General features: G+C 43.5%; 2 protein-coding genes across 3 annotated transcripts; both read left to right on the forward strand.

Annotated features, from left to right (window-relative positions):
* Nucleotides 1-5,044: 5,044 nt before the first annotated feature.
* On the forward strand, nt 5,045-17,370 carry EMC10 (ER membrane protein complex subunit 10). Of its 2 annotated transcripts, XM_063436940.1 has the most exons (8): nt 5,045-5,188; nt 7,021-7,087; nt 8,070-8,182; nt 9,485-9,583; nt 9,992-10,173; nt 10,352-10,445; nt 10,996-11,089; nt 16,316-16,405. In XM_063436940.1, exons 1-7 carry the CDS (start codon nt 5,057-5,059, stop codon nt 11,086-11,088), a joined length of 780 nt encoding a protein of 259 aa, XP_063293010.1. In that variant the 5' UTR covers nt 5,045-5,056; the 3' UTR covers nt 11,089; nt 16,316-16,405. The 2 variants fall into 2 exon arrangements, with proteins under 2 accessions (XP_063293010.1, XP_063293009.1); XM_063436939.1 differs by lacking the exon at nt 10,996-11,089 and having other exon boundaries at nt 16,316-17,370.
* Nucleotides 17,371-43,975: 26,605 nt separating this feature from the next.
* LOC134577145 (E3 SUMO-protein ligase ZBED1-like) lies at nt 43,976-62,127 on the forward strand. Its single transcript, XM_063435814.1, has 6 exons — nt 43,976-44,243; nt 54,743-54,817; nt 55,015-55,277; nt 55,624-55,688; nt 56,496-56,653; nt 59,842-62,127. The coding sequence occupies exons 2-6, from the start codon at nt 54,766-54,768 to the stop codon at nt 61,890-61,892; spliced, it is 2,589 nt and encodes an 862-aa protein (XP_063291884.1). The 5' UTR covers nt 43,976-44,243; nt 54,743-54,765; the 3' UTR covers nt 61,893-62,127.
* The last annotated feature ends 9,962 nt before the right edge of the window (nt 62,128-72,089 follow it).

The following is a 72,089-nucleotide window of genomic DNA, read 5'->3' on the forward strand; positions in this document are numbered from 1 at the left end:
CAGATATATGCGCAGAATGGACATTAGCCAGCCCTCCAGAAGGTAGCGCAAATATATACTGAAAACATGCATATGTTTTCAGTATTATTTATATACTCCTTGCAACATGACCATTTCTAAACACCGACATAGTTGTGGTGCTTCGAGTGAACCTTTAACTTAATACCCATTTTTATTTTAAATAGAGCCAGATATAAATCCTGCTGCCATTCACCTAAATTACCACTTTCAGATTGCTAACGAAGATTCCACGTCACAATTATTCTCGAGTCATTTAGTATGTAACATCACACGCATGGTTCTTGTAGTGCCTACATTTTTACCAGGTGATTTATATAAAAGTGCTGCTCTCCTAGACTGTGAGCTAAAGGGGGGGAGGGGGGAGGGTCACACCTATTACTCCTGATTGGTGTATTAACTATACAACAAATTTTGGTTAATTGAAAATTGAAATAAAATTCATTCTAAGATAGAGAAACAGTAACTATAGCTGAGTTAGAACGTGTTTGCTACAATCCATCTTTTCAAGTGAATAGGACATGAATGTATTGTTATTTTGCACTACAATATTAAAACATTGCACCATGCGTTTCATGCAATATGTAGATAATACATTTGTGACTTATACAATTAAATAGAATTTTAAAGGTCCTACAGCTACTGCAATCGCACAGCAAGCCTCAGGTATAACTACCACTATTGAACCTTCACCTACTCTGACTAACGGCACTGAGGTTGAGCAGGAGGCTCTAGTGCAGGCTTCCCCAAACTCCGGCCCTCCAGATGTTGCTGAACTACAACTCCCATGATTCTCAGCCTATCTATTTTTGTAGTTCAGCAACATCTGGAGGGCCGGAGTTTAGTGAATCTAGGCCATTTATTGTCACTGTGCTGAAGTCACAGTAAACCTCATCCTCCTCCATAAAACACAAAATTTGGGTCAAGATTGCACTAGAATTAGGAATTAGCATTACCATCTTTCTTTCCTTTTCCTTGTTTGCAGAGGAACAAACATGGTACACATTGGATGTAGTTATGTGCATGTTGATAAATTGCTACAACTCAAAAATCTGCAAGACTATTTGTGATTTATTTTGGCCATCAGAAAGGAAAAGCTGCATTTATATATAGCGCATTATATGTAACGCATACCAGACACAGTTTTCTATTGTTCTGGAAGGATTACAGGCTCATTACATACACGTGTTCTATGCATCAAGAGCTCCTGTGGATAACACTTCACCAAACAGTATCTCCAGAGCCAGCACTTGCACCTAGTTACATTTATTTAAACAACATTATCAACTTTAGTATTCCACATTACGATTAGTCAGGAAAAGAGGAAATCTATTCATACTTAACGTAACTTTCTTTTCCTGGCTATTTTCCGTGGAAGAATGTAGTTTACCTACTCTTTTTTCCAGTGATTGTCTTCGGAGCTTGGTGACGAGACTGGTGATCACGTGATCAGAATTCCTTCTACGTTTAGTTTGTTTTCCTGTCCTAACGCCTGTAATTGGACAAATGAAATCATTAGTAAATACTGCCATAGATTATAGCATGGAAATATATGCTGATCAAGTTGTTTAACTCTAAAGAGAATGCTCTGTAAATTGGAATATAATAAAAACAGAATACAATGAATTCCAAAAACAGTGTTTGCATTTTTCTGTTAGCAGAATGACTGTGCCCCCTGCTGACTACAGATAGTACAGCCATTGTGTAACCACAGCCGGTTCCCCTATTTACCACTATAACGTCTTAAAGCATAGACAATTGCTTTCTGACTATTTTGTTGATTTTTGTTCCCCCCAAGATCTTATGCATGCACAGGTGGCACAAAACCAAAATTATCTTATAGTATTCCTATTAAAGGCATGCGTAGCTTATCTCATTAGTGTGGGCTCCCTGCTTGTATCTTTTTTTTCCATTTAATAAAAGGTGAGCAGCTAACATTTAGTCACGGTGGATGTATATGTCTGTTAATCAAATACAAAAAAACAATATATATTTTAATTTTAAAACTAAAATGTACTTACAAAATATATAATTAAATGTCTAATTTAAGCACCATTACCACTTCAGTGATTTGAAGTGATCATGGTGCCTGGAGTCTGTAGGTACAGCATTTCACTTGCATAATGCAAATACAAGATTCAATTCAACTGATGACGGAGGTGTAACTCAACGTCTGACAGCGTCACTGGGGTGTTATTAGCCCACCTGGAACTAGAGTTCCCGTAACCCCAGTAAGGAGTCAAAGGGTTTGCTGCCCTTCTCCACTACCATCGCTGTAAATTCATAAGAGTAAACTTGTGTTAGCTCTCTGGAGCTAACCCCTGTAATGCACGGCTTAGTACACTGGCTAAAAGTGAGACGCTGATGCTAATTGCAGGGCTCAGCTCAAGGAAGCTATAGTTAAGTCCCTGCTTAGGAACTTTTGGCTTTACAGCATTGGTAATGGAGATTTGGAGCAGCCCCCAGCCGACCCCAAGTAACAAATCTTATTTCATGTACATAACAAGCTGAAGTGGTTATGGTTCTTGGAGTGTTCCTTTAATTTGGAAAAGGCTGAATTTACTATATCAAACTATTTTCTTAGGTTTTCATAAAAATTGTATAATTATGAAAAATGTCTAAGTGACTAAGTCACTTTAATATTGACAAAGCAATAAGTAAGTTATAGTTCTACAAGAGCTGGTTGTCTACCTTTTGGTAACTCCATCATGGAACCAAGGTTTGATATCTGTCACAGAACTCTATGCCTCCATTCTTTCTGCTTTACTCATCTCCACTTAATCTCTTATCCACCTTCCCTGGAATCCAGCACCCAGCAGGTTATTTATATATTGGGGGGAAAGGAAGAGAACACTTTAACTAGACTAGAGACCTATAATAAAAATATATATCATGCTTGCTCAACAACAATTACATTTCCTTATCAGTTTTCCCCCCATGTTTTATCAATTGTATTAAATGCCACTCTATCCACAATTATATCCTGTTTGACACATACTTGGTTCCCCAGGCTTCTGCAGTCTGGTCCTTCTCTACAGATATTGCTAAAGTGGAATTTCCCGTTTTGATTACACATATCAATTTTATCCCTGATAGGACTTAATTCCGTGGCTGCAAATGTCAGCTAAAACTCCTCACATGTGCACAGATGTGACTGGAGCTTGTCTTTAAGGGGAGGAGAGAGATGTTCTTCTTAGTTGCTGCACACAAAAGTTGTTCTAATCAAATATTATATTCTATATAATGTTCACACTGGGCTGTAAATTCATAAATCTATCATTAAAGGAACACTATAGTGTTAGGAATAGTTTTGCTTTCCTAACACTACAGTGTGCCTGTGCCACCCACCCTCCCACGCGGTTCCCTAGCAGCAGATATTTATTTACACTTACCTGAATCCAGCGTCAAGGTCCCTTGGTGCTGGGTGAGGTTCCTCCTCCTCCAACATCAGCCTATGGGAGGAACCTAATAAGCATGTGCGGCAAGTGCCACACGCATTTTCCCCATAGGAAAGTGTGAGGACGTCCAGCATCGTTTCATAGAGTCGAACTCCAGGAAAGGCCGGGAAACGTTCTAGTGGCTGTCTGGTAGACAGCTACAAGAGGCAGGCTTAACCCTACAATGTAAACACCATTTCTCGGACTGCAGTGTTTGCAGCTGCAAGGCTAAAAGGACAGGGACATTGCACTCAGACCACTTCAACAAAACGAAGTGGTCTGGGTGCCTATAGTGTCCCTTTACACAGTCATTGATGGCCCAATGTTGTCCCAGCAATGGAAGGTCTGTGGTCTGTCAGAGGGAAGCGCATAGTGGCACTGAATCCTGTGCTTCTCTATGTGATGCATTGGACATCTTTGGCATCATCACGCTCTGCATAATGACTTCCAATGTAAACACCTTTCAAAATGAGTGGTTTTCAGCAAGGAAGCCCACTGGTAGCGGTCACTCTGACAGCCAAAAGAGCCATAGTTTATGCAAAATGAAAGCATTTCCTTGTCAGAAATGCTTAGTCCAAAATTATTTAATTGAAATTAAGTGGTTTTGGTGTTTAGATTGTACATAAGTTAAAACTTATTAGGAGAAATCTCCAACTAAATTGCAGAGCAGATTACATAAATGGAAGGGGCTGATGGACCCATTTGTTTGAAGGAAGAAAATCAAACAGGACAATATTGTTATACATAAATAGTGCTACATTAATGTGGCATATATAATGTGTATGTTATATGTGGAGAACATAATGAATCATGTGGGCAGTTCTTTTAAATTCTTCATGATTTCCATCCTTCCCATGAATTGTACTGCGTAGGAGCTCTTTTCATGTACTACACATCATGAGCATCTAAAAGTCAAAAGAAATATGCAATCATTATCCTAGATGTGCTACGATTCTGAAAGACTCATTAACCTTCTCCTATAAAATACCTTGCTTTACTGGTAAGTGTTTCTCTGAAAATACAGTGTTTACAGCAAAAAGCCTGAAGGTAATGATTCTACTCACCAGAACAAATTTAATAAGCTGTAGTTGTTCTGGTGACTACAGTGTCCCTTTAATAATACATTATTTAGAAACACAAATATCCTTCCCTGCAACCTTAGAAAACCATATAATACCTCAATTCTACTCTCACTCTGTGATTGGCCAGTGAAAATGAGGCTTGAATGCTCATCTTACACTGTGATTGGCCAGCGAGATGGAGGCTTGAGCCGCATCATCATCCCTTTCCTGACATGGTAAAAACCATTATTATATTTTTTATTTCCTATTTAATAAAGAAAAATAAACTTACTGTTACGTGTAATTATTTAATTCGCAATGAGGTGACTGCCAATATAACAAATGTTTCACATTCAATATCTGAGTATTAACGATAGAAATAACTCCCCCCCCCACCCCCGTCTATCTGCTGATGGAACAGTCCGCGCGTCACGCGGCTCGGAACCATAGAGTCGCGCTTGTCTGGTGCTATAGAGTGTCCTGTTCCGGTGGATAGAGTGTCCTTGTGCCCCTGTCATGGCTGTTGTCGGTGGGGAATCTATGAGCAGCCGGGATAAGGCAGCCTGTTCCGGGAGAGCGCCGCCCAGGATGGAGGTTTACCTATGGGCTCTGTCCTTACTGCTCTGTCTGGTGTTACCGAGCGGAGCTACAGCCTCTGTCTGCAGGCTGAAGGTGAGCAGCCAGTCTGTGTCTGCAGGTGGAGGGAGCTCCTCACTGCAAGAGAAACAGGGAAATAATAATAAAAATATAATAATAATACTGTGTGATGCTCCTGCAGTGCGCCATCCCCAGACCAGGGCATGGCTGGAAGATCTCAGCCAATCCTGGCCTTCTCATCTGTAATAAGGCTGCCGAGTATAGACTGATACACAGCTGGGGCACTGTGGGCTCTGTATTGTAGTACATAAGCTGCAGTTTCCGAGTAGACCTGAAACTCCCTCTAGATTGTCAGCTCCATTGAGCAGAGTCCTCATCAACCTATTGTTCCTGTAAAATGTTGTAATAAGAATACGTTGGTGCTATGTAAATGCCACTAATAATAATAAAGTAGCAGTAAATATTGTCACAGCCTGTAATACATGAAATCTACGAGTTAGACCAGCGGTGCCCCCAAAAGGTCTGTTTTAAAACTACAGCTCCCTTGATGCTTTGTCATTTTAAAAACATTCTAAAGGCATGCAAAGCATCATGGCAGCTGCAGCTCTGCAATAACTAGGGGACCTACCTTTTGGGCACCCCTGAGTTAGACTATCGGACAAGGTGGAGCTTGTATGGCATGTACTTCTCTTGCAGGCATAAGCCGTACAACATCTTGTATGGGCAAAGGGAAACCTTTTTTTTATTTTTTATTTTTAAACTGTGAAAATATTATGAAGGTATGCTAAATGGGGGAGTGTGTTGTTTTTGTTTTTTTCTTTCTGTCATGTGTCATAAGATGTTAGGGTATGAGGGGTGGAGATGAGGACAAAGGCTAAGCCAAAGGAGAGTGATAATCTGTAATATAGGGATTTGACATTTGAAACATTACCCTAGCTTCACACCTCAATTTCCAGAAATGATTAAGTCCTAAAACCATACCTTTCTTTAGCTGCCGATTTGGCCTCTGAGGCTAATCACTAGTGCCCAGTCCAAGGCTTCCTCATTAAAGCCGGGGAAAGAGAGGCACAGTTGATGGGTGCGGTTTGAACAGCTTTGCTTTTGGAGTTAAACCGTTTTTTAAATGCTTTAACCACTTAAAGGACCACTATAGGCACCCAGACTACTTCAGCTCAGTGAAGTGGTCTGGGTGCCAGGTCCCTCTAGTTTTAACCCTGCAGCTGAAACATAGCAGTTAGAGATACTATGTTTCACTGAGAGTTAATACAGCCTGCAGTGGCTGTCTCACTGACAGCCGCTAGAGGCGCTTCCGTGATTCTCACTGTGTGAAAATCACAGTGAGAAGACGCGGGATGTCCATAGGAAAGCATTACTGAATGCTCTTGCCGCGCATGCGAATTCGGATCTGATGTCGGCAGAGGGAGGAGAGTAACCCAGCACAGAGGGAGCTGGCGCTGGAGAAAGATAAGTGTTGGGGGGGAACTAATGACCCTATAGTGCCAGGAAAACGAGTTTGTTTTCCTGGCAATATAGTTGTCCTTTAAGGTAAGAAGAAAGACCGGGCACCATAACTGCTTTATTATTACGTTATATTGGTGCCTGAAGTATACCTTTAAGTAAGATTTACAGTACCTGGATTCTATGCTACTAATGGGTGTTTGGTATTTGAGGACCATAATCCATGATTGCTCCTGCTTAAAACTACTCTTTTTTTTTTTTTTTTTTTTAACCCCTTAAGGACCAAACTTCTGGGATAAAAGGGAATCATGACATGTCACACATGTCATGTGTCCTTAAGGGGTTAAAATCATTGCCTGCTTCGGTGGTATAATTGAAACAAACACATTTTTTTTATTTTTTTTTATTATATATTTAGAGTTTAACTGTGATGTTCTTTGTGTCCTTAGACTGCAGATGGCAGAGAGTCAGAAAATTGTGGAACAAACCTTGAACTAGAACATTCATTTGAACTTGGTGAGTGTGTATATTATAAGCAACCTTGTATTAGTGGAGCATTTTTATGTTTTGTTTAACATTGTTGTTCATAGTTAAAGACTTTTAAATAACGTTTAAAACATTTTAATTTTTTTTTTAGATTCTTTATTTTGGACATTTTAGGAACAATACGTACAGTATGTACCAAAGAACTGTTAGAAAGCAATAAAGACAATATAGATAAAATATATATATCTTGTGAAAGGCATTGCTTATAAAAGAATATAGTATAAGTCTCCCAGTACACTCATTGAAAACCGCTCCTAAAATAGAGAAAGGGTATACTATCCTTAAAACTGGTGAGAGGCAGGGGAGTTGGTAGGTCCATGCCACCTTGTAGGTTATAACCTGATGGGTTCCTGACAACACACATGTGAAAGGAACACTATAGGAATACCATCCTGTATTCCTAACGCTATAGTGTGCTAATGCATGATTAGTTTTAGGTGTTCTGTTACCTTTTCTCCAGCGCCGAGACATAAAAAGGCATCGGAGACTGAATTCAATGCTTTCCTAGTTTTATTTGGTTGTTACTTTGTAAGCGCCTCTAGTGGCTGTCTTTAATCCTCCAATCAAAACATTGCAGTTTTTACGTAACTGCTGACTTGGGTAATTTGACATACTCGCACGTGGGATGTTGATATGGTACTGGCTTGAGAGCACCCTTCGTACTGTTACTATATATTAATTAGTTGTTGAACAATAGTTTTTCTAAGGCAGAATTATTTTTATTTTTTATCTGTTTATTCTTTTATAGAAAACTTTCAACAATAAAGGCAATATTGCACAGGGAAATGTGTGTGTATGTGTATGTGTATGTGTGTGTGTGTGTGTGTGTGTGTGTGTGTGTGTATATATGTATGTGTGTATATATATATATATATAGTTGTAATCCAATATTGTAACATTTTTACGCAATATTGGTTTAAATGCTAAACACTAAGTTTTCCTCTCATATTAGATGACAGCATTAACTTCAAAAAGAGAGGATCATTACTCTGGAGTCCAACTGCAGAACAGAGCATCTCCATTTTACAGAAACAACTCAATGAAGATGAAAGAAATAAACTAAGAGTGAGTAACACCCTTTTTTTTTTAAAAGCTAAAAGTAGGGTGTCCCTTACATGGTTGTGAAGCTCCATCTTGTATCTAGACCAAACTTCTCTTACAGAGCAGTAGCAAACTACCAGCAATTTGGAGATCGATCTTAAAGGACCACTCTAGTGCCAGGAAAGCATACTCGTTTTCCTGGCACTAGAGTGCCCTGAGGGTGCCCCCACCCTCAGGGTCCCCCTCCCGCCCGGCTCTGGAAAGGGGAAAAGGGTTAAAACTTACCTTTTTCCAGCGCTGGGCGGGGAGCTCTCCTCCTCCTCTCCGCCTCCAATCCTCCCCGTCGGCTGAATGCGCACGCGCGGCAAGAGCTGCGCGCGCATTCAGCCGGTCACATAGGAAAGCATTCATAATGCTTTCCTATGGACGCTTGCGTGCTCTCACTGTGATTTTCACAGTGAGAATCACGCAAGCGCCTCTAGCGGCTGTCAGTGAGACAGCCACTAGAGAATTAGGGGGAAGGCTTAACTAATTGATAAACATAGCAGTTTCTCTGAAACTGCTATGTTTATAAAACAATTAGTTAACCCTAGCTGGACCTTGCACCCAGACCACTTCATTAAGCTGAAGTGGTCTGGGTGCCTAGAGTGGTCCTTTAACTTTTTGGCTGGCTGTTATTGTGAATTCTATATTCTACAGGAACCACTTTCTGCTTGTAAACCAAACCATGCTTATAATTGTATTTATTTTTTGTAGGCTAAGGTTTGTTCAGGCTTTCGACCGAAGCCTTCCATTGGTCTTCCACTAGATAATGAAGCTTCTGCAAAAGCCAAGGGGATCTTAAGGATTTATGGCTTTGCAGTGATGCATGTGTACATAATTTATTATTAATAGTATTTATATAGGGCCACTGCGCTTTACATCTCCCTCTCCTTGGTTGTCCCTTGCCCAAGGACACGTACCAACTTATTTCTCAGTGGTCTAACTGAGTTGAGTTTGAGTTTCCCAGTTCTTTTAATTTTTTTCCAGTTCTAAGGCAGTGATGTGACCACTGCTCTAAATTATATATATATATATATATATATATATATATATATATATATATATATATATATATATATATATATATATATATATATATATATATATATATATATATATATATTATTTTCCTCTCCCTCCTCAAATTATATATAATATGTTAGTAATTTGATCTGAATAACATATAATTATGAAAATTGTGCATAGCTTTGAAATGCTTTTTTAAATGTACTTCTGGATTTACTGATTACCTTTATCCCGGTGTGCTCTCCTTTTTATTTTTAGGATATTGCAAATTTAAATGGGTTTTATCGAATCAGGATTCCAAGGAGGCTTGGCATTACAGAAGAATCCAGTGAATACGTTACATCATTTGTCCGTGCTGTAAGTTCGAGACCTTGTAGGTAATCAACAGGGTTAGCGACCTGTTTACACTTGGAGAAAACATTTTGGTTTTATGTTCATATGTACTGAACCTTCCAGGCAGTGTCTGATTTACTCATTTAAGGTACTCCTTTGGGGACCATAACAACTTAATCTCAATGAGGTTATTAATGTGTCTGGATACTCCGGTTTCATCCTACCCTTAAGGGCTATAAACTGTTCTCTTCTATATTTACTAGCATGCAAAATGTAAATCCATTTGGGATAGCTATGATACCTGGGTGCAAGTTAGTCTCACTGCTTAGCCAGACATTCTGTTTCTATTTCAATGCTTGGACTTTTTTTTTTTTTTTTTTTCTTCTATATTTACTTATTATTTTTCTCCTAATTGTGCTATCTTCTCTGCAGTGTTCTTTGGTGGAATCTCACCTATCAGACCAAATCACTGTACACACAGACATTTCAGGAAATGTTATTGGAGTTTCAATAGTGACCATTCCTGGATCTTGTAGCGGCGCAGAGGTGGAAGATGTGGATCTTGAGTTGTTTAACACCACAGTTCATATTCAGCAGCCAGTTCCTGCTGCCGTGTAAGTGCTAAAGTTTCTAGCTATTTTTTTTATGGGTTGTGCATTTTTTTTTTTACAAATTTTCCTAGCACAGTGCATAGCTCACAATACACTATGTAAAGAAGTGTTGTCATCTCTTAATCTGCTTTAATTACCTCCATATTTAAATATGTAACTCCTTTACATGTGTCTTTACCAGACCCGAAACTGCTGCATTTATTGAACGCTTAGAGATGGAACAAGCTCAAAAAGCAAAGAATCCACAAGAGCAGAAGTCATTTTTTGCTAAATACGTAAGTCTGGAGATTAAAAACAAAAATCCAAAGTTTGGGTTTATTGTATGCAAACATTTAAGGAGTGTGATTGGAAAAAAGTATGGATGAATGAAACTATTTTATGTTCCCTATTCTTTCTTGTGTGCTATGGTGTTTTTGAGAAATGCCATGTTGTTTGTAGTACCTCCCCTTTTCTGGAAAGCTTTTTTGATATTTATTAGTGAACAAATCCCATGTTGACTTAAACAAGTCATAGGGATTAGATTGGGTGCTTGCTCAAGCACTGAACATCGTGCCTCATTTCACTGTGTCAGCTGGTGATTTCAGAGTTAGGGTTTGGTAAGTGATCTGCCAGCACTTTCCCCACGGATTGCTTTGTATTCATGACGCTTTATGGGATTAAAAAAAAATATATATATTTTGATTAAATCTGGAGCACCGTTTGGATTAAATGCATAGCATTACGTTTGCACGCTATGCCTTAAGTAATGAATATCTCTGCAAGAGACAGGGGAAAATGTTAAAAAATAATTTGTGACCACTTTTCTTATTTTTCCCCTCCCCACAGTGGCATATTATTCTAGGAGGGGCTCTGTTACTAATGTTAACCAATACGGTGAAAATTCCAGAGGGGACCAGGACAGCAGGCCTAAGGAATTAAAGTAATTCACTTGACCTCCCTTCTTTAGCTTATCTTGAACTCTGTTCTGCCTATTGTGCTTTCTTCTATTTTATTTTTTTTTCCCCTCTGAGGTCTGAGATCAAACACACATTTTATATTTTAAAATAGATTTGAAACCGTGACGATGGCTTACTGTGGCACTTCAGATTCTTGTGTCCAGTATTTCCCATGATGCTGTGCCAGCTGCCAATGCAGAACAGCATCATGGGAAATGCAGTTTGCAAAGATCTCTCTTGTTACCGTAAGCAATCTTTACAAAAGTTGATGCATGTTGTCTTTGGTTCTTGGTTTAGGTTTTATTAAATATCAGCCTTGTTCATTAAAGTGTACCTATTCTGCAAAAAAGGCCTTATCACCTAAACTAAAATCCTCTTGATCTATACATTGTATTGCCCATATTGGCGGTAAATTTATAGTTTACAATTAATTAGTAAAGCTTATTTTGGATAGTTCTGTGCCATTGGTCTCTGATTTGTATAACATGTTACAAATATGGCTGCTGCAAAGGCGTGTGCAGATTTACCCTTCTATAAATTGTGTTCAGCATCCAAAATGCAGTGTGTATTCTGCTTGTATTATTTGATTTTTTTCTTATTTTTTTGCATCTGTCATCTTTTAGAAGGCAGTAGCAAAATGCTGGGTAAGTAATATATGGATTTGTTGGAGACTTTTTCTCTACTGATAATCGGGATCCTGAGCTACCGGCATGATGATTTGCGGAAGTTGTCCATTTTGCATTATGCGTTCTAAACCTAAATTGCACCAGGACTTGCAGTCTGTCATAGTCTAGGGTTGGACAATGGAAAATTTAAAGCTGGGGGAACCACATTAGATTTACACCATCAACTCTGTAAAATGCTGAAGTGGTTCTGGAATTTTGTGCCCCTTAAGCAGATCTTGCCATCAATGTTTTCGGGTAGTTAGATCTGCCTTGCACACGACTTTTTGTTCTCAACAGCCACCAGTGGTCCAGAATGTAGAACTGGAATTTAATATAACTTTCAAGCATATAAGTGTAATGGATCCCCTATACTCTGCCTGAGTATATCCGCTGTAGGTCTCCCAAATCCCAAGTGAAGCAGTGTTTAAAGTTCTGAGCTACCCAAACATCAGCCAAAACTTGATGAAGGGTAGAAGAAAACTAGTTTATTATGGCTCAGTGACCAGCTTATATACAAAGACTCCCAGTAGGGGGTCTCCAGCAGTTACAGGAAAACACTCCCAGAACACGGCCAGGAGTCTGTGTCTGGGAGAGAATTTAGTGTACTTTGCCTAAACTAATTATTTCCCAGGCACTAGAGTTACAAAATATTAAAAAATACATACAACACATATAGGAACCCCCACAAATAATATATCCCTGGATAGCCTGGATCTAAGCACCCAAGCTGTCCAATATCACTCAGATGCACAAACACAGACGAATCGCCACTGGGGTAAAGTTTTTACCAGCCGCACATGTAGTGTCTGCAGTAATTGGTTCCAGAGAAATAGTGGTAGTGGTCGGTCAGTTTTGGGAGTTCCATACGAACAAACTGTCAAACGGTTCTCCTGGCTCATAGGTAGAGATTGTTCGCCCTGTTAATGCGGACAATCCTACCAAACCGCGCTCTCCTGGCTTGTGGTGGAAAGAAGCAGGCGTTCTTTTTATTTTTTTTTTTACCGGTGTTCGTTAGGTCGAGTGTCCGCCTTATAGTTCCAGACACTCGACGACCAAGTCGTGCTGCCTGCGTTCGTGCGACATGATGGCAACCGTTTTCTCCAGCACGTGTTGTTTGGGTATACGAAAGGCCACACAGAGAGAGCACTTAAGTTTTATGGTTTCTTTATAGTTAATGTGACAGGGGGTGGTCGGTGTTCAGTAGACTGTAACTGCCGAACTGGGGAAATGTATTTCTGTTCGGGAAACTATATACCACAAACCGGGAGGGAAATGTATTGCAAACAGAAGGGAAAATAGGGAGTTTGGCACAATGTATATGGTCCATAGTCAGTGGACAGGAGGCCAGCTTCCATACTCCTCCAGGAGTTTGTGGCAAACGTCCAGGGTAAGGAGAGTCTGTCACAATAAGCATAGTCAAATCCATTACATAAAAACCTATGTCTCTAGCATTAGATCACAGTGCATTTAAAAAATAGGATATCTTAATGGAGTAGGGAAGAGGTTTGGTTTGGACAGTGTACTAGGAGTGGTATCTGAGATGTATCGGGAAAAACTTTTGGCATCGGGAAAAACTTTTTGGTCCTGCATTTGTTAATGACTTAGTTTTATTGCTTGTTCTGTGCTGGTTGGGTATAGTAATTGTGTGATGTCTTGATCTCTTGACAAATTGGCATTTCTGATAATTAGGAAAACTTAAAATTAGGTGAGTAAATACGATTTATTTTATTTATTAAGTTAAGCAAAATTTGATACGCTGTCTCAATGAACTATTTAAAGGTGTATTTTTTAGCATTACCTACAGCTTCATGAGGTCCTTCAGAACATGTCTTGGTTTTACAAAGGGCACATTTTAGGTGCTGTAATAACAAAGGATAAAAAGGAAAATTTAGCATTTGTAAATTTCTCTGTATATAGAAACGGTTGTTGCTTCAATTAAACTTTACTCAAAGATCACTTTGGCCAATTTACTTCAGTTTCTGCTGATCTCGTTTTAAGCAGATCTTCCTTCATATTTTACTGCCTCAGATCTCAGACAGTCCTTGTGCTCCTTTTAATTTAACCTCTGGGTTTCACGATTTTGAACTACAGATCCCATGGTCCTCTACTTCATTGATCCCCTTGCAATGCTCTGCTGCTACTGCTCCTCCTAATGTAGAAAACCATGGGTACTGTAATAAAACTGCTAGAGACCCACAGGTTGGCTACAATTTCTTCTGTCCAGAATTCTCAATGCTTTCTAGAGATATGCTTTGTACATTGGCTTCCTAGAGCAAGCTCTGCCTCCCTGTATGAGTAGAAGCATGTTTTACATATTGGGAGTGATTTGTGCAAATTCTGTGACCATAGATCCTTTACTCTACTTCAACTCTTGGTGGTTTGACACTTTTCACACTTCTCCATTTCCTGCGCTCACTGTGGTAGTTTTTGTAGAGAATTAGTAGGGTGGTGGTTTTCTGATCTGAATTCAGAATGGGCACCGGTGCAGTGCTCAGGATTATTAGAAAGTAATATGCAGGTGAGTTGGGCTCAGACCAAAAACTGCAAGTGTTAAAGGAAAATGACCACTAATCACCTAATTTCACATTCATTTTAGATAACATATAGTCTCCTAACGTTTTTTCCCCACATTTAGACATGTTTTATGAATCTCTTTACATAATAAAAGATGCACTTTTTAATTGAATATAAATCTATATATATCAGCAAGTGCACACATAAGCTTAACCCCTTAAGGACCAAGCTTCTGGAATAAAAGGGAATCATGACCTGTCACACATGCCATGTGTCCTGTCACACATGCCATGTGTCCTTAAGGGGTTAAAGAGCTTGTCACACTGGGGAATAGGCAGTAGCACCAGGCAAACTTCCTGGTATTATTTTAAGTGTGGAACTTTCTGAAAACATATGCTTTTTATAGTCTCTTGGTGATCTATATTTCTTCATAAGAATCTCTCCTGTGGCTGAGTATACCGTAAAGAATGGTGAGTGGAATTCTTTTAACTCCTTTAGGGATATTGATGGGTCTATATTGTCATAACAATTTGATCTATAAAGTGGAACTGTTACTGTCTTGGAACTTTGCATAAATTGACATTGTGGCTGGGGGGGCCAGGTGACAGGGAAAGGTAAACTGTCCCTCATAAGCTCCGCTATCCTCTTCTGGACGGTCCCCTTCTGCTCCTGTTTCAGTGCAAGGAGCTGACGTCACTGCTTTGAGGTCTATGGAGGATAATGCAACACTGTACATGTATACAGGGGTTGCTGGTAAGAAAGGAACAGCCATTCTTCAAAAGTAAGAAGTGAAACGGGGAATGAGGACGTACTGCATGGCCATCCAGACCACACCACATTGACTGAAATTAATACCTCCAGGCCCCAGCAATCTTCTACCAAGTCCCAAAAAGTTTTTAATGTATTGGCATGGCGATGTTACAAACTGGGACAGTCCAGGTTAAAATACTTTGCTCTCTTGATTTATATTAATGATTTCAGGTTTGCTACCGCCATGTGCCATCCATGTATTACAGCCTATACTCACACTTAATTTGTATTAGGCACTTCCTTTTGTTATCCTTTGGTTTAGAATATATGCTTTTGCCCCTCAAAGCTCCATCTGTACTAAAAAATAAAGAGCACAACTGTAAGCTACTCACACACTGGTAAAATGCAGCATGGCTTATCATGTGAGGTATCAGAGGAGTGTTGGCAATGCCAGGTATAGTTCAGCACCTGTCTCCATATTTTAGTGAAGTGGTCTACACATTTTGTTTGTTTTGGACTGCAGAAATAGTTGGGCCACTTGCTGTCCCAATTTCTCAAAATAAAGGATTCCTTACAAAACACCCATTGTATTCTGCTAAAATTATCTGGACTTTCACAAGAACAAGGTGCTGTCCCTCCTCCAGAAAAGGCAATCCTAGGTGGAATAGACTTGCAGTATGGAAGTCCTATACAGTAGTTGCAGTACATTATGGTTAGGAAGCCTATTGTAGTCTGTTAATTGGAGTAACAGATGACCACCAAGCAGCTCGTATTGCAATGTGCTGCCTCCAGCCTTATATCAAGTTGTTTTAGCGTCCTTTAAGTCCTCCTTAATAGGTCTCTCTCTTGCTGGATGACCAATCCTCATGCTGACACACCTAAAATAAATGCTTCATTCCTATAGTACATTTCTAGCAAACCCTTCCCGGAGGCATTCCTTTCAAGGTAGGTAATTTTGTTTGTTCCCTTTTTCATAAATCATTATAATGCAAGTCATTTGTATTGAGTTTGTTTTTGCAAGAACATTATTTTCAAGACTTTTTTTTTTTTTTTTTTCCTTTGTGTTTTTTGTTTTGGCCCATAAAAAGTGTTCGGTATAAATTGCAATTCTGAGACCGTTGTTACAGTAGATCAGTCACCATGGAAACCTATGGAATGTTGCTGCAGATAACGCCACTTTAGTACTTTGCTCCACATTGCTGTTAACACAAAACTCTCTATTTTCTACATTGTATTGTACATCCACTGTTGTTCACAGTTCACCCTTTTCCTCTCTTACAGTGGATGTACATTATTCCAGTTGTTCTGTTCTTGATGATGTCTGGGGCTTCAGATGCTGGCAACCAAGGAGGAGGCGGGGGTGGAGGAAGATGATCCAATTTAGACCAACCCCTGATATCTCCATCTGCATACTGCCAGACAACATTGAACACCTGCCTCCTAAATCAACGATTACAACCCTTGGCACAGCCACACGATTTTTGGAAATGTAATTCACAAATATCCGCAGTGCCAATATTGGACATAACAGTCCTAAGTGGTTACTGCAAGTACATATGGGCTGTGGGAGCCTATGGGTTGGACAATACTACTGTATAGGCAGCTTGTCTTAATTTATTAACTGTCTGTGATCATCTTCTGATGTTTGTCTGAGTCATGTGTGACTGTCATAGAAATTTAAATTGTACTCTGTAATTGGTTTACAGCAGCTACACCACTACCTTTTTATATCATACCATAGAGCAGGGGTAGATGACCTTCAGCACTCCAGATGTTGTGGAATGCATTATGGGTTGAAGAGCCTTATGGGAGGAGAAGTCCAAAACATCAGGAGTGACAAAGGTAGCCTAACCCTGCCATAGAGGGAAAGGATCCCTGTTTCAGTGCATTTTGTTTAATCACTGTTAGTTTGATGAACCAGTCTGTGGCAGAGTATCCTTCCTGCCCGTTTTTTCTAATGCATTATGAGGTAATCTATTAATAATAAAAAAAAATATATATAATTTATTCCCCATTAAAGATGAAGAGTCCTCATTTACTGCAAATCCCAGTAGCTGCAGCCTTTTCAGTGCCATCTGTTAAACAATACTTCAAAGGTATTCTTTATCAGCAGTTACTGAAACACATTTATAGAAAATACCAATATGCAGAATAGAAAAACCATTTACGGCCAATGTGCTTCTTATATTGTCTAGAACCAGTTTTGTTTTCGCACTGCAGTTTCATACCCTGCTTGCAATTTCATTGGTAGCAAATGCATGAATGTGGTGCACAATTTCTAAATCCTTTCTAAGAACTAGTGCAGAAATTGAATAAATTGAATCATTTGGAGCTTTGTCTTGTCATTTTATGTGTTCTTCATTAAAACATGGAAGGACAAACTGTCCACCCAAAGGGTAATTTGCTACATGTGTACATTTTTCACTCAGTTTACAAATGTGGACATAGTAATAATCTGAGAATGTCCGCTCCTGCTGTCAGCAGCGCTGAATTCCGGTAGAAGCCTCACACCATCAGAAGTTGCTAGGAAGAAGAGGTGGGCTCCATCTTTGCAAGTTTCATTAAACCATTCGTAAATGTCTTAAGATAAAGCCTGGGGCCTCAGGGCACCATAACAACTTCACTGAGATGAGATTGTGACTTGGTCCTTTAATATTACTAATTTTCATTGGTACATTGTTCACAATAATCTCAGGACTTTCTTCAAATGCTCATTTGTGTTTTTGCACATGAAACATTCAGGCTGACCTACTTTTTGTTTTTCAGTATGGTTCCATCCGTGAATGTTCCTTCCAAATTTGTATATCAGTCGGCCATCTACATGTTCCAGAATTCCTGATTTGTAGTAGTGCCTGCAAGTAGTCGTCGTCATTTCTTAAGGCGTTCAGATGGTTTGTCACAGAACCTTTACTTTAGAATGGTTTAAGAAACTTAAAGGAAAAAAATCATTGAAAAAATGATATATAATATTGCAAGTTAACCTGTTTCAGTGAATCCCCTGACCTATCCTTGCTATGCTGAGGCATCCCTCTTCTGTCTGCTCTGTTTAGACACACTGCTGTGTTATGCAATTTGAAGATCTGGAATTATCCCAAAGTTAATTTAAGATGCCCATCATTGCACATAATGCCATGATTCATGAGCACACGCTTGCTCTTCATTATTATTATTTTTTTAAATCAGATAAGCTGCGCTCTCACCAAGGAGGATTTAAAGATGGCTGCTCTCATAGAGCAAATGTAGGTCAGAGGTTGCACTGTTAGGATACACTATTATTAAGTGTTCTTGCATAGCAAGACCACTTAATGTTATCTCACATATATATTATTATTATTATAGCCAAATTTGCCACCCTAACTCCTCCCACAGTTTTTACACTACATAGACAAAAATATACCAAAACGTGCAGATTGTTCCCGATCGGATTGCTATTACTTTGCGGAACGTTTCGGCGAATTGTTCTCGGAATATCGTCGTTCTTGTGGCGAAATTTGTCCCATAGGAATGAATGGCAAAGCTAGAGTGGGAGCTGGCAAAAGCTGAAAAATCAGGACATGATTTCTAAACTGCCACCACTCCCTCATTTTCACGCCCACCTACACAAATCTTATATCAAAATGTTCAGCTATCCCTGCTGCCACTAAAAATGTCCATGGATAAGCCATAGTCCTGATAGTTTTTACAATATGACCATTTGTTTGCAACTCACGCCACCCATTGACATTCATTGAAACTCCACTCTGCAAATCTCACATTTGAAGGGCAATTTCTAAACTGCGACTGTGCCTTCATTTTTAATATTGCATCAAAATGTAGGTCTGGGTCTTGTGATTCTCACAATATAAAGCTCTTCACTGTAGGATGTATAGTTTTTAAAATACGACCGTTTGAAGATGACAACCGCAAAAATACTCTGACCTGTGCCAGGCTGCAGCAGCAAGTGATGTCATAGACAGGGCCTTTTGCACCTGCTAATGTTTTTATAACTGTATGTTTTAATGTAGCTGTGAAGCACTTTGGGCAACAACGTTGCAATTAAATGTGCTATATAAATAAATAATAACAGTTACTCCGCCCACTCCAGTTGTAGACTACTGGTGGAGGCAAGAACACTTCACACAATTTCCCCAGAAATTGTAGCTTTTCTAGTTATTATTGCTATTTATATAACGCCAACAGATTCCGTAGCGCTTTACAATATTATGAGGGGGGAATTTAACTATAAATAGGACAATTATAAGAAAACTTACAGGAACGATAGGTTGAAGAGGACCCTGCTCAAATGAGCTTAGTCTATAGGATTAACATATATGCATAAGATAATATAAAGAAAAAAGTACATCTTATAATATTTAGTTAATAAATAATGGTAATATTCCTTTAAGAAGACAATGTCTCAATAACAATGATCTGCAAATACTGACATGGTTATATAATGCCAGGAATTCAAAATAATCTCATTCTAGGTCACAAAATAATTCCAATTTTAGGTTCATAATAGTTAGAATGGAAAAGTTCTCCATAATGTAAAGGTCAAATGTTATCTATAAAGTGATCTGGAAATTTTGCATAACATTTTAAAAATCAGTAAAATGTTTGCACTCTCCAACTTAGTGACCTTTCGATAAACTTGTTCAAAATGAAGGAAAATAGCGCTATCCTCAGGATTTTGATATTAAATCAGATGTGGTCTGTGCCGTACTTTCTAGATCCGTCTTACCTTAGGGCTCGACTTAATTTCTTATAATTCATACATTTGTTGTTCTTTTCTCCCCACATCTCTGCAAACCTATTAGACTTAATTACTCTAAATGTTCCCTCTTTGTGGTTTTCCCAGCGTATAACTTCCTGGGCCCTTTGTGAACTTAACAGCCGATCACGCACAAACTCCCATAAGTATACAGTCTGTCCTGTCAAAGATAAGTTACACTGTAAAATTCAGTTGGAGTTCAGAATAGAACATTTTAAACAAGATTTTCCTTTTTCAAGAATAGTTTTCTTATTTTCAAATGAGCATATTGTTGTGGATGGGACTGCTTGGTGTTAAAAAGAGACTACACCTTTAGTTAAGTACAAACTATTAAAGACTATTTTGGTCATGTTTTGAAACTTAAAGGAGCTCTATGGGCACCATAGCAACTTTATCTGAATAAAGGTGTAATGAGGTCCCTGTGCGCACAATTTCCAGTGCAGTCCAAGGCTTGAATCAGGATTGCCGTCAGAGCAATCATGCACTGGATTTAAACCATACATTTAACCCCTTGATGTAAGCTGGCAGCAAGGTGTTTGCACCATTACAACTTTACTCTGATTAAGTAGTTATGGTGCCCAGAGTGTCCCTTTAATAGGAAATTTGGCATGCATTGGGCCAGCTCTGCCCACTATAAATCTGACATTTGCCAATGTAATGATGTTGGACTTTCCGTTGGCCCCAGCAGTACAGTCCACATGTACAATGTTTTTGAAAATAGTGAACTCTCCAAAGATTGATCACTATCTAAGAATTTTCAAAGGATCACAGTGCTGAACCCTGAGGGGTGGTTCCTTGACTTTAGAGTTAATGTACTGGCTGGGAACAATTGCTACTTTTCCAACAAAACTGACGGGTGCTGTTTCATATCTCTACTCTATCCCAGATATATCAGATCAACAGTATTACAAATATGTTATAAAGTCCTGCGAGACTTGCTCTGATTGCCCTTGACTTACTGTTTCATTATTTTCATGACAAGAATCCAATAAAAAGATTTTTACAAAACATTTTTTTTTTAAATGTGTACATTATCATACTTATACGTTTACATGCTAGCCATGCATCGCTTGCTTCAAATAAATGTTATGCTAATATTTTTTTCAATCAAAAAGTGCTCGGTAGTAAAGGGGTTAAAATAGAAATCTCACGGCAGCCATTTTGTAATAAGGTTGGAATAAGAGCAAAATATAATGTATTTACATGCTCTAAATATTCAGTTGCCAATCCAGGGACACAAATCACAATCTTGCACTCTTATGCATTAATTGCCCTGTTGCTCTATTGAGGCAATTCTCTTTAGATTTGGACTTGGCCACTTTGTCTCCCAGGGTCAGATCATTTTCCCAATATGCCACCATATTGTTGTTCAGCTTTTAAGTTGTTTCTAAGTTTAATTGAATCCTGGCTTCACGTGTTAACTCTCTACAAGCAGCACAGACCGTGCAAAAGCTTGGCTTATATGTCGATTTTGGCTTTTGGAAAATACATTTGTATGTCGCAATTTCCATTCCTGCTAGTGGCTGTCTGACAAGCTGCTGGGGGTTCCGTTGTGAAATAGATTCAAGTATTGAATTCTGAAATCTGGCATTAGCATTCATAGTTTGCTGATGTTTGACACTGTGTGTGCCAGTACATTGCTTCTCTATGAGATTGTGGCGATTTCTGCACATGCGCCGTGTGTCCGCAGTTCTTCTCTATGTGAAGTATCTGATCAGACACAAATGCTCAAACCTTATGATCTCACTGGAGGAAGATCAACCTGCAAAATGAGACCCAAATCTGGAATAAAGGCAAGTTTTATGTCATTCTTTTTAAAATTGTTTTACTTAAAATGATATGGGGGAGCAGTAACTAAAGTATCTATCTATCTATCTATTCCATCCATCCACCCACCCACTCATCCACCAACCCAGCCCCCCACTAATCCATTCATCTATATCTCTCTGTCCGTCCGTCCGTCCGTCCGTCCGAAGAGTGTTTCTTTAATGCTGGATTGCATAGTGTCAAATGTAAGTATACGTGTGTGATTATGGACTGGCAGTAGGTAAACACAGTAAACTAACAGTCTGGTAATTACGCTGATATTTTCCACTCACCACAAGTTTAAAACAGAAGGTTTACTTTCGCTTGAGAAATCTGTCGGTCCAAATTCCTTCTATATGTTGTGGTCATTCCTTTAAACGTTTTAAAATTATTATTTATCAAACACAAGCATATTCAATGGCTTTAATAATGTATAGCATTGTGCTGTATTGTACAAACTTCAAAATAGTCACTGACATACATACAGATACACAGACAGACACATATACATAGGGGCACACATTGACAAACGAGAAGATACTGTAAACTGGCAAGTCTTCTTCATACAGAGAAGAGATAATGAACAATGTTTCTATTTTCCTCATTTGCGGTGTTTGCCTCGGCTCTGCCTGACCTGGATTGTAATTCTCTTTTGTGAAGTCTTTACTAGAATTCTAAAAGACAACAGAGTATCTCCTGAAAAAAAGGTTAACAAGTAATAGGTATTTCTCAGTGTTTTAATGGTTTCAATGGTGTAAATTCTAGAGCACTTTTTTTTTCCCTATAAAGGAGAATGTAACAAATGCCTTCACACTTACCCGTAAGTGTGGTGTGGCCGGTGTATTACCGAGATTTGCAGATAAACCTGGAGAGAAGTTCAAAGGGAAGGCTTGATGACGATACATTCTGGACGTAATTTTCATACTGACCACAGGCTTAGACGTGAGTTGTCCAGGTCAAAGTGCGGTGGTGGTCCCTGGTAACGGCGTAGCACTAACAGACTGCATCGAGTCTGATAAAACTGAAAATTAACTTAGTCCTTACTCTATAGACTTATTACAATTTTAGGAAGACAAACCTGGAAAGGGCACCAACAGAAAAAATACACAAAAAACAAACAAAACAAAAACCAGATTCTTGAGTTTAATAGGTTCAAGACAATTAACAATATTTTTAAAAATTCAACCGACCTTAAGGGCTCTAAAATATGTGAGTGTTGTCCAGATTTTGCTTCACGGATATTATTGTTTATACAGTCTGCGCTATGTCGCTTTTAAATTTGTATTAATAGGTTTTAAACTGTATCTTGATGCCGAAAAGTGCGCTATCACCTTACCTCTCTCCAAGATCTTGAGTTTAATGGATGAAGAATAAAAGGATGGAATAACTAACAGTCCAGCGGTTCTACTCTTTTACACTTATGTCTAATAATTAGGCATTGATAAAGCTTTTTGGAGATTACGTAGGAAGGAATCTAATCAGAGTTTTGGCGGTTTAATTTATTTTTTCTAGATGTGCTCTTTTCTCAGAGTTTCAACTTATGCTAGCGCCGCGGTCTGACGTTTTCCCAGGTCCCATCTTGCTATGTGTGCAGGGCACTCCCTGCAAGGTTACCCGAGGAAACGAGAAGTTACTGTAAACTGGCAAGTCTTCTTCATCAAAAAAATAAAAATAAATCGTAAAATAAAGTAATAATTATAAAACTGAAAGAAAGAAACAAAAAATTTGAAACTCCATAAAAAGTGAAACCCTCCGTGTTATCTGGTTACAAAATCACAAAGAAACGCTAAGATAAACCGTAGAGAATATCTGTGTTATTCACTAAAGTGAGAATTGTCGGAAACTGAAAGTGAATTTAAAGTTAATTTTAAATTTTAGACCAAAATAGCCCAACTGGAGGCATAGCTGACTTGGATAATTTTTCCAGTTCAGCAAATTTTGCCCTACATTGAAATTAATTTAGAGTTCCTGACAATTACAACTTCCGTAAATAATACTGTGCTGGGAGCTAAGATGTAGGCGCTAAGTTCCGGGACAAAGGTGAATAAAATTATAAAGATTTCTACGTTTATTTTTATTTTTCAGTTCTCAAAAACACAGATTTGTTAAACCTAAGGATAAGCAAATAAAGTATTAAACTTCCTGGGAAGTGGTAATGTCCCTTTAAAATCACTGTCTCTACTATCTGTGGTAGAGTACTCCATGCATGTAAGTTCTGTCATTAACACAGGAATAGTACACTTACTGCTTCGTGAAACAGCAGTGGAAATTGACAAGTTCTTAGATTACAGTATAAGCTTCTAAAAGGTAAGAAAGCCCCACACAATTTATTAGTAGACTTCCTCAGGGGATTTTGAATATTTTATGATAACTTTGGAAAATTATTAATTAGAAGATTTGAAAATTGGAACATATGTATATTATATTCGGACCCTGAGGGGACTTTGTACTAGTTACAAAAGACATACAATAGTTAGTATTCAATACTCATTTAACACGCTGTGCTACAATTTAGAAGACAATTACCAGATTCTACTAATTTCTGACGTAAAGTCATGATTTTATTACGGGCACGGAGGCGAGTATTATGCCTTATCTATTTCTTTATTCCTCAGCAGCAAATAAAGGATACTGTAATATTTATAGAACATGTTAAACATGCACCTTCAAAGGGTTAACAACATAACACAACATCCAATCAGAATGATCCTTGCACCATAAGCCCCCATGTGACCCTAAGCCACTCCTCTTTCTTGATGATGCAGACGAACATCTCAATCTAAGTAAACATATGGTCTAACGTGAAGTAGAAACAGCAACTTCGTAGATGGATGACACCAGTATTCCATGGAAGACGAGTTCCTCCGTTGGAACATGGGAGGAACGAATGCAAAAGTACAAAAACCAAAATCCCATGGAGAGACACAATTATATTTAAATCAGCCAGGTGCAAGCTATATAAACACTCTCTCAGTTTAAGTATCCAAATCTATATATAATATAGGATGCACACTATAGCAACTTCAATAATAAGGTTCAATGCACCTTTATTAGTAAGAAAAATCACAATCTCAGAAAAAAACACAATTAGACAAAGTAACAGAAATAGAGGCAAACAGTAACACAATAGCACTATGCCAGTAAACTCTTACAAGCCCCAAGGCAGAAACACAAGTCACCAACTCCCCCAACAAATGCAAAACCGTGCCAAATCCAGTTAGGAAGCAGAAAGGAAAAGAGAAACAAACTGGTAAAATGTGTTTCCGGATATTAACCCCTTAAGGACACAATTTCAGAAAAAAGAGGGAATCATAATGGAATATTTCTGACGTGTGTCCTTAAAGGGTTAAAATACATCTATAATGCATTATTAAACATAATAACATATACAATATGAAAAGACTAGTATCATAATAGAACCATCAATTAGGTAAACATACAGCAATATCATAAAATAATATAATAACCTCATGAGAAACCATATAAGTGAGGGTGCAACGTACCTGTATCGAATAGGATAATACTTGCCTCCATGTCCTTAAAGGGACTCTCCAGGGAAGAGATTTTATTTACCTGGTTCTAGCGCCGGGAGCCTCGTGAAGCCGCGCCCCCTATTTCGTCAAAATGACGAAATAGGGGTGCGCGAGCAGGGAGCAATCAGACGCTTCCATTTGGAAGCGTCATTGCGCCCTTGTGCGCATGCGCAGCTTCGCCACACATGCGCACATACTTCAAAGGGCGGCATTCATGCCGCCCTCTGAATACCTGAGCGCACTACCGCGCATGCGCGCGGTGTGCGCGGCCGCGAGCTGAGCTGAGTGATAGCTCAGCTCGCGGTCTTTGCCCGCCCCCCTCCTCCGCTGACAGGCTGGAGAGAGAAGGCGCGCACACAGTGCCTTCTCTCTCCTGAACACGTCAGACGTATTTTAATACGTCTGACGTGTACAGGGCCTTTTTAGGGCCCTGCGTGATAGGAAGTCCCTCTAGTGGCCGTCTGAGTGACGGCCACTGGAGGTATTCCTATCAATCAATGTAAACACTGTATTTTCTCTGAAAATACAGTGTTTACATTAGATTGCCTACAGGGAGCTATAGATAATACCTGAACAACTACATTAAGCTGTAGTTGTTCAGGTGACTATAGTGTCCCTTTAATAAAATCATGACTTTACTTCACCAAATTAGTAAAATCTGGTAATTTTATTAAAGGACATGGAGGCTCATATCATGCAGTTCAAAGCTGTGAAGCTACCATGTCAGAGAAATGCGAAACTGAACGAAAAATAAAATTCTCGACAAGTAGATTTATGGGACCAGTCAGCAGCCCATAGGAGGTCTTCTAATCTGTATCCCTGGGAGAAAGCTTTAGATGCCATAGCTCCCCTATACACTGAAGTGTAGATGCCAGCCAACGTCATAATGCATTTAACCCAACGAGACAGTGTAACTGCAGAAACAGGATGATGTGGGCATTGGAGTGACAGAAACAAGTCCGGATATGTTGGATCCCGAACAGAAGAACGTCCTAGATTCGGATTCTTTGAGACAGGCCACTGGACATAAGTTAACATTCTGAGGAAAAGCAGGATAGGAGACTGAGGTGATTGACGTTTGGTACGTCTTGAGATATCAAATGAAACACCCTCAGGAGTAAACGAACGTGCAGAAAGGTCCAGCACACGCACAGCTGACACACGCTTACAGGAGATCAGGCAAAAGAGCATCACCAGCTTCGCCGTGAGTTGTTTGAATGAGAGGTCTTCATTCCTTGGCCAATTTTTGAAGAGTTGGAGAACGAGGTCCACATCCCATAGTGAGCAGTATTTAGGTTGAGGTGGGCAGTATTTAGGCTGATGCCGCGGAGGAGGCGACACACTAAGAAGTGTTTTCCTGCCGGATAGCCGTCCAAGCCATGGTGGCCCGCAGAAATAGCCGGTCAGTATAAATTTATCGTACGATTGGCTAGGCCAGGGGTAGGCAACCTTCAGCAGGCCAGATGTTGTGGACTACATCCCCCATAATGCGCTGACACCCATAATGCTGGCAAAGCATCATGGGAGGCGTAGTCCAAAACATCTGGAGTACTGATGGTTGCCTATGCCTGGGGTAGGCCATGGTCAAGCAGTGAAGTGAGGAACTTACACTTACGAATACATGACTTACAGGTGCCGATAGGGGATCCACGTGTTGTTCCATGCATCAACTATTCCATGATTTCCAGGCATGCAGGTAGGACTTTGTGTTCCTGGAGCCCAAGCTCCTGCCAAGAGGTCCAGAGTTGACTGTGGAACATTTGGGATGAAGCAGAGTCCCCGGAGAGGAGCCATACCAGTAAACTGAGGTGCCCTTGTAATATAATGGAGTGTGAGTTTCTGTTGGGGTCCAGCAAGAGTTTTGGTGAAGTAGGGAGTAATCTCGGATAGTCTATGGACATTTCCATGAGTGTAGGGAACCATTGTTGAGTCGGCCAGAAAGGAGATATGAGGATCAAGGAGATCTGCCAACATCTGAGATGTAGTATTGTCCCCACTATCAGGGAGAAGGGAGGAAAAGCGTAACGACGAGTGTTCGGCCACAGCTGAAGGAAAGTATCCAACGCCAGGGCCTCTGGGTCTGTTCTCCAAGTGAAGAACTTTGGTAGTTGTGAGTTCAACCATGAAGCAAAGAGATCGATAATCAGAGGGCCCCAGAGTGGCCCCAGGTAGAGAAAAATGGGTGACTTTTAGGTATACGTCTGATCTGGTATACGCCTGGAGTGATGTATGCCTAATCAGGAATCGTGGGATGCGGATATTCAGCCCGAACTTTATTCCTTGCCACTTCATCAAGTGGCTTCCTGATACGTGCAGCTTCACCACGTGATCCAAAGGGTACCATCTTTCGGATGTTGCAGTGCATCCAGATCAAAAAGTGGTTCACCCTGAGGGTCGAGGAGGGTGGAATCCTCCCCACCGACTTTAAGGTCAGTCCAGACACGGATAAAGAACCGTGATCAGGAAAAAATGTTCCTGAATTATAAGAGTCCTCGTCATCGGACTTGCTCTTTGCCTCCTCCTGTTCCGTTTCAAAATCAGATGATTGCCCTTTAATAGCTCCTCACCGATTTTGTCCGGTGGGTGGCTCTTGTTGTGATGCAACCACATCATCTTTAACAGGACATTCCCTTTCCGATTGTACTGTTTTGGAGGCATCCACGTCTAGGTAACGGGATTTTTTGGCCGCATTATGTCGACCGGAAGCCACCGGTTTATTTTCCGGGGGGTTAGGAGAAATGTGGGTAGATGTCTGCTGGTTGGACATAAGGCCATGGGTAATAGAGTGGGACAACATGTCCGACATGGCCCGCATAGTGGAGTAAATGGCTTGAGTCACTGACTTAGCCACAGTAGCGTCCAGGAGGGAATGAAGCTCTTCTGAGTTAATTTGCTCCTGTTAGGCTTTGTCTTTATTAGTCAGGCTATATAGGGTCTATATACCACCTGGGATGTAAGATTCCTTGTGGCACTAGAAGAAGAACCATTAGTGGCAGTGTCTAAATCTTTCTGTGAGTGCATTATAAAGTGCAAAGTACAAAACATACAAAAAGGGGGTAACAATGGCAGGACAAAAACAAAGGGGGTTAGGACAAGGTAAGACTCCTAAAGATCCTACAAAGAGGACAGACAGAAGTACAGTGCAGATTTAGTAGCACAGGGCAGGGGATACCCACACTGATCACCAACATTTACACAGTTGACAATATAAAAAAGGCAAGCTCACCGAGCGTTCCCTCAGGAATTGCCCGAGGGGAGCACTGGTGAGCTTCCTAGCTACTGTGCCGGCCAATCGTCACGCACCCGCCCCCAAACTTGAGCGAAATGCCCGGGAAACAAAACCGCCAACCCCAATATGACCGCCGTGATGCACACTTGCGTTGTGCGCATGCGCGGGCGGCACCAGCCGCATCTGGACCCGCGGACCAGCGGGACAGAGAGAGAATCTCGGAGTGGGGTTGTGAGACACAAGGACGGAGAGAGCCTCAGGTAGTGAGGCTGCAAATCTCACCAGAATGTCAGGTTATAAACAACCCGATTGATGAACACAGAGAGGAGGGAGAGGGAGGAGAAGAATGAGGGAGGATCACAAGAGCCGACAGTGCTCACCGAAAGAGACACAGAAGCACTGACTTGGATAAACAGAAACATAAATCATGAAAGCACATAAAATGACACTAAAATTACATGATTTTGCTATTACATGACAAAAAGTCATGATTTTATTAAAGACACAGAGGCGAGTATTGCATATCCCTTTCTTTACTGTCACTAGATTCCCAGGTGGTCTGGTGGCACCGCAGCTTGTTTAGTGAAGGGGGGGCCCAGGAGTCTCCATCTTCCACCCCTGGCAGGCAATGGTCCTCTCCTTCTTTCGCAAGCCTAACTGGCATGCCGCCTTTGATTGTTGCCGTGGTAATCCGCAGCAACACTCTGACAGCTGGGGCTCCAAAGTTGCACCTGCCTCTTCGCTATACATGCCAGGGGTATGGAGTTGCATATATATATGTATATATAAGAAATCCAAAGAGGTAGCAGCACTCACGGTCCAGATAAAAAAATCCAAATTTTATTAAAGCATATTTAAAATGATCAACGTTTCAGTCCACTACACGGGACTTTCCTCAAGATCAACAGTTCTGAAAGTCCCGTGTAGTGGACTGAAACGTTGATCATTTTAAATATGCTTTAATAAAATTTGGATTTTATTAAAGACACGGAGGCTCATATTATGCATAACTCTTTCTTTATTTCCTCAGCAGCAAAGATAGAGGAATATAAATATTGTCAAAATGAAAGAAAAAACTGTATAGGCATAACGGGTAGCCGATCACATGGTAGAGGAAGTAGCTATATAAGTCCTGTGTCTCCCACAATCCCCCTCTTTCTTTGCTGCTTCCTCAGACAGATAAGTGTTACTTGTTTGCTCTTGATTCTGAATTTTCAGTTTGGTGTTTAATTGTATTTGTATTCATCTTGTATTTATTTATTCTGTTTGCCTTATTGTGCACTCTATTGTGTCTTGACCTGTACCGTCAGTGCCTCGGACTCCTTGGGGGTTCTACCCTTCTAGCCGGAGGTTTTTCCACCCTTCCCCTCCCTCCCCTATTCTCCCACTTTCCCGTGCGGGACCCGGCTCTGCCTCGCTGCCGCGACCGTCTCCTGCCCTCGGCCGCGGCTGAGTACTCTCCTCTCCCTTCTCAACGGCTGCCCGCGCGGCTCAGGTGCACGCGCCCCTTCCCCCGCCGGGCACCCGGTCGCGAGCGCCTCCCTCACGTGCGGCGGCCATTTTGGGCAGACTCCGTTCTGCTTGCAGTGCTGCCGTGCGGTCGGTCGCCTCGTTTTGTCCTCTGGGTCCCCTGGCACTCTGACGGTCTGGTCCTTCTTTGTTTCTCCCTGCTATTTCTGTGGGTTACTCAACCCTTTTTCTCCCATAGTATAATTTGTCAGTTTTTCTTAACTTAAGCTCACTGTGGTTTTGCAAAAATGCAGGATAGGGAGGATGGCCCTGTAGGCCCCCCTGGGGACTTTCACTCAGATAACCCTGAGGGTAATATGGCCTCTCAAGAGTTTCAGGCCATGCTGGAGGCCACTATGGCTTCTTCAATCCAGAAGGCTATTGCCTCAGCCATGGGGGCTGTTTCCTCCTCATTCTCACAGTCCCTGCATTCTGTGGTTTTACCTAATATGGTCCCTACTACCGCCCTAGGTGTGGGTTCCCCTTCCCCTGCCCAGACTGTGCCTGGTGCCCGTAAGGCAAGGACTAAGTCTAAGAATGTCGGCTCCCACTCCTCTATGCAGGTACTCCCTGCCATGACTGACACGCTGGAGGCGGTCACAGATAGCGCGCACCCCACGCGCAAAAGAGCCCCTGGCCGGGCTAAAAAGGCTAGATTATGGAAACGGGCTAGAGCCCTTGATGATGGGTCGGATACCGACCGGAGTGTGGAGGATGAATCCGACCTTATGGAGTACGACTCCTTTGATGATAATGACTCTGGCGAGGATTTGCCCCCTACGGGCGTCACCCCCTCGGGGTCCTCCGCCATGGACCGGGGCCAGTTGTTAGGCCCCTCTGGGGACGCCAAGGCGATCCTTGACCCACAGGGTAACCCCCTGTTCGACCCTGACGATTTGCGCCACCCCCGGTCCGCTGAATGGGTCCCCCCGGATCATATTGCCCAATATGTGGCTAAACGCATCCGCACGCCCCTTTCTAGGGAAGGCCGCAATAAGCTGCGCGCCGAATGCCCACGACCCTCCCTCCCGGGCTCTGCATGCAAGACCCCTGACATTGATCCGCAGATTGCCCAGTTTTTGAATAAGTCGGGGTGGAAATCTAAGAAGGGCCTTGACCACTCCCTAAAGGGTTGCCAGGACAAGATCCTGGATACGCTGGGACCCCTGTCGAAGCTCTATGAGCTCCTCGACTCTGCTAGAGCGGGAGACTCTGTTGTTGATGTGGATGTGGCAATAGGTTGGGTCCAACGGGCGATATGCCTACTGGGGAACGCCAATACGGCAATGTCCACTGAGAGGCGTAAAGCGATCCTCTTGAAGATAGACCCTAAACTGGCCACTATGACTGTGGCGGAGCCTGATCCGACCGATGAGGGTTTGCTGTTTGGCACCTCTTTTGTTAAAGACATGGGGTCTTTTGTCAAGACCTTCACTGCCATTGACAAGGCACAGGCGAATATGAAGCGCGTGTTCGCGCCTAAGGTTTTCGGAGGGGCCGGGCGTAGCAGGAACCGTCCGCCCGGCCGTGGTTTCCGAGGCGCATTCCGCGCAACCAGAGGTTCCTTTTTTCCCTCCCGGGGATTTCAGGACCAGAGAACCCCTCCCTTCTTCCCGGCCAGAGGTCGGGCTTGGGGCTCCAGGTATTCCCGCGGTGGTAACCCCGGCAGACGTCCTTATGGTAAGTACCCTTTCTTCCCCTGCCATTCAAGTAGCGGGGAGGTTGGCCCTATTTTACCGAGAGTGGGAAAATATCACCTCGGATGCTTGGGTTCTGCAGTGCGTAAGGGGGTATCGCCTAGAATTTGTTTCCATGCCTGTCCAGTTTTATTCCCCCAGAGAACTATCTCTCCCACCAGATCAGGACGAGATGATCTCCGCAGAGGTCACAGAAATGTTGTCCAAGGGCGCTATAGAGGAACTGCCGTTCACCGCCAAGGGCTTTACGAGCAGTCTGTTCCTGGTGCCCAAGAAAGGGGGCGGAGTTCGCCCTGTGATAAATCTTCGTCCCCTCAACGCCTTCCTGCGTTACCAACACTTCCAGATGGAAGGTATACACTGCCTCAGAGACCTTCTACGCCAGTCGGACTGGCTGGCCAAACTGGACCTGAAGGACGCTTACTTCACGGTCCCTATTGCCCCGGAGTTCAGAGACTATCTCCACTTTACATGGCATGGGCGTCGCTGGCGCTTCACCTGCCTGCCTTTCGGTCTCTCCTCGGCTCCCTGGTGTTTCACCAAGCTCTTGAAGCCGGTAGTGGCGTTCCTTCGAACCCGCGGGGTTCGTCTCATTATCTACCTGGACGACATTCTGATTTTGTCCCAATCAAAGGAGGACCTCCTTCTTCACCTAGAGTGGACTACCAACCTGTTACAGAGGTTAGGTTTTCTGATCAACGGGGACAAGTCGGTCCTGGATCCCGCCCAGTCCATAGAATTTCTGGGCTTCAAAGTGGACTCCGTTCGACAGTTCCTGTTTCTACCGGGCCCCAAGGTGAAAGCCATCCAGAAGGAAATTCGCAGGGCTCTTCGCGTCCCAGATTTGTCCGTCAGGCAACTGGCGAGGCCTTCTCGCGGCCTCTATTCAAGCGATCTTCCCAGGTCCACTACATTACCGAGCCCTCCAGCGGCTCAAAGGGGCACACCTTCGGTCAGGTCACTCCTACGAATCTCGGATACGCCTAGATGCGGAGTCCAGAGACGAATTGGTGTGGTGGCTGGCACACATGGAGGCGTGGAACGGGAGGGCCATTTTCGGCTCCATCCCGGACGTAGTGATCGAGTCCGATGCCAGCTTACACGGCTGGGGTGCTCGTTGTGGCGACGTTTCCACAGGAGGCAGATGGTCAGACATGGAGAAGTCGTTGCACATCAACTGCTTGGAGCTCCTGGCAGGGGCGTTCGCGATCCGCAGCCTTACCCCAGGGCGGGCGAATTGCTGCGTTCTCCTCAAGATGGACAACGTGTCAGCGGTCCGTTACATAAATCACCTGGGAGGTACGAAGTCCAAAATGTTAGCGATGCTTGCAAAAGATTTCTGGCAGTTCTGCCTATACAACAACGTCTCGGTGACAGCGGAACACATTCCGGGTCTGGACAATTCGGGAGCGGATTGGAATTCCAGACACTTAAGAGACTCTGGCGATTGGCGTTTGCACGCTTCGGTGTTCCAGGGCCTGGAAATGTTGTGGGGAAAATTCCAGATGGATCTGTTCGCATCACGGCTGAACACACAACTGCCGAAGTTCTACAGTTGGAGGCCGGACCCGGCAGCGGTGGCGACGGATGCCTTCCTCCAAGACTGGCCACAGGGTCACCTGTACGCTTTTCCCCCGTTCAACATGTTCGCACGCACGATCTCGAAATTGGTTCGCCACGACTGTCGTGTGGCGCTGGTCACTCCTCTCTGGAGATCTCGGCCATGGTTCCCTCGCTTGATGGAGTTGTCCATAGATTTCCCTCGGTTGATCCCAATCTTCCAGGACCTCCTTCTGGATCCGGATGGGAACTCGCACGAACTGGTGTTGCAACACCAGCTGCCCCTGATAGCATGGTTCCTTTCAGGGGACCTTGGGTTGTCTCAGACGTTCCGCAGACAACTCTCCTACTCCTCGATAACGCCTGGGCCCCAGGCACACGAACAGCTTATCGAGCTTCATGGAGATCGTGGTCTGGTTGGTGCATGGAACGGGCAGTGGATCCCGTATCTGCCCCTCTACATTTGATCCTGGAGTTCCTCACGTTCCTGTTTGATTCGGGTAAGGCTTACCGCACGATCAACCTATCCCGCTCGGCTATTTCGGCCGGACACAAGGGTTTGGATGGTTCCCCTATCGGCAGACATCCTTTTGTATGTCGCCTTCTCAAAGGTATTCGACTCGCCCGTCCTCCTCGGCCTCGTTTCTCTGCCTTTTGGGACGTCAACGTGATGTTGCAGTTCCTCTCATCATGGTACCCTAACCAAGACTTGACTTTAAAGCGATTGTCATCCAAACTGGTGATGTTACTCTGTTTGGTCTCTTGCAAGAGGGTCTCTGATGTCAGGGCCCTGGATTGGGACGCCGTTGCATTCACCCCGGAAGGCGTTACTTTTGACATATCCAGGAGGACGAAATCTGCATCCAAGTCCTTTACATACCCTAGGTTTTCTGGTTGTCCGGCACTTTGCCCAGTGGATTGCGTCAAAGTTTACCTGGATGCTACACGTTCCCTCCGCTCCACTGATCTACATGATCTGTTCTTATCTTTTAAGTCACCTCACCGGCCAGTTTCGACACCTACTCTAGCACGTTGGGTGCGTTGGTTACTATCTTCTGCAGGTATAGACACCTCTGTTTTTACGCCTCATTCTGTACGGGGCGCGATGGCTTCAAAAGCCTCCTCAGTCGGATGTCGTCTGGAGGATATTATGCGGGCGGCAGATTGGTCAAGAGAATCAACCTTTAGGGACTTCTATTTCAGACCTATTGAACACATCGCATCTCGAGTGGTTGCACAGCTTTGAACTTGCATAATATGAGCCTCCGTGTCTTTAATAAAATTCCCAGATTTTACTAGTAACATGACGTAAAGTCATGATTTTATTAAAGACACGGAGGCGAGTATTATTCCCTCCCACCCTCCCGGTGTGGTTTTGGGATACGAGATGCTTGAGACTCTACGGGTTTTTTGCTGTTCTATTAGGTATGTATTTATTTATATGTTTTGATTTATATATATTTGTATATATTTATTTATATGATTGGATGATATTGTACGTCTCATTATGTTTTTACTAATTATTTATATTTTGTATTTCAGAATCCAGTTTGTTGTTTGTGACTCCTCACAGTGATGTTTGGTAAGTCTGCAGTTTTGAGTCTGGAAATTACCATATTTCTCCGTCTTTTTTAGCTTGAAGTTATCGTATTGTTCCTGTCTCCTGTGTTGATCAAGTGGGACATCGTTCTTCTTACCTGGTCTTCGGTTTTCGCAAGAAAGAGGGGGATTGTGGGAGACACAGGACTTATATAGCTACTTCCTCTACCATGTGATCGGCTACCCGTTATGCCTATACAGTTTTTTCTTTCATTTTGACAATATTTATATTCCTCTATCTTTGCTGCTGAGGAAATAAAGAAAGAGTTATGCATAATACTCGCCTCCGTGTCTTTAATAAAATCATGACTTTACGTCATGTTACTAGTAAAATCTGGGAATTTTTATCTGGACCGTGAGTGCTGCTACCTCTTTGGATTTCTTGGATATTTAAAGCCTTGGCTTAGTACCCGGACATTTAAAGCGTGAGTGCAAGAGCATTTTTTCTTTTTTCTATATGTATATAAATATATATATATACTGTAAGCTCGCTTGAGCAGGGTCCTCTTCAACCTATCGTTCCTGTAAGTTTTCTTGTAATTGTCCTATTTATAGTTAAATTCCCCCCCCCCCCCATAATATTGTAAAGCGCTACGGAATCTGTTAGACCAGTATAAATGGCAATAATAATAATAATATATAAATATATACTTGCAATATATATATATATATATATATATATATATATATATATATATAAATGTGCTTTGTATGGGCCCTTGGCCCACTGGGACCATACAGTTGTACTGATGGCAGTCTTGATTATGGGGTGCCTGGAAATGGGGGTATCTGTTTGGTCGTCACCCCAAACAGACACCCCATTTGCAGGCACCCCATAAACAAATTGCTCACCTTTTCTAGAGTGCTGAGCCTCCCTCGGTGCTGCTGTGACCACCTCATTGAGTTACCTCATTGTGGAGGCGTGCCTTCTGCATGACAGACCAATCCAAAGCTCCTAATAGAGGAGCATTGGGGAATGCAGCCAACAATGTGTCTACGATTCGCCTACAATTCCTCCATAGAGAATCATTGTATTCCATGATGTCATGTTATGTTACGTTATGAGACTTGTAAAATAACATTTCGGGCTCTCATGCTCAAAGGGCTTGGAAGCATGGCTTGAAGCTGCGCTTACAAGCCTTGTAATTATTGAAATAAAGGGTTTTGTGGGATAGGAAATGGTGGCCAGTACTGAATGCACCAAAACAACATTAATAAGATACTGTAGCTCATTTGAGCAGGGTCCTCTTTAACCTATCGTTCCTGTACGTTTTCTTTGTTTTCTTGTAATTGTCCTACTTATAGTTAAATCCGTCCCCCTCCCCCCCCCCCCCCCATAATATTGTAAAGATCTACGGAATCTGTTGGCGCTATATAAATGGCAATAATAATAATAATAAGATGACTTATTTTAAATTCTTACAGTGTTAGTTTTAAGTTGGGCTCGGTTGAGATAGCTCTATCATGACTCCTACTGGTGATATGTGGATAGTGCTGCTCTTTGGAGTCACATCATCTCTGACTTCAAAACTACAAAACTGCTTATGTTTTAGGTTTTTCTTAAGATTTATTCACTAACATGGTGACTTTGGGGAAATTTCTGTTTTTCACAAAAAAAATAAACAATTTACTGTATCAGTGCCAACACGTACTTCTCCCGGAACATGGGTACTCAATGGCTTCAATCTAATAGATTTTTTCTTGTAGCTTGACTTTCTCAAAAAAAGAAAAGATGTCCCTAGATAATAATAAAAAAGTGAACATGCACATCTCATCTACAGATTATAGTAAATAACCTCTCAGAGGTCTGAGATCTATAAGGGGAAATTGCAAAGGCCCAGTTCGACAAGGTTTCTGCCTTGAAACAAGATATCAGGTCACTTGTATATTAAACTTTATGATGGCAGTCAAATTGTAGTGATGACACTGCAGAAATGTATTAATAGAATGTTTGTGTCTCAAACCACAGGCATTAATCCGTGACATGATTATCAGTCAACGGGACCAAAGTGACATTGATCCAGTAGAGGGACTGGATACCGCATAGGTAGCTGATTTGTTACACCATTAATCTAAACCATGTAATTCCAGCTGCTGGCATAAAAAGGCTTCAAGGTTTGTTCAGTAAACCGGGAAATATGGAGAAATGACAAGATAATACATTTTAGGACACATTAGCCGAGCTAGGAATATAGGAGAAAGTTGACTATTATACCCCATTTTGATATATCGACGGTCCACATTTCACATCGAGAAACCTCTTACCCACTGTAAGGAATCATGTTAGTCTACATCACATTTCAACTCTAATTATAACCGAAATATAGACCACATTTGTTCTATATGTAGTTTATTTATAGCTTACTACTCAGGGGCGGACTGACTGGTCTGGCACTTCGGACATGGTCCGAGGGCCCAGCCGGGAAGGGGGCCCACCATCAGGGGGCCCGGCCGCCCCTTTAAATGCTACAGCCGCCTGAGCGCTCTCTTAAGAGGGCTCAGGCGGCTGCAGCTTCTCACCTCCCCTCCCCTGTAGCGTGGCCGAGCTGCTCTCCGGTCCGCGGTGCCGGGCGGAGTGATAGGAAGGTGCACACTGTGCACATTCCTGTCAGTCCGACCGGGTACAGGAAACAGAAACTCCTGTTCCGCGCGGAACAGGAGTTTCTGTTTCCTGTACCCGGCCGGACTGACAGGAAGGTGCACACTCAGTGTGCACCTTCCTATCACTCCGGCTGGGCACCGCGGACCGGAGAGCAGCTCGGCCACGCTACAGGGGAGGGGAGGGGTAAGAACAGAGAGGGGGAAAGAACAAAGAGGGAGGGGAGGAGGGGGGGATGAACAGGGGGGGGGAGTGAACAGGGAGGGGGGATGAACAGAGAGGGAGGGGGGAATGAACAGAGAGGGGGGGAATGAACAGAGAGGGAGGGGGGGAATGAACAGAGAGGGGGGTTAGGAGAAGAGAGGGAGGGGGTAAGAAGAGAGAGGAAGGGGTAAGAAGAGAGGGAGGGGGAGTAAGAAGAGAGGGAGGGGGAGTAAGAAGGGGTAAGAAGAGGGGGAGGGGGGAGTAAAAAGAGGAAGGGGGGAGTAAGAAGAGGGGGAGGGGGGTAAGAAGAGGGGGAGGGGGGAGTAAGAAGGGAGGGGGGAGTAAGAAGGGGGTAAGACGAGGGGGAGGGGGGAGTAAGAAGAGGGGGGAGTAAGAAGAGGGGGAGGGGGGAGTAAGAGGGGGAGCAAGAAGAGGGGGGTAAGAAGAGGGGGAGGGGGAGTAAGAAGAGGGGGAGGGGGAGTAAAAAGAGGAAGAGGAGTAAGAAGAGGCAGGAGGGGGGTAAGAAGAGGGGGGAGGGGGTAAGAAGAGGGGGAGGGGGGTAAGAAGAGGGAGGAGTAAGAAGAGGTGGGAGTAAGAAGAGGGGGAGGGGGGAGTAAGAAGAGGGGGAGAGTAAGAAGGGGGTAAGAAGAGAGTGAGGGGGGAGTAAGAAGAGGGGGGTAAGAAGAGGGGGAGGGGGGGAGTAAGAGGAGGGCAATTGCCCCCCCCCCTGTCCGCAGGCACCGTGCGGGCAGCCGGCAGGGGAGGGAGGAAGAGAGGACCCGGGAGCTCAGCCTGCAGCTCCTCTGGGTCCTTCTTGCGCGAGCACAGATCGTTGCCGCGGTTACCACGGCAACGTTACGGCTCTTGCGAGAGTAAACTCTAGCCCTGGAGCTACGGGCTAGAGTTCACTCTCAACACTGTGACCACCAGGGATTCCTGGTGGTCACAGTGGTGAGAGTGAACTCTAGCCCCATAAACACACTGCCCCCACACACCATACACATTCACACACTGCCCCCCATACACCCACACATACCATACACATTTACACACATTGCCTCACACACACACACATACACTGCCCATCCATACACACACAGCCCCCCATACTAACATTGCCACACACACATACACAGCCCCCTCATACACACATTGCCCCACACACCAAACACATTCACAGACTACACCCCCTCACAAACACTGCACCTTTCACACACACTGCACCCCTTACACATTGCACCACTGCTCCTATACCCTACTACAGCCTCATATCCCAGCAGACCCCAGGTAAGTTGTCAAACTGTTCTTAAACGGTTTGACTACTTACTCTGAAAGGGGGGTCCGGCCCTCCTGGCACCATAACGACTACACAGAGCAGTAGTGGTTATTGTGCATGGATTATTTCTTTAAATAATCTACAAGTGCCCCAGTAGCCAGCAAGCCAGCCAGCCCACAGGCCGGCCAGCCAGCCAGCCCAGAGGCCGGCCAGCCAGCCCACAGGCCACCAGTTAGGCTTACAGCCAGCAAGCCACAGCCAGCAAGCCAACAGCCTGCCAGCCGCATCCAGCAAGCCAACAGCCTGCCAGCCGCAGCCAGCAAGCCCACAGCCTGCCGGCAGTAGCCAGCAAGCCCGCAGCCTGCCAGCCGCAGCCAGTAAGCCCACAGCCTTCCAGCAAGCCCACAGACTGCCAGCCAGCAACAGTAATTAAGGTAAAAGGAGCTAACTTGGCCTAGATATCAGCGAGCTATGTTGTGTTGCTATATTGTGAATAGGAACCAGAGTGTTGGAGAGACCCCCCTCCAGGCCCCATTAGACTCCATTGTAGTCTCTAATGGGACCTGGAGGAAATTCTTTCTAACACACTCTCTAAAGGACACTGAGATAGCCTCTGCTAGAATGCTCCTCCCCTCCATGGCCCATTAGCCCTCAATTGTAGTCTCTACTGGGGCCTGGAGGCGACTGTTTCCAGCAGGGACACTGAGATGGCCTCTGTTAGAAAGACCCCCTTCCAAGCCTATTAGACTCCATTGTAGTCTCTAATAGGGCCTGGAGGGGATTCTTTCTAACACACTCTCTAAAGGACACTGAGATGGCCTCTGCTAGAAAGACCCCCCTCCATGGCCCATTAGCCCTCAATTGTAGTCTCTACTGGGGCCTCGAAGGGATTATTGCACTTTTGTTCCTTGTGTCTAAAGATTGTGTAGGGTGTGGCTGGAGGCGGTGCATGGAGGCGGGACATGGGTGGCGCTTGCTGCGGAGTATGGGTGGGGCCTGTAAGGGGGCCCTTGATTTATTGTGCCCGGGGGCCCTGAGGGTTCTCAGTCCGCCCCTGTTACTACTCCATCATGAATCAGTGGATGTTCAGCAGTTCACACAAAACATGCAAATAATTGTAGTGTTCATTTGATGACTGTTTGAACAAAAGTTAGATATACAATTTAACCTTCACTTTAGATGAATGTGGTACAAGTTCACTGCTCAGAACACTTGCCTTGCAAAGACTTCTAAGTCACAGAAAGTCTGCGTGGAGATAGAATGGGAGGTTCTGCAAAGGCTGCAGACAAGAAATATGTATCCTTGGCAAACATTTTTTATATATATATACCTCCAATGTATTGAGCTGCTGTTTCTAATGTTTTAATTCCCACCCCCTCTAAGCTGCGTGGACTAACGAGCACCAATGGGTAGTGGTGATTGGCAGAGAATGTCAGCTGAAGAATAGCTCTCTGTAGTGATATGTTGCCAGGAGGCCCGTGGCGCCGCCACATTGTAAGTAGTCAAATCGTTTTTGGTGGATTGACTTGGATTGACATGGCCTAGTGTCCGCCGGACTCTGCTCCCCGCCTACTAATTTGCTAATGCTCTCAACCAACATGCTAAGACCTGCTATGTAGGGTTTATGTCAGGATAGCTTACAGAGGTTTCTGGTTATGAACTCCCATCCAGCATTATTAGTAGAGGCGGGGACTGGTGTCCGGTGAACCCCAGGTAACTGTCAGCAATGATGTCACCAAGGAGGCAGATCGGGGGCGGGACCAGTGCCGGCGGACCAACGCGGCGCTGAAAACAAGGTGAGTTTTATCCCCTTCTAAGATGGTTAAAGGGGGTGCATGCAACCTAAATAGTGGCGTTAACACTATAGGGTCAGGAATACATGTTTGTGTTCCTGACCCTATAGTGTTTCTTTAAGCCAAGCATGTCAAACTCACGGCCCACGGGCCGCATGAGGCCCACAATGGACATCTTTGCGGCCCGGCAAGCTGCGAGTACATGTTTAGTGTTAAAGTAGAGTAGGCACCTGCTTCTCCACATTGCAGGTGCCTACTCTGCTATAATTTACGCGGTCGGGAGGAGAGGTCACAGGAGGCGTTCAGTGTTCCTGCTCCTCACTGCTCCCTTGCTCGCGCCATCTGTAGTGACGCCGGGTGCCGGAATATGACATCATGTTTCGGCACCTGGCATCACTAAACTGCACACGTGAGGGAGCAGTGAGCAGCAGGAAGGAGATCTCCAGATAGAAGATCCCCATTGAACCCCAGGGATAAATACAATGATGTGAGTGTGCGCAAGAATGTGTAAAAGTGTGTGTGTGTCAGTGAGTGTGTGTCTGTCTGTGTGTCAGTGAGTGTGTGTGTCTGTCTGTGTGAGTGTCAGTGTGTTTGTGTATGTGTGTCTGTCAGTGAGTATGTGTGTGTCTGTCTGTGTGTGTCAGTGAGTGTGTGTGTGTCTGTCTGTGTCAGTAAGTGTCTGTGTGTCTGTCTGTGTCAGTGAGTGTGTGTGTCTGTCTGTATGTGTCTGTGTGTCTGTCAGTGAGCATGTCTGTGTGTGTCGGTCAGTATTGCGATGGCTGCGGCTGGACAGTGGAGGACCTGGAGGTCCAATGTAACGTCGACGTGAGAAGTAGCGGGAGGATCTGCTTTGGCACAGGGTGCAGACGGTGCCATTTGGGGTATACCAGAGGCCGGACTCCGGAGTCGCATACTGGCAGTGGCAATGTGAGTGGAGTCTGCTTGTTGGCTACAGGGGGGGTGCTGGGATTTGTTATATAGGGGGGGGGGGGGGGGACTGGAATTTATTAGGGGGTGGGGGGAATGGGATTTGATAGAGGGGGTGCTGGGATTTAGTATATGGGGGGTGCTGGGTTTTGTTTTATACTGTACTTTTGAAAATAAACCCATGATTCTATGAAAATGTATTTTTATTTTTTACATAAACTTAAACCTTGTTTATTTGGCCTGTGCTAGACTTTGAGTTTAACATGCTTGCTTTAAGCTGTAATGTCCAATTAATTAACATGGAATCATCTGTTTCCCGATAACCACTTACATTTTTATCATACCTGGAACTTCTGTATCAGTTACTTTCTATTCTTTTGAGGTCAACTAAGGAAAAGGAAAACTGGGGCAGAACATCAAATATCTCCATAAATACTCTGTGTATTACAGGTTTAAAGTACAGGCTTTCAAATTATATTCTTAAAGGGACATACATTATTATTTATATGATAATTATATGTATGTATTTATAATAATATTCTGCAGTAGTGATGTCGCGAACATAAAATTTTCGGTTCGCGAACGGCGAACGCGAACTTCCGCAAATGTTCGCGAACGGGCGAACCGCCATAGACTTCAATGGGCAGGCGAATTTTAAAACACACAGGGACTCTTTCTGGCCACAATAGTGATGGAAAAGTTGTTTCAAGGGGACTAACACCTGGACTGTGGCATGCCAGAGGGGGATCCATGGCAAAACTCCCATGGAAAATTACATAGTTGATGCAGAGTCTGGTTTTAATATATAAAGGGCATAAATCACCTAACATCCCTAAATTGTTTGGAATAACCTGCTTTAAAACATCAGGTATGATGTTGTATCGATCAGGTAGTGTAAGGGTTACGCCCGCTTCACAGTGACAGACCAAAATCCCCATTTAACACACCGCAAACAACCGCAAACAGTCCATTTGCACAACCGCAAACTCCCCATTTGCACAAGGTTGGATACCAAGCTAGCCATGTCCCGTTCCTTGTCCTCACTGAGGTCATTGAAGGTCTCTTCCTCCACCCAGCCACGTACAACACCAAGGGTCCCCGAAAGGTGACAACAAGCCCCCTGGGACGCCTGCTGTGTTTGGTCTTCCACCTCTTCAAAGCCACCTTCCTCCTCTGACTCCTCTTCTTCAGACTCCTCTCTCTGCGGTGCCTCTCTCTGCGTTATTAGAAGGTGTGTTAAGTAGTACTATTCCTATCAGTTTAATCCCTGTTACGTCCCCTAACAGGGGACGTGTATATAAGGTATCGATTTTAGGAAGCGGGAGATGGAAAAACATGCTTGGTCGGTCCTCCTACTTCAAATTTGGGACACTGCGCGTGCAATCTAATGTGCCACCAGATAGGAGTGGTGTGTTAAGTAGTTTCATAATGCTTTCCTATGGACGCTTGCGTGCTCTCACTGTGATTTTCACAGTGAGAATCACGCAAGCGCCTCTAGCGGCTGTCAATGAGACAGCCACTAGAGGAAATAGGGAAAGGCTTAACCCATTCACAAACATAGCAGTTTCTCTGAAACTGCTATGTTTATGAAAAAATGGGTTAACCCTAGAAGGACCTGGCACCCAGACCACTTCATTAAGCTGAAGTGGTCTGGGTGCCTAGAGTGGTCCTTTAACCCTGCAAGGTAATTATTGCAGTTTATAAAAAACTGCAATAATTACAGTTGCAGGGTTAAGAGTAGTGGGAGTTGGCACCCAGACCACTCCAATGGGCAGAAGTGGTCTGGGTGCCTGGAGTGTCCCTTTAATTCAGTGTAGTTGTATCCACCCTGTGAGGTGCATATTGTGGACCCTGAGGTCCCCCATGTCTGTAATTGAGATAGTTTATTTTAAGTTTGAAAACATAATAGAGATTGACTTTTTAACTTTGATAACATTATAGAGATTGACTTTTTAACACACAACTTGTTTACAGTGAGACACATGCTTTTAGATGGAGAAACTAGTGTGTACCTAACAAGCGCACTGATTGGTCAATGTGGACGTCAATCCAAACCAGCAAGAGGCGGGCGTTGTTCTCGACGAGTTAATTGATTGGCTACTGGAGACGACCTCGGAATCCACGCTATCGCTTCTCTCGCAGACTATGATTGGCTAGGGAAATTGTCAATCAGATGTCTCAGTTATCGCAGCCAGGCTATCCGTTACTGCTGCTTCTGCGTTCTGATTGGCCAGGCGGCTGCCGATCAAATAGATGAGGGCGGTAACGAAGGTTAAGAAGCGCCACCATTGGCTGACAAGGCTGCCCATCGAGGTCTGATTACCAATCGATATGTCCAATCGGTAAAGGCCGCGGGGGCGGGGCTTGGACCCGCGGTATCAAATTCTCCTGAAGAAAATCGAAATATCAGAACAACAACAACAAAAATATATATATATATATCTATATATATCGCCGAATGGTAAATACCGGGTATCTCCGTGACGCAGATAATACCGCGGCGACAAGACATCGCCAGCCGATATCTGTCGATTCGATACCGATACCTGTGAGGAGATCGCGGGAGGAGGGGGTTTTGGTGCAGAGACCGACCCTCCCATCGCGGCTGGGACCCGGAGCTGTCCCCGTCCGGCCCACATCGGCCAACAATCGGAAGGGGCATCGCCGATTATTCCGATACTGGAGGGGAGAGACCGCCAGGAGGCCCCGGGGCATCGCTGTTATTCGGTAAGCGGGTCCCTGCCGGGTTATTAGTGAGAGGGAGAGGCTGCACACTAATCGATATGTCGCGATATGTGGCTGTCATGATACCAAGACTCGGTGTGTAAATCGGATAATCGCCGAGTTATGACACAGCCCTGGACCTCCATGTCACCATCACATACACTGTGTAATATCACAGCTTGCTGGGCGAGAGTGATGGGACTTGGAGTCCTCTGTGCCGCTTCATTCTCAAAGGATATTCCTGGGCCATTGCTCTTATCATCCACACATCATTACATGTTTATTGTGGGATTTCATAGATCCTTCTGATCATGGATGTAGCTAACATATACTGTGTGTATATAATATTTAATATTTACTGTGTGATGTAATATATAAATGTATATAATATTTACTGTGTATACATAATATTTACTGTGTGATGTAATATAAATATTTACTGTATGTATGGTGTGTGTATGTGTATATATATATTTATATTTACTGTGTAAACACACTGTGTATAAATAAATATAATATCTACTAAGTGAGCACACAAGGTTTATAAATATATATATATATATTTACTGTTTGAGCACACATTGTGTGTGTGTGTGTGTGTATATATATATATATATATATATATATATATATATATATATATATAACATTTACTGTGTGAGCCAATGTAGGTATATGCACACATAATGTGTGTGTATGTTTATAATATTGCATATATTTATTAAGTGCTAATTCAGCCCATGTAGATCTGTGTGCACACATAATGCATATATTGATTTGCCATGTGACCCTGCTGATCTGTGTACATACATATATGTATTATTTACTGTGTGAGCCTACTGATCTGTGTAAAAAAATCACATATCTATAATGTATCATGTGAACCATTATAGATCTGGATACATTTAAGTGTAATCATCTATGAGAGCCTGTTGACCTGTCTGCACATGAATTTCTTGCTAATTTACCATGTGAGCCTATTGACATTAGAGCTTTAAATTCTGCACATGCATCTAATGTGCCAATGTGAGCCCATGGATCTGTGTGCTCCTGCATGTATCAGTAATGTGTGAAGCTCTGGGCTGTTTTCCACATGTATGCAAAGTGTATTTGACAGGCGTGCATACAGGAGCATGGTGAATAACAGACATCCCATGTGTAATAAAGCTCCTATCAGAGAGATATGGGAGGGGATTGGACGCATTGACTTCCTCCTATAAACACATGCAATGATAGAATAGGATATATGTACCTCCTAGTGAAAAAGCAGAAAACACTTTCTGGTATCTGTTAAAAATTAAACACTAGGTCTAACCGGAGGCTGGTTCTGGGGAAACTCGAAGAAATATACTAATTTATACTACAGAACCAGACTGGAATACTGGAACCAGAATAAGATCAACGCTTTGACCGCTGGATGTGTGACGGGGTTTTGAGATAAAGTTATGTCAGTTGCATGGACAATGGGGATACATTATAACCATAATAAAACCAATACATATAAACAAAGACTGGTTTGGTGCCCTTGACCTGCTATCCCAGGCTGCTCTCTGGTTTTCCCCACAAGTGAAATCTACACGTTGTAAATGCTAGGTCTCAGACCGATATTTATTTTGTATTGGTTTGTCTACACTGTACGGTCTGTCTTCCTCGACTGTGCAGCCTTTCTGAATATGTTAGAGCTTTTTAAATACCAATAACAATAATCTCAAAATGTTATAATTTAACATTTGATTATAAAATAATACACTGACCAAGGGGTTACAAATATGTGGAAAAAAGGGGAGGGGGATGAAATAACTAATTATAAATTCCAAGATTTTTTTTTTTTTTTGGGAGGGGGGTCTCTGGTTTCCAACATCACTGGAAGTGTTCTTGCTGTGCAGATTGCTCTGACTTGTTCATCCCATGGGCAGAGTACTTGATTCTCGTCCAGACCGTTGCATGTCTAAACTTTGACCCTCCAGCTGTTTTACACTTTCGGCCCTCCACCTATTGCATTCTTACAGCTAACCTTTGACCCTCCAGCTGTTGTGGATAGTAGTTCCCAAACACAGTCCATAGCAACTGGGGTTCAAATGTTAGACATCATTGCCCTTATACTACATGAGAGATACATGTGTGTTTGTAACTTTGGAGGCAAACACCTTGTTACAGCAGCCATGTCTTTTTAAATGGTCTGTAAAGACTACAGAAAAATTATCCCCTAAATGACATCTTAACATGTCTCTCAGCTGTTTTTTTTTTTTTTTTTTAACTATTTCATTTTGTGGATGTCAGACATGTTCAAAGCAATTCTCAGCAGTCCTCTGATCTTCATTAGATCAGGCTGGAGCAGCAGAGTAATTGGCACTCTCATGCTGAACTTACCTTTCTTTAAACGATTCATTTTCTCTCCCTCTGTCAGGTTCTGTGCTTCATTTCTTCCTGTTTGCTCTAGTTTTCTTTAAAATATAAGACAAAGTAGGTTTCCTATGCCTGACCATTTCTGACCAGCGGAGGAGCAAAGTGTGCTTTGTTTCCGGTGATCAAAGCAATTTTCCCACAATTCTCACCTTTGATTCGTGATCTCGCGATGCTTCCTGTCAGTATTCCCAAACGTCCTGTCACTTAGACAGAATGCCGGCAAAACTACCAGATTTCGTCCTAACAGAATGAGAACAGTTTGTTCATTCATGTTAGGACGCAATTTGGGACTTTGTTCGGATCGGAATGTCATTCTAATGAATGAGACTCCGATCCTATTCGGGCCGCGGGGCCTTAAGTAACAATAAGGGGGAAACATATTGGCCTCCACCCCTGAGCGGCGTGTGGGGGCCCTAAATAACAAGGGGGGGAATCTATGGTCCTCCCTACTCCCTGGCCCCAACCCCTGAGTGGCGGGTGGGGACCCTAAATAAAAAATGGGGGGGCACCTATTGTCCCCCCCCCCCTCCGGCCCCCACCCCTGAGCGGCGGGTGGGGGCTATAAATGAAAATGTAGGGGGGGTTACCTATTGTTCCAAAGAACTTTCCCACGCTGTGTAAAATGACACAAAGTTCTTTGGAATTTTCCCATGCTGTGTAATTTGACTCATAACTTTCTGATTGGTTGTTTGATAGCAACCAATCAGAGTGCTATGAGTCAAATTACACAGCATGGGATTGCTGTGACAGGTAAATTTAGAGACTTACCTGTCAGTCTCTTCTTTTACCTGTCAAAGCACTCTGGTTCATTGGCTTAAACCAACCAATCAGAGCACTCTGAGCATAATTGCAGGGCATGGCAAGGCTTTATAAGCCTTTCCTCGCCCTGCGGAGCTCATTCTGCGCCATGCCCTCCTTGGGTGAAGATGGATTATTTTTTTAGCCCCAACCCCTGAGTGGTGTTTTTTTGTTTTTTTGTGCTCGGGTTTATTTTATTTTCAAAGTGCGACGGATATTATGGACTTTATTTGGCCTTTTTTGGGGCTGAAAAAATAAGATTTTAGAAAAAAGACAAATGGTAAGTTATTTACCAGGGATTTAGTTTTATTGTTTCCCCCTCACTATTTTTAGGGTGAGAGAGGTAGGTGGGGTTTATACATTTTTTGGGTGGGGGGTGACTAGGGGCTTTGGGAACCCTAGTCACCTGGGGGGAAGAGCTAACATTTTCATTTAGGGCCCCCAACCGCCGCTCTTGGAGGGTAGGGGGGAACAATAGGTCCCCCCCATTTTTATTTAGGGCCCCAACCCGCCGCTTAGGGGTAGGGCCTGGGGGGAGGACAATAGTTCCCCGCCCTACATTTTCATTATGGGCCTCCACCCGCTTCTCAGGGGTGGGTTCCGGAGGGAGGACAAAGGACAATAAGTTTCTCTCTCCCCCCCCCCCCCCCCAATTTTCATTTAGGGCCCCCACCCGCCACTCAGGGGTTGGGGCCAATTTAGGTCTTTTAGCCTTTTGGTAGATAGCTCTCTGATACCGTGGGAATTAGGGAGTTATCTACTAAGCGGCTGTAAGATGCAGTCGCTGTACAATTAGGATTGGAGTTTCATTCATTGGAATGAAATTCCGATCTGAAACAAAGTTCCAAATTGCGTCCTAACACGAATGGAGAAACTGTTCTCATTCTGTTAGGACGAAATTCGTTAGTTTCGCCTGCCTTCTGTCTAAGTGACAGGACGTTCGGGAATACTGACAGGAAGCATCGCGCGATCAAGGATCAAAGGTGAGAATTGTGTAAAACTTTCTTTGATCACCGGAAACGAAGCACACTTTGCTCCTCCGCTGGTCAGAGATGGTCAGGCGTAGGAAACCTCAATAAGCTAAAGTAGTCCCTACTTTGTCTTATCTTTTAAAGACAACTAGAGCAGACAGGAAGAAATGAAGAACAGATCCTGGCAGACAGAGGGAGAGAAGAGGAATCGATTAAAGAAAGGTAAGTTTGGCATGACAGTGCCGCTTTAAATATAGCTAAATCCTCATAGACTCTCTCTTCATTCAGAAATTCAAAGTCATTTAACACTTTTCATTGATTGATTTTTTTTCTTAGATTAATGTATAGGAGGAGGGGAGCAGCGCCTTGGAAAAGTTCTCAAGTCCAGGTCAATATGGGTCAATTTGTAAAGAGAAGAGAGGACAAGGTGCAGAATATAGTGTAGTAAGTTGATAACTTGGTAACAGAAAACAAAAGGAATTGCATTTACAATGTATTGAGCTGATAATTAACTCCAATTGATGCGTCTATGCGATATAGTCTTTGTCTGTGAATATATGCTTAATGTCTTGAACCAATCGGTAAGTCCAGAAGTAAGCAAAGAGTAACACCAATATAGTGTTATACATTGGAAATACAGGGTATAGTGTATATATATATGTATGTATGTCAGGTCCATAAATATTGGGACATCAACACAATTCTAATCTTTTTGGCTCTATACACAACCACAATGGATTTGAAATGAAATAAACAAGATGTGCTTTAACTGCAGACTTTCAAGTTTAATTTGAGGGTATTTACATCCAAATCAGGTGAACGGTGTAGGAATTACAACAGTTTGTATATGTGCCTCCCACTTTTCAAGGGACCAAAAGTAATGGGACAATTGGCTGCTCAGCTGTTCCGTGGCCGGGGGTGTGTTATTCCCTCATTATCCCATTTACAAGGAGCAGATAAAAGGTCCAGAGTTCATTTCAAGTGGGCTATTTGCATTTGGAATCTGTTGCTTTCAACTCTCAATATGACATCCAAAGAGCTGTCACTATCAGTGAAGCAAGCCATCATTAGGCTGAAAAAACAAAACAAACCCATCACAGAGATAGCAAAAACATTAGGTGTGGCCAAATCAACTGTTTGGAACATCCTTAAAAAGAAAGAACGCACCGGTGAGCTCAGCAACACCAAAAGACCAGGAAGACCACGGAAAACAACTGTGTTGGATGACCAAAGAATTCTTTCCCTGGTATAGAAAACACCCTTCACAACAGTTGGCCAGATCAAGAACACTCTCTAGGAGGTAGGTGTATGTGTGTCAAAGTCAACAATCAAGAGAAGACTTCACCAGAGTGAATACAGAGGGTTCACCACAAGATGTAAACCATTGGTAAGCCTCAAAATCAGGAAGGCCAGATTAGAGTTTGCCAAACAACATTTAAAAAAGCCTTCACAGTTCTGGAACAACATCCTATGAACAGATGAGATCAAGATCAACTTGTACCAGAGTGATGAGAAGAGTATGGAGAAGGAAAGTAACTGCTCATGATCCAAAGCATACCACCTCATCAGTGAAGCATGGTGGTGGTAGTGTCATGGCGTGGGCATGTATGGCTGCCAATGGAACTGGTTCTCTTGTATTTATTGATGATGTGACTGCTGACAAAAGCAGCAGGATGAATTCTGAAGTGTTTCGGGCAATATTATCTGCTCATATTCAGCCAAATGCTTCAGAACTCATTGGACGGCGCTTCACAGTGCAGATGGACAATGACCCGAAGCATACTGCAAAAGCAACCAAAGAGGTTTTTTTTTTTAATTCTTTATTTTATTTGTGCAAGGGTTCAACACATCATGCTTACAATGCCACAACAGCAAGGGAAACAGTTATATATACATCGTGTTACAGTAGTCAGGCATTAGAGGTTACTGCACATTTTTATGTATAATTGTCGCTTATCAAGTAGTTTTTCAGTTCAGCTTATCGGAAAAGGTGTGGTACAAGGTTAGATCAAACATGACAACTTGAAACAATAAAAGGTTAATGCTATAGGTTAAGTGAAAACGTTGCTTCTCTATCGTACAATGCTAGCATGGCTAGGGTGAATAGTCAGTCCAACTAGTGGTTACATTCACTATGCCTGAACTGCTGCAGCTTATTTCAATATAGAATGAAAGTTGTGGTGCTTCAGACCACAGTGTGTTAATAACCTGGTTGGGCTACGCGGCCATTATACAATACAGTATGCTGGGTCTATCTTATAAGTAAATGTAAGGGTCACAGACACGGACCAGAACAAAGCAAGACATTGTATTACATTTAAAGTAGCCCAGGCAAGTGTTAAGTTATAAGCGCACCATTAATGTGTGTGTAGTGCCTATGGCTGGTTGTGCAGGGTGAATGTTCTCCCTGGATAGGGGGGGTCTTATACATTACTTTCGGCTGCTGAGTGTGTCAGTCTCTGCTTTAAAGGCATGGGTTGTTGGCCGTGAGCCGTGGATTGCAGAAGTCCAGGTTGCTTCACCCGATGCCCGTTCTGGCAGCTTTGCTTGAGTGGTTGAGTAATGGTCCCTTCTGGGTTCCCTCCACAGTGGGCCGTGTGTGGGCTCTCCGCCAGTTTTGTTTCCCTGGATCCAGCTTCTCTGCATCTATTTTTGCATCGCGTTGGGCTTTGTGGTCATCAGTGTGGGGGGTAGAGCTGTGCTGGTTGTTGGTTTCTGGGACCGCTGAGTGAGGGATTGGCCGGGTCTTCTTCAGTGGCGCAGGATCGTAAGTTTCAGCGTTTGAGGGGGCTGGCACCGTTTCCCGTTTGATGGAGCTTCGGCTCCTACTCAGTTTAAAGGTCGCTCTGGAGTTGTGAGGGGGACACCATAGCAGGGTGCGCCGGGTGGTCGGACGGATCCACGCCGCCACCTCTCTCATCGCCAGCTGGTAAGATTGTCTCCGGGCTTTAAGCTTTGCCCAGAGGTGGGTGCGCAGCAGGTCTATGAAGTCCCTTGTATGCTTGGGTGGTGTGATGCATGGTTGCTTGGTCTTAGGCCGCGGCCGCGCCGCCATCTTGGCTGAGTCTTGTAAGCTCCGTGTGGTTGCTAATTTCGCCGCTTGTACAAGTTTAAATGTGGGGGTAACCGTCCCCAGCGAGGACTGGGATGTCCCCTGCCGGTCCATAGGGGGGGGGTAGCAGGCTGCGGTGGGCTTCTGCTTAGGAGCATGTCCCGTACCGGGGGATCGTCCGTCTCCCCCAGTCCTCAGGCTCTGCTCTGAGTTAGGCCTCATGGTCGGTTGGAGATTTTCCGTGGCGTATCGGTGTTGGACAGTTATCGGAGTGTTCAGAATGCTTTACTGCGTTTGTCCCGATCTCCATGTGCCGTTAATGCCACTATGTCAGTCGGTAGCCTCACACGTTCGTCCGTTGTTGCAGGAGCTCTTAACATGTGCGACTGGCCATCTTTGCTGTCAGGCCCCGCCCCCCCAAAGAGTTTTTTTTAAAGGGAAAGAAGTGGAATGTTCTGCAATGGACAAGTCAATCACCTGACCTGAATCCGATTGAGCATGCATTTCACTTGATGAAGACAAAACTGAAGGGAAAATGCCCCAAGAACAAGCAGGAACTGAAGACCATTGCAGTAGAGGCCTGGCAGAGCATCACCAGGGATGAAACCCAGCGTCTGGTGATGTCTATGCGTTCCAGACTTCAGGCTGTAATTGACTGCAAAGGATTTGCAACCATGTATTAAAAAGTGAAAGTTTGATTTATGACTGTTAATCTGTCCCATTACTTTTGGTCCCTTAAAAAGTGGGAGGCACATATACAAACTGTTGTAACTCCTACACCGTTCACATGATTTGGATGTAAATACCCTCAAATTAAACTTGAAAGTCTGCAGTTAAAGCACATCTTTTTTTGTTTAATTTCAAACCCATTGTGTTGGTGTATAGAGCCAAAAAGATTAGAATTGTGTTGATGTCCCAATATTTATATATTATAGTGCACACTCACATTTATTGGAGCCTACTGTTGGCTCCTAATGAATAGCTTGAAGTGGAACAATCCCCACTCTTGGATATATACAGTAAGAAATCTTCAGCAACAGGAGCCAATGTCACTGTTGTACTCTCGCGCATGCATGACTGTACGGCATTGAGGTCTATGGAGGATTCCACAAGACAGCAGGATCCTCCATAGGACTAAAACTTTTAGACCTCGGTAGCTGTATCCCAGTGTCTAGAAGTGTTAGGTGTAGGAAAAATACGTAAGACAAAGTAGTCAAAGTTTTTTTTATTTCATTTAATTTGTTTATGTTTTTAGTTAGAAATAGATGAAAAATTGGGTAAAAGAGAAGAGGAGGTGATTGAGAAAAGGGAAGTATGGCGTGACCACTACCACAGCTCTGATGGTATTTTTTTTATCAATTCTTAAAGGAACTCTGAAGTCACCAGAACAACTACAGCTTTATGTAATTGTTCTGGGGTGTAAAGTAAGTCTCTGCTGGCTTTTTGCAGTATACACTGTCTTTTCAGAGAAAAGGTTGTGTTCACATTACAGCCTAGATGGCTACTAGAGGTGCTTCCTGTGGCAGTGCTGCACAGTGTGCAGCACTGACATTCAGTGTCTTCGCCCTCTGCATGTAATCATTGAACTTTCCACATAGAGATGCATTGATTCAATGTATCTCTATGAGCAGATGCTGATTGTCCAGTTTGGCATTTGCCTCTGCCCCACCCACCTGGCCCGCCTCCTTGGCAATCTGAGCCAACCCAGTGCTTTCCTATAAGAAAGCATTGTGATTGGCTGAGCTCATCCCTTCTGAAGATGTCAGCCAGGGAGGCAGATCAGAGACAGAGCAGACAGCAGCAGACTGAAATAAAGGTGTGTTCCTTTAAATCGAAGTAAAGCTATCAATCTCTGTGAGAGACTTCGGACTGGAGATTTGCCCTCAATGCTTCTCTTTGAGAAACATTTAATTGGACAATTTTCCAGCACTAACAAAGAAGTACTTTGATGGACAAAATGTGGTGGATCTTCATTACCTTGAGAGACCAGTTCTCCAGCTTATGAAAGGCAAGTTTTTAGTTTTTTTTCTGAAAATATTTGTTCATAAAAGTTGGAGTTATTTTTGTTTAGCAATGATTAATTACATAAGTTAGAAATATGCATTTTTTTGTAACATACTGTAGATTTCCCGTTCTATAGTGAAGGTATGATAACCGATCTTATATAGTGGGTGCTGCGGCCCTCAGTCTGATATTTCAGTATCACGTATTGATGTATTAATGGTTACTGCAGGAATAGCCGAATGGCAGCTCTATTGATTTCAAACTAGGTCACTCATTGGCCATTAACAATTTATTCATTTGTTAAGCATAGAAATATAATTTTTTTTAAAAATATTTTTTTACAACAAATAAGCCATTTGCTCTATTTACAACGCACATGCTCTGTTCTGGATTTTCTTTTCCTGCTCTGGAGTGCTATGTGTATGCCTAATCCTTTCACTGTATTAGCATGTACAACATCCGCTAGAAGGCTATTCCATGCACCTGTAACTCTTTATGTTTTGATGTTGTCCTTAAAGGATCACTATAGTGTCAGGAAAACAAACCCGTTTTCCTGACACTATGTCATCCTTGGGACCCCCTCACCCTCAGGGCCCCCCTCCTGTGGTGCTGAAGGGGTTAATAGCCCTTCAGCCACTTACCTTTATCCAGCTCCTTCGGCGCTGGTGACCTCTCCTCCCCTGCCAATGTCAGCTCCCGAGTGGAGCGGAATGCGTATGCGCGGCAGGAGCCGTGCGCGCATTCAAACAGTCCATGGGAAAGCATCCCTTTTAAATTTCCTTATCGCTATCTTTACTCTTCATGTCTTATGAACTGCCAGAACTGTTGTGATGTAAGATTAACTGTTTCAGGGACATTGGTTAGCAATGAGCTTGGCTAACTGTTAGAAATGTAGATACACAACTTTGCTTTTAATAATAGAGTTGCAGAGTTGCAATTTTAATAGATTTTATAATCCATATATTTGAACTTTTGGGACCAATATTAATTTAAAGGGACACATTTGACTTTATTCACCACATATTAGTATATGTTTTATGCATTAGAGATTAAAGCTACATTAAAAAAAAATTATACTACCGACTGACCCTCTTGTTTTCGGCAAAGATATCTAAATTCTGATTCTCTAATGTGATTTTTGTTTTTGTTTTTTAACCAGTATTGGAGTTTCCATATTTTTGGACATACTGCATAGTTTCCAAAAAAATGAGGTATACCCAAAAACCACGTATGTACAAATCGAGTCAGTGCAATATTCGCTTTCTCAGCAGGTGCCTGTCCTTCCATTCGTCAAATGATGCAGGCTGCGGAGGAAGCCTGCGCACAGTTGGAGGACGAGTTACTCTGTAAGTCCATCTTACTTTTGATTCTTCATTATAGTGGTTTAATGGTGCAGATCATGAAAAACCTGCCTAGAGGAACATAACAAGTGGCTGATTGCTATTTTATTTTTTTTTTTTTTATTTTTTTTTTTTTTTTTTTAGCTGGTGGTCACTGCATTCTGGAGCAGGGATTTAAAGCTGCTTTGTTTCCTATGTTGTAGTTTGTGAAGATTGCCGATTGTACTTCAGAGACTCCTGCCCACAGCATGGGACACCAACATTTATTTTGGACACACCTGTTCCAGAAAATGTACCATCCCGAGCTCTGCTGTCTCTGCCGGAGGGGCTGGTGGTCAAAGAGCGATCACAAAGAGGTTTTGGTGTCTGGTGTACAATCCCGATCATTCCACGTGGCTGCATTTTCGGCCCATATGAAGGGGATATCCTAGTGGAGAGAAATGAATGCACTCTCTATTCTTGGGCGGTAAGATCCTTATTTACATTTTATTATCTTAGAAAGAAGTCAGGGTACTTGTGGCCCACATCAATCACATGACACTTTAGAAGCTTTACTATACTCCAGATCTTTGAATGACAGCCACTAAAGATGCATTTAACTCTGCAATGTAAACATTGTAGTTTCCAAAAAAAAAAAAGCTGCTGTGTTTTACCATGTAGAGTTAAAAGGACAGGACCACTGCGTACAGACCACTTCATTAAGATGAAGTGGCCTGGGTGACTATTGTGTCCCTTTATGAAACCTCTCATGGTGTCTTTCTTAGGACCGATGTGACTTTTGTTGTTACTTGTCATTTAATTTTTTCTTTCAGGTACGGGAAAATGGCTCTTATTTTTACATCGATGCCAGTGATGACTCAAAAAGCAGCTGGATGAGGTGAGACACAGCACAGGTCTGGAGTTTTTTTTGTTTCTTTTTTTGTAACTGAACAGGTAGCATTCTATTTAATATTTCTTTGCCCTTATTATTGTAAGAAAATTAAATGTTTAGGTATGTATCAAACAGTCTATTGTGAAAACCACAATAATATCACATGCCGTGATGAGTGCTATGATCGTCCTACACTGGAATCTTGTGACTTGCTGCAGTGTGAGACGGGCAAGATCTGGGGAGCAGTCATATCACACCCTACCGTAAAAAAATCTGCAAATGGGGCAGGAGAGAGATAGTTATGGTTTAGTAAGGTGCTTCATGTTAGAGACACAAAACTTTCCAATGTTGATCATGCAGTAAGCAGTCAGACATAATTTGGTTTCTGTTGGGATTATTTCCTAAATTTTGAATTGTAGCAAATTAAAATCCAAATGGCAAAATGTCAGCAAACTGCTGATTTGGAGAAATTCTCCAATTGACTATTTAAAATTTTCCGTTTGGATTTCAATTTGCTGATATTCAGAGTTTATTGAATAACCCTGTATCTTTAGTGCACATTTGAGATCTAGTCCAGCATCGTTATCAAAGTTTCTTGAACTTGTGGTGTGGCTAATGGATAAATCAGAACTTACTTCATTTCAGATTTCAATGGTATTTGGTATGAATAAAGTGCTGATATGGATACAAGCAATGTTTGGGGTAGATCGGTGTGGTAATCTGTTACCAGTGATATTGGACCAAGAAACACTGCAATAATCAAACATTCTTTCAAATCTATTGTTTTATATTTCATTTATTATTATTTTAAAGGTATGTTGCCTGTGCGTCAACAGAAGAAGAGCATAACCTGACTGTGTTTCAGTATCGGGGTAAAATTTATTACCGAGCATGTCAGCTAATTCACTCGGGCACAGAACTACTGGTTTGGATTGGAGAAGAGTATGCCAGAACATTAGGACTCAAACTAGGTAAATATAAATCCTCTTTCTCTCTATATAATACCCATAATACCATGAATCTTAAATAGACAATTGTAGCTCAGCGAAGCATCAATTTTTAAGTGAGTGTATGGTATGCTTCTTTTTTTTGTGTTAACTTCTTTATTTAAGAAAGGACAAATACAAAATTATTTGCAAGTATCCGGACAAACGTTCGGATAAATTTTAAACATAGTAAAGAAAAAAACTTTAAACAGAAGTAAAGACAATTAAAATAACAGGTTGTAAATATATATTACTGCTTATGGAGAATATTATCTGTAGGATCTATGTCTGTTAACATCATACCCATGTGAGCAATAAATATATATGCAGAATGTATCTGGTGAGTCTATTTGTTCCCACCTGCTGATCGGAATACATACATAGAAAATAAACTAAGAAAATTAAAGGAGTCACAGGAAAGGAAAAAAGGGGTGGGTTGGGGGGATCGGTGCCATGGTGGTCAGGACGGTAACTAACTCTAACATTTTATAGTAATCGTAGATATTTGTATAGGATGGAAGGGTGCTGCTGACCATTGCAGTGAGTTGGCCCATTATTCCGTTGTTTTAAGTCCATGTTTTAACCTCTTTAATGCTAGGTAGTTTCTGTTTGAGCCAATTGGTTGCTATAGATCGCCTCGCTACCAATGGTATTTTATTATAAAGTTTTTGTGCCTGTTTAGGAAGCCCCTCCACATGACGTGATAGTAAATAAGACCACGAATCTAGATCGAAATGCCTTTGAAATACTGTAGTGAGCAGGTGTTTAGTTTGTTGCCTGTCCTGTCGCCCTGTGCAATACTGAACTAGCGGTGGTGCAGCTGGTGGGATCTGCAGGACCCTTTGCATTTGTGCTATGGTTGGGATATTGATGTCAGGACCTATGGGTCTTTTTGACACTGCAGGGCCCATAGTCATTCATGCTAACACCATGGTTATAGGACAGGCATAGGCAACCTTCAGCACTGCAGATGTTTTGGACTACACCTCCTGTGATGCTTTGCCAGCATTATGGGTGTAAGAGCATTATGAGGGATGTAGTCCACAACATCTGAGTGCCGAAGGTTGCCTATTCCTGTTATAGGATACAATATGCAGAGCCTGGGGCAGTAAAATCAACGTTCAGTTAAATTAACAAAAAAAAGGAGATACAGACTTCTAAAGTAAACACACTGTGCTGTAAGATCTGATTGAAAATGAATACATTTTTGTTGGATGTGTGAGCCACAGCGAAAAGGAGGTTTGATTAGGGCTTTAGGGCTTTAAAATGTTTGATTAGGGCTTTAAAATGTGTATTTCATAAAGATAAAATACAAATTTTCATTGCGGCGGAATTTCACTGAAATTCCAACCCAGTCAAGAGATATACAAAGACAAAGTATGGACTACTTTGTCTCTGTATATTTCCTCCACCTGACTTTCATAGACTCTGGGTGTAGCTACACAGTGAATCCTGACAGCCGTCACCATTGACGGCTGCATGCGCAAGAGTACAGCAGTGATGTCGGCCCCTGGCTCTTAAGAGTACCCGCCAGAACAAGATGGCCACTGCCCCCGAAGGACAGGCTCAGATAAATAAATCTCACCTTTATCTGCCTCCCCAGTGGCGATGTCGGGGGTCTTTGTGAATTCGACTAAGTCCCCAGACGGTGATTGCACCGCTTTAACTCCAATGCTAAAGTTGTTTTGGTGTTTAGAGTATCACTTCAACCCTGTCCTTTCTATCAGATCTCTCGCTCTCTATAGATGCATACCATACGTTGCGTGAAACCCCCCCCCAATTCTTATCAGCACACCAGCACACAGCGTTTATATCCAAATAACAATATATAGGAAAAATAACTAATCTGCAAAAATTCTCCAATGCAGCTATAGTCTCCGCTTGGATGTTTTGGCCAGACATTTGCAATTCAGTTTTCGTGGAGAGTTTGTTGCTTGAATAATCAGAGATAAAGAGAATACTAGAATGAACACTATCATAAAATGGCGCAATACTAACAAATAAAAATGTTTTAAGCCATAAGTAGGGAAATATAGCTTAGTTAGAAATTATTTTTTCAGTTTTTTTGGCCCTTTAAATCTTTTATTTCCTTGTCAATTCTTCACAGTTCATGGTATGGTAGGTAAACTCCTCACGGGTGAATTGCCAGGAATTCAAGAGAATTCAAAGTCAATTTCAAATTTTAGGCCAAAATAGCAGAACTAAAAAATATTTCAAATCTGGTATTTTTTTGCCTAAAATGTTGTCTTCATGGCAATTCATGCTGTAGTGAATAACCCCAGGAGTATTAAAGTGGAATATATGTTAAAATAGTCTCTGGGAGAAGCACCATTTGAATGTTACACAATGTGTGTTATGGGTAAAATCATATTTTCTACATGGGATTTCTATTGGTTGTGATGACTTTTACAGCACCCTGCTCAGCCAATTGAAAGTACCAAGTCTGACTAGTGTTAAATTATCTGGACAGAGGAAATAAAGAAAGTTTTGTTTTTTTTGCACTTTAGCTAAGCTTTGGTTGGAAGTTCTGAACATGTTTTTGGGCAACTCTTGTGTTTTAAAATGAAAAAGAAAAAAAAACACAGTTAAAGGAACACTCCAAGCAACATAACCACTACAGTGTGTTGTAGTGGTTCTAGTGTTAGGAGTGCCTTGGCACCTCCCAAGTGTAATTAGTCAGACTATTTGGCAACAGTTTAATTTATTATCTGGAGTCCACTGGGTACCACTCTGAGTCCCTTTTGGAGCCAGAAGCTCAGTGCTTGAGCACTCAGCCAATGGATGCAGGGCTTAGTTAAGATGAGCTAATGGGAACTCCTAGTAGGAGCTTATGGCTCTCAGAATGGAAAGATATAGTTGGAGAGCGGCTTTGTTGACCTCTGGTAAAAAGTTAAATACTTCTTTAAACCTCTTGACTACTTACAATGGAGGGGTGCCAGGACACTTCCGATGTTGCTGAACTACCACTTTCGTGATTCTTTGAATTAAATAGATCGCTAGTGAATCATGGGACTTGTAGTTCATCAACATCTGCAGGACCAGTGTTTGGAGAACCCTGCTTTAATGTAACAAAAGAGCCGTTAACAAAGAAACTGATGCCTGACAATGTATGTGTCACTGACATTACATGTGTTTGTATATTTAATGTTCCGTGAATGCATTGTTTTCCTTAGGTGAGCACTTTAAATATGAATTTGGAGAGAAGGAACTCCTAATGAAATTGTTCCAAGACTTACACCTGAAGACAATAGATTCCATGTCAAATCACATATCACCCCGAAGCCAGTATCTCTGCAATGATATGGTTACTCCATTGATACAATCCCACAAACCAAATTATCCTCTGAATAATATAGGACATCCTTCATCTGGTTTCCAGCTACTGGAAGGAACACAAAATCTGGTAAGCCTTGGTCGAGCTCAGAGCCGCTATTGGACTTTTTTTGGCTTCCAGGGGGATGCCTATGGTCGTATCATTGACAAGACCAAAATTATTTGCAAGTTGTGTGGTGTGCGCCTCTCATACAGCGGCAACACCACAAACCTAAGACAGCACCTAATATACAAGCACAGACGGGAGTACAATGAATTAGTGGGAACCCAAGGGGCTGTGGTTGACCCACAGAACAACCTAGATCCGGTCTCTCCTCGCAAATTGACTTCCAGAGCAATAGTCACTCCCACTGTTGGGAGGACAACCAAGGCCGTAGCAGACTTTATTGTCCGGGACCTAATGCCAGTTGAAATCATTGAAGGAGAAGGTTTTTCTCAAATGCTGTCCATTCTGGACCCCAATTATAAATTACCTGCAGCATCTTTTTTGGCTCATACAATCCTACAGGAAATGCACATTCAAGCCAAGCTAAAAGTAGTAGAATTGGTAAAAGGTCTACATGAATCCTCTGTAAGCTTTGACCTATGGAAACATAGTGGTTCTTTGTCCTACCTCACACTCACTATCCATTATGTTGATGAAGGTTTTGAAGCGAAAAATATGGTGCTATCTAGCAGAGTTGTGTCTGATGATCTCTCCGCGGACAATCTAAAGTTGGTACTTCTTGGCATTGCTGAAGAGTGGGGAATTCGTGAAAACACCTTCTACGTAGTTGGACTTGATAGCCCCTCTGTTAAATTGGCAGCCTCCAGATTGGGATGGAAATCTCTGCCATGTGTTGGTCAGGTTTTGAGAAGTTGCATTGAAGCAGTACTAAAGTATCCTACAATACATAGCATGCTAGATAGATTTCGAAGACTAATAGCCACCATTTGCTCTTCGTCTGCACAAACTGAAGAACTGACTATGCATGGGCCAATTTTGAAAGTTCATCTAAAAATGTTCCTACGTGATGGAACCAAGTGGTATAGTGTCTATACTTTACTACAGAGCATAGTAGACCACTCAAAAGTTTTTAAGGACATTGTTGAAACAATGAAAGAAGAAAACCTTATTCTTCAGCATGATGATTGGTCTGTTCTTCAGGATGTTGTAGATATCCTCAAACCTTTAGCTATAGCTACCTCAACTTTCACCAAAGATCAATTTGCTGGGTTATCACTGGTGAAACCGGTGATAACTAGCTTGCTCTATAAACATTTGGCACCTAATGAATGGGACTCGGAGTTTTCCAAGATAATTAAAAAGGCCATTCATGAGGATTTGAGCTTTAAGTTCTCAGACTGTGAAGTCAATCAGGTTCTTAACTTGGCATGTGCCTTGGATCCACGTTTTCGTGGCCTTGACTTTCTCAGCCAACCGGATCGTGTGGAGACTCTTCATTTACTTAAGATTGAAGCTTCAAATTTGGCTAAGATTCAACACACAGAGCCTGTTTGTAGTCCACCAGAGCCTCATAACCCAAGGCCACCCCCAAAGAAAGTAAAGCAGGATTCTGGAATTGAATTTCTTCTGGGAGACTTGTGCAGTGTAAGAAATTCCTCCGCAAGCACAGTTAACCAACAAGCAGAACAGGAAATTAGCAGCTTCCAGACCAGTGAAGCTTCTTCCTTATGTCAAGATCCGTTGCAGTGGTGGAAAATGCATTATACCCAATATCCACTTTTAGCTCGGGCGGCCCGCAAACTCTTGGCCATTCCTGCAACATCTGTGCCCACAAGTTGGCTCTTTACAGATGCTGGTGTGGCAGTTTACAGAAAGCGGTCGGCTCTGACTGCAGAACATGTAGACATGTTGGTCTTTCTCAACGGAAATCGATTAATACTTTGAATATTTGTTGGTTGGTCCTTCACGTTTGTGCCTCTCCCACCTCCATGACAGCCACCCTTTGCAAGTGGCCCATTATTCCTCCTCCAGGTTAGATCTAGTGCTTCCACTGTGTTCCTTCCGTTAAGAACAGAGCCCAAGATTTGGGGTCCTTTTGTTCAAACCAGTATCTGTAGCCTAAGGAACCAGTATATTACTGGGCATTTCAAAGAAGACTTTCATTTTCAGTGAGTTTCACTTATAAATAGGATGGATAAAGGTCTAGCTGACTGCCTCAATTAATATTTTTGTTCGGTATTTACAGATGAAAATGAAGGAAAGGGACCTCAGTTAAGAAAAAGGATAAATGAGTCATTTATTGCATGTGAGTTTACAGAGGAAGAGGTTCTATTTCAACTGTCAAAAGTAAAGACAAATAAGTCAATGGGACCTGATGGAATACACCCAAAGCTATTAAAAGAGCTTAGTGGTGTACTAGCAAAACCATTAACAGATTTATTCAACCAATCATTGTTAACAGGAGTAGTCCCAGAAGATTGGAAGTTAGCGAATGTTGTGTCCATTCACAAGAAAGGTAATAGGGAGGAGTCGGGCAACTATAGGCCAGTAAGCCTTACTTCAGTAGTGGGGAAAGTAATGGAAACCATGTTAAAGGATAGGATTGTTGAACATCTAAAAACACATGGATTTCAAGATCAGAGGCAACATGGGTTTACTTCAGGGAGATCATGCCAAACTAATCTTATTGATTTTTTTGATTGGGTAACTAAAATTATAGATCAGGGTGGTGCAGTAGACATTGCTTACCTAGATTTCAGTAAGGCTTTTGACACTGTTGCACATAGAAGGCTTATCAATAAACTGCAATATTTAAGTTTGGATTCCAATATTGTTGAATGGGTTAGGCAGTGGCTGAGTGACAGGCAACAGAGGGTTGTAGTCAATGGAGTATATTCAAAGCTTGGGCTTGTCACCAGTGGGGTACCTCAGGGATCTGTACTTGGACCCATTCTCTTTAATATTTTTATTAGTGATATTGCAGAAGGTCTTGATGGTAAGGTGTGTCTTTTTGTGGATGATATGTAACAGGGTTGATGTTCCAGGAGGGATAAGCCAAATGGAAAATGATTTAGGTAAACTAGAAAAATGGTCAGAGTTGTGGCAGCTGACATTTAATGTGGATAAGTGCAAGTGGTAGAGGTTAACACAGTAAAGGAGTTTAAGCATGCGTGGAATAGGCATAAGGCTATCCTAACTATAAGATAAGGCCAGGGACTAATGAAAGTATTTAGAAAACTGGGCAGACTAGATGGGCCGAATGGTTCTTATCTGCCGTCACATTCTATGTTTCTAAATAACATATTTTGAACGTTCTCTTGCAGGGACGTTGGACATTTAGGGGTAGTCTACAGATATGCAGTTTGGTTTGTCTAGTCTAGTCATTTCTCTGTCTGTCATTTTTTTAGTTTGTGACTTGAAAATCACCAGTCTCAATATTACATTGTGTTTGTCTTGCATGCAGAAAAAACAACAAACTTAATTTATGCTGGTTTTGGTTATATTTTTCCTGTTTAATTAAGGAAAATGTTCTAGTTGTAAAGCATGGGAAAAGTCTTAAACATAAAATTCTGCTATTTGTACAATGGCAACTAAAGCAGGTAAATCATTTTGCATAGTCTTTTCCACCATTTGTCACTGCTGACTTTCTTTGTTTACTTGTCACTTTTATCTGTTTGCCTTTATTTGTAATAGGCAGAAGTTATAAATGTGGGTATTACTAGGTTGCGCCTTATTTGTATTCATTGAAATGTACTCTCGTAAACCATATTGAAGCGTTTACTAGGTGAATAGGGCTGTGGAGGTACGTAAAATAAAAATATATACGTCTGTCACTTCAGTGTTCAGGGTGTCCTATGTTCAGCAATGCCCAAGGAACACTTGCATGCTCGGGCATTCCCTAATTCATGCCATAAGCACGCATAATAGCAAGGTTTACATTTAAATTTGCATGGCATGTTTTGGTTGTGCCTCAACAGACAGACGTGTCATGTAAATTAAAGGGACACTATAGTCACCTGAACAACTTCAGCTTAATGAGGTTGTTCAGGTGAGTGCTACAGCTACCCGGAGCCTTTTTCTTGTAAGCACTGTATTTTCTGAGAAAATGCAGTGTTTACATTGGAAGCTTGGAACACCTCTTGTTGCAGTCAATCAGACGGCCACCAGAGGGACTTCCGAGTTCAGAGGCCCTAAAAAGGCCTCTCGTCCGATGCATTCTGGGTGAATGCATCAGACGGGCTATCAGCACACAAAGCACTGTGAACGCGCTTTGTGTGCTGATAGCCTGTCAGCACTGCTGCGGGCGTGGCTTCAGCTGACAGCTTCAGCTTCAGCTGACAGCTGAAGCCCGAACCCACAGGGAGCTGACTGTCCACAATAGTGGTTGAAGGGGGGGGGGGGGGGGAGACCTACTCTCCTTCCCCCCCCCCCCCGGCCCCCACCGCTGTGCGGCGGGTGGGGGCCCTAAAATTATCAATAAGGGGGGGGACCTACTGTCCCCCCCCGGCCCCCACCCCTGTGCGGCGGGTGGGGGCCCTAAAATTATCAATAAGGGGGGGACCTACTGTCCCCCCCCCCCGGCCCCCACCCCTGTGCGGCGGGTGGGGGCCCTAAAATTATCAATAAGGGGGACCTACTGTCCCCCCCCCCCGGCCCCCACCCCTGTGCGGCGGGTGGTGGCCCTAAAATTAAAATTATCAATAAGGGGGGGACCTATTGTCCCCCCCCGGCCCCCACCCCTGAGCGGTGGGTGGGGGCCCTAAAATTATCGATAAGGGGGGGGGCCTACTGTCCCCCCCGGCCCCCACCCCTGTGCGGCGGGTGGGGGCCCTAAAATTATCAATAAGGGGGAGACCTACTCTCCTTCCCCCCCCCCGGCCCCCACCGCTGTGCGGCGGGTGGGGGCCCTAAAATTATCAATAAGGGGGGGGACCTACTGTCCCCCCCCGGCCCCCACCCCTGTGCGGCGGGTGGGGGCCCTAAAATTATCAATAAGGGGGGGACCTACTGTCCCCCCCCCGGCCCCCACCCCTGTGCGGCGGGTGGGGGCCCTAAAATTATCAATAAGGGGGACCTACTGTCCCCCCCCCCCGGCCCCCACCCCTGTGCGGCGGGTGGGGGCCCTAAAATTAAAATTATCAATAAGGGGGGGACCTATTGTCCCCCCCCGGCCCCCACCCCTGAGCGGTGGGTGGGGGCCCTAAAATTATCGATAAGGGGGGGGGCCTACTGTCCCCCCCGGCCCCCACCCCTGTGCGGCGGGTGGGGGCCCTAAAATTATCAATAAGGGGGGGACCTACTGTCCCCCCCCGGCCCCCACCCCTGTGCGGCGGGTGGGGGCCCTAAAATTATCAATAAGGGGGGGACCTACTGTCCCCCCCCGGCCCCCACCCCTGTGCGGCGGGTGGGGGCCCTAAAATTATCAATAAGGGGGGGACCTACTGTCCCCCCCCGGCCCCCACCCCTGAGCGGTGGGTGGGGGCCCTAAATACAAAGGGGGGGGGGACCCTAGTTAACCCTCCCCCCCCCCCCCCCAAAAAAAAATTATCTACCTACCTACCCCCCTCACCCTAAAAATAATGAGGGGGGGAACATTAACTAAAAACCTGTAAAAAAATAAAAAAATAAAAAGAGATAAAAAAAACTTACCATTCGATGTTTTCTTTCTTCTAAAATCTTCTTTCTTCAGCCCAAAAAAGGCCAAATAAAAATCCATAATAACCGACGCAATTAAAAAAAAAAAAAACCGAGCGCAAAAAAAATAATCCATCTTCACCCATGGAGGGCTCCGCGCAGACTGAGCTCCGCAGGGTGGGCAAGGCTTATAAAGCCTTGCCCCGCCCTGCAATTAGGCTAAGAACACTCTGATTGGTGGGTTTAAACCAATCAGAGTGCTCTTTGTCATTTTACAAGCGTGGGAAAGTTCTTTGGAATTTTCCCACGCTTGTAAAATGACACAGAGCACTGTGATTGGATGGATTTCAAGCCATCCAATCACAGTGCTCTGTGTCATTTTACAAGCGTGGGAAAGTTCTTTGGAATTTTCCCACGCTTGTAAAATGACACAGAGCACTGTGATTGGATGGATTTCAAGCCATCCAATCACAGTGCTCTGTGTCATTTTACAAGCGTGGGAAAGTTCTTTGGAATTTTCCCACGCTTGTAAAATGACACAGAGCACTGTGATTGGATGGATTTCAAGCCATCCAATCACAGTGCTCTGTGTCATTTTACAAGCGTGGGAAAGTTCTGTGTCATTTTACAAGCGTGGGGAAATTCCAAAGAACTTTCCCACGCTTGTAAAATGACAAAGAGCACTGTGATTGGATGGCTTGAAATCCATCCAATCACAGTGCTCTGTGTCATTTTACAAGCGTGGGAAAATTCCAAAGAACTTTCCCACGCTTGTAAAATGACACAGAGCACTGTGATTGGATGGCTTGAAATCCATCCAATCACAGTGCTCTGTGTCATTTTACAAGCGTGGGAAAATTCCAAAAAACTTTCCCACGCTTGTAAAATGACAAAGAGCACTCTGATTGGCTCAAACCCACCAATCAGAGTGTTCTTAGCCTAATTGCAGGGCGGGGCAAGGCTTTATAAGCCTTCCCCACCCTGCGGAGCTCAGTCTGCGCGGAGCCCTCCATGGGTGAAGATGGATTTTTTTTTTTTTTTTTTTTAATTGCGTCGGTTATTATGGATTTTTATTTGGCCTTTTTTGGGGCTGAAGAAAGAAGATTTTAGAAGAAAGAAAACATCGAATGGTAAGTTGATTTTATCTCATTTTTTCTTTTTTACAGGTTTTTAGTTAATGGTCCCCCCTCATTATTTTTAGGGTGAGGGGGGTAGGTAGGGAGATATTTTTTTTTTGGGGGGGGGGGGGGAGGGTTAACTAGGGTCCCCCCCCCCTTTGTATTTAGGGCCCCCACCCACCGCTCAGGGGTGGGGGCCGGGGGGGACAGTAGGTCCCCCCCTTATTGATCATTTTAGGGCCCCCACCCACCGCTCAGGGGTGGGGGCCGGGGGGGGACAATAGGTCCCCCCCCTTATTGATAATTTTAGGGCCCCCACCCGCCGCACAGGGGTGGGGGCCGGGGGGGGACAGTAGGTCCCCCCCTTATTGATAATTTTAGGGCCCCCACCCGCCGCACAGGGGTGGGGGCCGGGGGGGGACAGTAGGTCCCCCCCTTATTGATAATTGTAGGGCCCCCACCCGCCGCTCAGGGGTGGGGGCGGGGGGGGGACAGTAGGTCCCCCCCCTCATTGATAATTTTAGGGCCCCCACCCGCCGCACAGGGGTGGGGGCCGGGGGGGGGACAGTAGGTCCCCCCCCTTATTGATAATTGTAGGGCCCCCACCCGCCGCTCAGGGGTGGGGGCCGGGGGGGGGACAGTAGGTCCCCCCCCTCATTGATAATTTTAGGGCCCCCACCCGCCGCACAGGGGTGGGGGCCGGGGGGGGGGACAGTAGGTCCCCCCCTTATTGATAATTTTAGGGCCCCCACCCGCCGCTCAGGGGTGGGGGCCGGGGGGGCAGTAGGTCCCCCCCCTCATTGATAATTTTAGGGCCCCCACCCGCCGCACAGGGGTGGGGGCCGGGGGGGGACAGTAGGTCCCCCCCCCCTTATTGATAATTTTAGGGCCCCCACCCGCCGCTCAGGGGTGGGGGCCGGGGGGGGCAGTAGGTCCCCCCCCTCATTGATCATTTTAGGGCCCCCACCCGCCGCACAGGGGTGGGGGCCGGGGGGGGACAGTAGGTCCCCCCCTTATTGATAATTTTAGGGCCCCCACCCGCCGCTCAGGGGTGGGGGCCGGGGGGGGACAGTAGGTCCCCCCCCTTATTGATAATTTTAGAAAGCGAGCTGAGCTGTCAGTCAGACAGCTCAGCTTGCGAACGCGCATTCCGCGCACATGCGCGGTAAAGCGCTCAGGTTCTTCATAGGGCGGCATTCAATGCCTCTCTATGAAGAACGCGATTGGTCCAGCGCGAAGCCGTCCCATTGGGCCCCGCGATTTCGTCATTTTGACGAAAAAGGGGGCGCGGCCTAGCGGGGAGCTCGGCGCTGGAACGGAGGTAAGTTTTTAATATAAAAACACCGATTTTTTTTTTTTTTTAATTAATGAAAGTTCATATAAAAGCAAGAAGGAAGGCTGGGGGACCTGTCTTTCTTGCTTTTATATGGTGACTATAGAGTCCCTTTAAAAAAACGAAAACCTACTGACAATTATGGAGAAACAAAAGCATAACTTTTTTTTTTTTTCCATTCTTTATTTTATTTGTGCATTGAAAATCACATATAGCACTTCATGCCACAGCAGCCTGAGTGTACATAGTTAAACAAAGCTTTACATTAATTAGGCAGTGGAAGGAACTTTGCACATTTTTTTTTAAAGTTATTATCGCTTGACTCACATTTATATAAACAAGCTTACTAGGAACAGATTGAACATAAACGTTTTCTAACTACGTTGCATTAGGTTACTGTAGATTGGTGGATGTCTAAGCACACATGTCGGCTGGATAGGCCAGGCAGTAGCTACCTTAAGAAGATCTATCCTTCATGTGGGCTAAAAGATGAGTGAGTGTGCAGAAGAGCAAAGCAGGCTAGGCGTTTGGTAGCCGCTGGGTAATTAGGATTGCGGAATCCGAGGGGTGGCTCCATGAGCCTGGTGCCCCCCAGTGTGATTTTCGTGACCCTTAATGCTGACATGGAGAGTGGCTGGTTAGAGGTTAGTTGCCGTTTTTGGTTGGAGGTAATAGGGAAGGGGACATGCAAATAACGTGTGGAGGATAAGTCGTATATTTAATGGCTTGTGGCCATAACCAGAGGCAGCCTATCCAATGCCCCTTGGAGGCAGTCTGCTGAGTCCCGGAAATATGAGCCCATCATTCTGCAGTTGATAGAGCCGCCAGTCGCACATGTCAGTGCTATCAGGTACCTCTCCGATCTTTCCGCCCCAGAGTCCGGTAGCTGAGTCCAGGCCGCCATGCCCTCTCTGCGCCCGTGGGTGAGTGCACCAGGTCTGAGGTCTCAAACTGCGTGGCGTGTTTGTATGGGGTCTTCGCTTCTGTGAGTGCCGTGTGTTGAAGTGGCTGCGAGGCGGGGTCCCGCTTGTTGGCAGGCGCTGTGCCGCAGCTTGCTTTGGTGCTTGATGGGTTCGCTGGTGGGCCCGTCGTTGCGGGCTCCTCTTTGCTTCTTGTGGTGTGGGTTGAGAGGTCGCTAGTCCAGCTCTCTCTTCCTGTGTGGCAGACTCAGCAGTGCGTGTGGAGTTGTGCGCCACTCGCTTCCAGAAGTCCTGGCATATTTTGGCAAATTGAGCTTCAAAGCGCTCTTTCCATGCTCGTGTTGCTAGGCTTTCGTAAAGCTGCGAGGGATGGTGCTCGTCGGCCATTTTGGGCTCGACATGCGGTCCGCTTTCCGGTCGAGATGTGTCAGGGGTGTAGGTCTTTCGGCTTCCCCAGCGGGGACCGGGATAACCCCCACCGGTCCATAGAGGGGGGATGCGGGTCGTCAGGAGAGCTGTTTCTGTTTGCGTCCCCATGGCAGGAGAGCGGCCGCCTCTCCCAGCCGTTAGGCCGCTTTCCTTGGTAGGCCTCGTTTGTGGAGTGTGGAATATCAGTTCCAGCGTTTGTCCGGGCATGTGTCCACGGGTCACCACTCGATTCAGCCCTACTGTATTGCCGAGCTGAGCCACTCAATTCAGGTTTTTGGCATATATTTGCTTAAAAATCATCGCTTTTTGCCAGAGCTCTCTGCTTGCACGTCTGGTTAGTTCGGCTGCCATGCCCCGCCCCCAATAAAAGCATAACTTAAAGCTAATTTTAAGTTTGTCATTGTGTTGTAGAAGAATATATAAAAAAAAAATATATAAACAATTGAATTTAAAAATCATTCTGCCTTAATGTATTGAGCACCCTGACAATGTTACCATTGATTTACAAAGGATAAAATGGAGGAGGCATGACTGCATGAAGTTAGGTGTACCCTTTATGGAACCCTTCAAACGACAAACAGAATTTATGTGCTAGGCCTTAATTATGATTGACTGGCACTTAAACTGTGCTTGTCATTTGGATCTGCACATGGAAAGCTATGTCACACTTCAAGCAGTCATGACTCTTCTATTTTATTTTTTGTTGATTGAAATAGGAATGAGGTCAGGGCCACGAGTGGTTGGTACCCGCAGAATTTGGATGCCTGACATACATTGCAAATTAGTACATGTTCACATTGATGGCAGTTAACACAGGGGGTGTACAGGTGATACTTGAAAAATTAGAATATCGAGCAAAAGTTAATTTATTTCAGTCATGCAACGTAAACGGGGAAACTAATATATGAGATAGACGCATAACATGCAAAGCAAGATAGTTCAAGCCGTGATTTGTCATAAGTGCGATGATTATGGCTTACAGCTCATGAAAACCTCAAATCCACAATCTCGGTAAATTAGAATATTACATGCAATCAATAAAACAAGGAGTGTACATAGAACAATATCGGACCTCTGAAAAGTATAAGCATACATATGGACTCAGTACTTGGTTTGGGCCCCTTTTGCAGCAATTACTGCCTCAATGTGGCGTGGCATGGAAGCTATCAGCCTGTGGCACTGCTGAGGTGTTATGGAAGACCAGGATGCTTCAATAGCTGTCTTCAGCTCTTCTGCATTGTTAGGTCTCATGTCTCTCATCTTTCTCTTGGCAATGCCCCATAGATTCTCTGAGATTTAGGTCAGGCGAGTTTGCTGGCCAATCAAGCACAGTAATCACACGGTCATTGAACCAGGCTTTGGTGCTTTTGGCAGTGTGGGCAGGTGCCAAGTCCTGCTGGAAAATGAGGTCAGCATCCCCATTTAGCTTGTCTGTGGAAGGAAGCATGACGTGCTCCAAAATCTCCTGGTAGATGGCTGTGTTGACCCTGGACTTAATGAAGCACAGTGGACCAACACCAGCAGATGACATGGCTGCCCAAATCAACACAGACTGTGGAAACTTCACTATGGACTTCAAGCATCTTGCAGTGTGTGCCTCTCCATTCTTCCTCTGGGTCCTTGGTTTCCAAATGAGATGCAAAAGTTTCTCTTATCAGAAAAGAGGACTTTGAAGCACTGAGCAAAAGACCAGGTCTGCTTTTCTTTATCGCAGGTAAGATGCTTCTGACGTTTTGTTGTTCAGGAGCGGCTTGACAAGAGGAATACGACATCTGAAGCCCATGTCCAGGATCCGTCTGTGTGTGGTGGCTCTTGATGCACTGACTCCAGCGTCAGTCCACTCCTTGTGAAAGTCCCCAACACTTTTGAATGGCCTTTTCCTGACAATCCTCTCCAGGCTGCGGTCATCCCTGCTGCTTGTGCACCTTTTTCTTCCACACTTTTCCCTTCCACATAACTTTCTATTAATGTGCTTTGATACAGCACTTTGGGAACATCCAACTTCCTTCGCAATCTCCTTTTGAAGCTTTCCCTCCTTATGGAGGGTGTCAATGATGGTTTTCTGCACAACTGTCAGGTCAGCAGTCTTCCCCATGATTGTGATTCCTACTGAACCAGACTGTGAGACCATTTAACCCCTTAAGGACCAAACTTCTGGAATAAAAGGGAATCATGACGTGTCACACACGTCATGTGTCCTTAAGGGGTTAAAGGCTCAGAAACCCTTAGCAAGTGTTATGGCTTACTTAGCTGATTAGAGTGGGACACTGTGAACCTAGAATATTGCACCTTTTCACAATATTCTAATTTACTGAGATTGTGGATTTGAGGTTTTCATGAGCTGTAAACCATAATCATTGCACTTATGACAAATCACGGCTTGAACTATCTTGCTTTGCATGTAATGCGTCTATCTCATATATTAGTTTCCCCTTTTACGTTGCATTGATGAAATAAATGAACTTTTGCACAATATTCTAATTTTTCGAGTATCACCTGTATATCCACATTGACAAGTGCTGTTTAACTCTGTGCAATATGAGAATATTCACTTAAACATCCAGACCTTTTGCTCCCTTGCACCTGTAGCAACTTAATAACAATCCAGTAGAATAGTGCTGTATAATTTCACTTCTAACTCATTTTTTTATTTTTTATTTTAATTCTTATGAATGTTGCATTAGACAGATTGGAGAGGCCATTTATC

The sequence above is a fragment of the Pelobates fuscus genome, chromosome 11, assembly GCF_036172605.1.
Source record: "Pelobates fuscus isolate aPelFus1 chromosome 11, aPelFus1.pri, whole genome shotgun sequence".
Lineage (NCBI taxonomy): Eukaryota > Metazoa > Chordata > Amphibia > Anura > Pelobatidae > Pelobates > Pelobates fuscus.

Bases quoted from the DNA above. Each gene is read 5' to 3' on its own strand.
- EMC10 (XM_063436939.1), top strand. From the start codon at position 5,057: ATGAGCAGCCGGGATAAGGCAGCCTGTTCCGGGAGAGCGCCGCCCAGG. The intron at 5,189-7,020 runs GTGAGCAGCCAG...TTGTGTCCTTAG, and splicing joins CCTCTGTCTGCAGGCTGAAG to ACTGCAGATGGCAGAGAGTC. The intron at 9,584-9,991 runs GTAAGTTCGAGA...TCTTCTCTGCAG, and splicing joins TTACATCATTTGTCCGTGCT to TGTTCTTTGGTGGAATCTCA.
- LOC134577145 (XM_063435814.1), top strand. From the start codon at position 54,766: ATGATGCAGGCTGCGGAGGAAGCCTGCGCACAGTTGGAGGACGAGTTA. The intron at 54,818-55,014 runs GTAAGTCCATCT...CCTATGTTGTAG, and splicing joins GTTGGAGGACGAGTTACTCT to TTTGTGAAGATTGCCGATTG. The intron at 56,654-59,841 runs GTAAATATAAAT...TGTTTTCCTTAG, and splicing joins AACATTAGGACTCAAACTAG to GTGAGCACTTTAAATATGAA.